Source organism: Diospyros lotus, chromosome 6 (genome assembly GCF_014633365.1).
Source record: "Diospyros lotus cultivar Yz01 chromosome 6, ASM1463336v1, whole genome shotgun sequence".
NCBI classification, from domain to species: Eukaryota; Viridiplantae; Streptophyta; class Magnoliopsida; order Ericales; family Ebenaceae; genus Diospyros; species Diospyros lotus.
In genome coordinates, this window is record NC_068343.1 from 23,123,564 (window position 1) to 23,195,652 (window position 72,089).

The following is a 72,089-nucleotide window of genomic DNA, read 5'->3' on the forward strand; positions in this document are numbered from 1 at the left end:
TTTACTTATTTATTTTCATATCATTGCCTTGTATATTTATTATTAATTGCTTATTCATTTGTGTCTAAGTGTGGACAAATATTTGTAATCATATAAACTTTCATTATAGATTGTATTGGTTGCCTAGAATCGTTAAAATCTAAGAATGCGTCTAGTTTCCAAAATGAGTTAGGGAGAAAGCCTTAGTGTTAGTGGTTTGTTGGAACTCGTTGTAATCTAGGAGTGTATATAGTTTTCAATATGAGTTAGGGAGAAAATCTTAATGAGATTAGTTTAGTAAAACCCCAAGAGTGATTAAACCTTGAAAGAATGGAGTAAATGTGTGTGAAAATATTGACCCACTATAAATTGCTTATTATCTCATTTTATTTATTTTTACTATATCCTATGATTTGCATATACTATCAAATCACAAGTACTTTTCATATATATTTGTTAAATATATTTTCAAATAAAATCATTAATTAAGAATCTTTTTTAAAATTATTAAAAATTTTAATCGCTCAATTCAGCCTCTCTTTAAGTAACCATACCCTAAAGAACTAACAATTATTGTTTTCACGTTGTGGTGTCATTGGTAATATAATGGGGGGAACCACCTTGGCTGGTCGTCACTAATTTTGTAATTTATATAATGGTTATATATATAAATATTTATTGTTTAGTTTAACTTGGATATGCATATGTGTTAGAGTTGGCATGTCAAGTTAGTTTTTTAGTCTGATGTGACATATCTTAGCATATTAACTATTTCAATTAATGGAAGAGTAAAGTTCAAGATTAAAACAAATAAAATTTATGTTACTATTGATAAAATTAAAAATCAAGTCCAAATTTGAAAGGAAAAAAATATAAAAGTTAAGTTTTTTTTTTTTTACAATTTATCCTAAGATAATTTCTTTTTAATAATGATCATATTCTCAAATTAACATTTCAATATGAAAAATCCTCCCTAGTTACATCAATTACTTTAACTTAAAGATGTCAAATAATTTGGGTTCCCATGCAATAAAACTTGACTAAGTTGGATTGGCACTGTGTATTTATGTGTGTGCGCGCCTATATGTGTATATCAATTCTCATATTCTTCCTTTCCTTCATACATACAAATATTTTTGTATATATTTTTAATTACTATTTTGACCAATAAATTTCACCATCTCTCAATCTTAATTTAACTTTACTTTTAACTAATTAGCTCAAATAAATTAAATCTTTATGATTTACAAAAAAAAAAACCCAAATTTATTCTCATACAAATATTGCCTAAAAAATAAAAAAAAATAGACTGTAATTTTCAAATATATTTTTTAATTTGTATATGTATAACACAGACCGTACGCTTTCTAAGTATTCCTCAATCAATCTTTCTTTACTTTTGTTCGTTCATGAAATCTCCTTATTTTGCTTTATCTTCATCCTCATCTCATTGATTCACTAAAAAACTTATTCCATTCGAGACACCTAGAATTGAGACCGAATCCTCCAAAATAGCCTCAAAACGCAAAGAAATCATTACCACCACATCAAGCAAAACCTCTACATCCAAGAAACCCATAATCAAGCAACAATCAGTTTCCATTCCTAACCCTAGTAATAGGCCTCGCTCTCAATCTTCATGTTTTAAAAATGACTAACACAAAAACCTATATTCAAGTGTTCTATCTAAACAATATGTACCCAGTAGAAATATAATTTGGAATAATTTTAAGAAAATAAAATTTGAAGAGAACTTAAAGAAATGGATTACCAACATGTGTTGGTTTAAACTATCAACCATAAACCTCTTTATATATCCCGAAGCCTTAGCAGAGTTCTACTCTAACCTACCCAAGCCTCTTATAGAAGACAAGAAAGAAGAATATGACTTAGACAATATAAAATTTAGATATAATGGAAATGAATACACAATGACAGATGAACAACCAATAAACCTGCTAGACCTGAACAATTGTAAAACAGTCATAGAAGACTAAGAATTTGACCATTATAACATATGGTTTACCGTGACCGACAAAAAGGAAACCTTCTCAATTGATAATCATCTAGGTTCTCATGACTTTCTGAACCTTGAACACAGTCTTTCATCATTTTATTTCCACCTCAATCAATGTTAATTAGAACAAGTTCCTTCCATTTTGTCACATACTTGGATTTAAACATGATATGGTGTGCCATCAACAATATTCTATTTAACTTGCCTTGCTTCATTTTCTCCTAAATGTATAATTCAGTCATTGTCAAAACCAAAGGCAGGCTTCCATTTGGGATGCTTGTCACGTTTTTTCTCCAAACCACCTATGGTTCTTTAACTGGCATATTTGACCCTCGTTATCCTTTTGATACCTATTCAAATCAAACTCTTACAAGAATGAAAATTAAATTTAAAAATAGGGCTTGAAAGATGCCTTCTAAAGAAGAACACTTAGTAGAAAATGTTCCTCCTTTTCTTCATGATCCGTCTCAAAAAGTTGGACCTTCTAATGCTCCTCCACTAGCTCAAGCCTTTTCTTCAATTCCTCCACATTTTCTAACTCTAGAAGGAATTACCAACATGCCGCTAAATGAATTTTTCCTTCGATCCATCAATGCCCTTCTCACCAACCAGGAAGCCTTAATAGAATGGCTAGCTAACATAGAAAAAAGGTTGGCAGAGGTAAAATCAATTTTGCATGGCATTGGGAGATTCAAGACAATTGCCTGAAGATTTATCAAAACAGTTATAACAGAAAAAGATAGGGCAATAGAGGGCCAAAGAGAATAATACATAAGCCAAGGAAAAAGAGCAAAAGAATAACAAAGAACTGAAAGAGAAGAAGAATAAGAATAAGCTAGAGGACAAGGAGAAAAGGTAAAAGAAGAACAAGGAGAGGACAACGGAGATGCAGAAATGGAAATAGAGCAAAAGAACTAGAATAGATTAAGATTAGTGAAATCTTTTGTATAGTGAAAATTTGGCATAACACCAACTCCTTAATGTTATGGTTTATTACCTTTTGATGCATAGTTTTGCTAAATTCTATATGGTAAATATATTTTGTGAATTCTCTTTACGTGCAAATAGTTCAATAAGTTAGGAGGAGTTTTGTATTATTTCTTAATCCCTTGTAATTCATTTTTGATTTCTAACAAAAAAATGGGAGAAACCGGGTATATTAGTTTTAGGGGGAGTTTCCTTATAGGTCAATTCTTCAGGGGGAAACCTCCTTATATTTCTAAAATGTCTCCCTATGTGCTTTTCCTAAGCTCCTTAGTTTAAAATATTTTGTCATCATCAAATAGACTCATAAATAAAAAAAGGAGAGATTGTTGAGAAATTTGTATTTTGATTAAGTGAGAAAATATTTTTTTAACGATTAAATATATTTTTAGTAAATTTGGTTTATTGATAATATCCAAAACATTCTTTCTTAAGAATGATAAATTCATACTCATATATCTCTTCAAAATAGTTGAGTATATTTTTGTATTAGTTGCGTATGTTATAATGCTTGTGAGAAAACCTTTTTGAAAATCGACTAAATATGAAAAAGCTTTTTGATATAATCAATTGAGTAGTGCTTAGTATTCTTTTCTAAAATAATTGAGTATATGAATTGGTCCAATCGACTATCATAAGTTCCTATTCAAGTACGTTATACAAAGTTTTATTATCTTAAAACTAAATCGAGTTTGATGCTTACGGTGCTTTTGAAATTGAGTAAGGATCTTTCATTACTCAAGTGAGTTTTTTTGAAAAATCGAGTATCTCTAAAGCTATGTAATCTGAACATCTTCTTACTCAAGTAAACCTTATTTTTTAATCAACTAATGTATTTTATTAATCAAGTAAATATATATATATATATATATTAGTCGAGTGAAGATAGATTAGTCTCTAACTAAGTCTTTGAACCTAAAAGCAATTGAGTAACCAATGTTGGTACTCGAGTGAAGTTTTATGTTAGTCAAGTGACCTTAGCCTTGTAATTGAGTGAATAACGCAAAGTCTCTATGGCTTCTGTGTTAATCGAGTAATAACTTGATCATACTTGAGTAAACCTGTCACATAATCCATTACATGAAAAGTCTAATCGAGTAAGCTCATATATTAGTTAAGTAATTTTTGTCAGATTTTGAAAAATATAGTCGTTATTCAGAGAATAAATAAATGACTGTTTTTGACCGTTTGAGCTTTACCTCCTTATTTTAAGAAGTTTGATTATGTCTTTTTGTAACAAGATGATAAATATTGTAACAACCCGCCTTCTCGGGCGTGTTATGCCTCAGGAAATTTGGTTAAAATTCTTTTTTTGAACATTATTTTAAAATTCCCTAAGATCGTGTCTAGTGCCAGATGAGATATCTAGACTAGAAATAAATGTAAAGCGGAAGCTGAATCGAACCTGCTCATGGTAATACATAATTTAATAATTGTACATGGCATTTAATACAAGTTAATACATAAAGCGTTTGATGATGGAACAATATACATAAATCTTAAACTAATCATATTATAACATGGTACATTTACTCGCATCTTGATGTCTCGTATCACTACACATCACCACTCTCTGAATCATCTCTGCAAGTCCCGGCTGGAACGTTGAATGTTCCAGGGGCGAACCCATGTTAGATGATGAATCATCTAAGTAAGAATACCAAATGCAATGCTATGAGTGTATGCAATGTCTTCCATCGTAGGTGTCAACTACACCCCTCATGCTGCCTATCATTTTAGCGGCCACCTCTTCGAAGCCGGGGTGTATGGGTGCACCCTTGATAGGCCAGCGGTGTCAGTTCGTACTCCATACGGCCTCATACGCGTGTGATCAACAGTATCATTGTGCATGTATGCATTTCATAGTCATGCCATTGATGCAGTCTACATGATGGTTTCATATCATAGCATGCCAATATGATAAAAGCATTTACATTTATAACTGTATTAAATTCAAGCAGCATACTTACAGCTAATTTGTCTCGAACTACGTGCCAAGCGGCTATCCCTTAATCTCCTTGCTCACAAGGACCCCTACAGCAGAGATTTATTTTTAGAATACCATTTGCTAATTTTTCATAATTTCTTCTATTTTTTTATTTTATTTTATTCCTAAGCTTTATCTCTTCCAAAATTACATAATAATTATCTAGGCTTCATAAAAATTTACTTTCTTTTTACCAATATTCCTTAAATAATATTCTTAGTATTCTGGAATTTTTCTTGTAATTTTCTAACTTTAATTCCTAGTTTCCCTTATTTCATAATAGCTAAATATGTAATTATTACATAATAATTACCTAATCTTTCAATTTATTAAATTTCTCTTCACTAATATTTCTTAAATAACACTTATAACATTCTGAAATTTTTTCTTGGAATTTTCAGAATTAAAATCCTATTTTTCTTTATTTCTATAATAGAAAAATCTACTTAAATTACATAATAATTACCTAATATTTCATTTTATTCAATTTCTTTTCACTAGTATTTCTTAAATAACACTTATAACATTCTGAAATTTTTCTTGAAATTTTCAGAATTAAAATCCTATTTTTCTTTATTTTCATAATAGAAAAATCTACTTAAATAATTAATAATTTTGGCATTTTCAGAAAATTGCTTTACCAATATACCATAAACAACATTTCAAATTTAATAAAATTTTTCAAAATTTTACTCTTTTTTTTTTCCTGACAGGCGTGTGAGCCGCACGCGCCTTCTTCCCACTCGCGGGCGCGTGCAGCTCACGCGCCCTACTGGTTCTTCTTCTCCGGTGAGAGCTTCGCCGCCGGCCGGCCATTTGACCTCTAAACTCGATTTTTCTACTCCTAAGCTCTAGATCTCGACATTACGAACACATTGATACAAAAATTACAAAAAAATAGGATTGAACTTACCTCGAATCGGTCGAATATCCCTCGGCTCCGGCGAGTCGAGCGTTTTCCGGCGAAGCTTCGATTCGCCTTCTCCTCTGCTCCGTTGGCCTCCAAATTCTCCAGAAACGAAGCCCACGACTTGAAGATCAGAACCCTACTCTCAAATCTCTCAAACCCTCTCCCAATCGACCGATCTAAGCTTTGCAATTTTCGGATGGGTTGGCTTGTGCGAACTGGGCTATTTATAGCTGAAAAAGCACGCCGCTTATGTCAAATCGAAGCCCATGTGGCCGGGAAAGCCATACCACTGATCAATCGCCATTAAAAACCCCCCTAGCCTTATTAATTCCCGATTGTAGGCGGCCATGCGCTGCCTGCAACTTCCGGATTTTTTGGATTTTTCTTGATTTTTTTTTTATACATATTTATACATACATACATACGAATTTATTACATATTTATATTTATATTTATATTTTACATACTCAATTACATGCTTTATATAAAATAAATATACTTAAACTAAATAAACTAATCATTTAAACCGAATTAATAAACTTAATTTTATAAAATGCAACTTAGGGTATTACAAATATGCTTATATATAATGTACAAAATGTCTATCTTCATAGTATATGCATATCTTTCTCAACAAATTTGACTGTTATCAGTCAAACCAAAAGAAGTTGTGAATATGTGTAGGTAACAAAGCAAAATCCAAGTCTCAAAACTTCTATAAAAGGCCAAGTGTTGCAAGAGATCGTGGGCTATGAAAGTTGATGTCCAAGTAATGTAGAGCCAATCTAAACCTAGACACATCAAAGCCAAATTGTTTTCGAACCAAAGTTCACTGCTTGAATGATGATTCTTCATGCTCATTTTATTTCACTTCAAGCCATTATCTAGTCAAGTCTTATGAAGATCTTCTTAAACTAGATAATTGGAAATAAGAGAGTTGAGTGTTTTATTTATTCATATATTGAAACTCTCTTTTGTTCAAGAGAATATCAACAATCACTGTATTATCTCATATTTTTCTCTTGAGAAATTTTTTCACAACTTTTTTGAAACTTGTGAAAGGATATGCCTTATTCTTGAAAGACAGTGGTTGTGGCTAACCCTAGGATGAAAAAGCCAACTATATAGGCTATTGCTTAGCCTGCAAAAATAGAGGTTACAACTATTCCTGTAAAAGCTGAGGTTCCTATTTAACCCATGAAAAGTGAAAGTTTTAGTTGAATCTATAAAAACTATGTATAGGTTATAGTTGATCTCTAAAAGCTAAAATTCCGTAGTGAATACTTTTAAAATCCTTAGTGAAGAGCTAAGGTAACTAGGCTTGTTAGTTGAATCACTCAAAAATGCTATATTCTTGTAGTTTTCTTCTTATGTTTTTTATGGTATTGTTTTTCACCTACTATACAATGTATTATCATTTGATTTAGTCTCAATCAGCATCAAGCAAAATTGCTCCAGTTTTCATTACATGCATAAAAGATTTTCTAACCTCTCTAATTTCATGTTTATTTCTCAAATACATATATTTGTTTATGAGATCTGTAGATTAAAATTTAGTAAAATAAGCAAAATGATATTGCTGTCAACATAACTATTTTCTTGTACTCAACTTCAAACGCTACCTCTCATCTATACATATTATATTCTATGATTGAAATACGTTTAAATTAATTTTTATGAAAAATCTTTTAATGCATATAAACTTATATCAATCTACTGCAATATTTTTATGTTATGAATAGTATATTTTCAAATTAGTTTTGATGCATAATATTTTAATATTGCAAAAAATTCAAAATACCTAATTCACTCCCTCTCTTAGGTGATCTTTCAAAAGCATAAACATACTCAACTTAAAATGATTTTGCTTACATGCTTATTTCAAGTGAGAACGTTACTTCAGTACAAAAGTATTTTAATCAATTTCAAGATAATATACTCAATTACAACTGATATTACACTCGATTATACTTCTATCAACTTTTATCTCTAATCTCCTATTTTGTTCATCATCATCAAAACCCTCTTTTCATTTTCTCATCACATCAAAATGTAATATATGACTTAACAACAATCATAAGCTTTGAAAGCTTAGTATGTTAAACCACACTAATTATGAAATTCAACCTTCAGTTGCATTTTCTACATTTTTAGGGTTTTATGACCAAGGATGTCCAAATTTCCAACTATGATAGCCCATAACTTCAAGTATTCCCGTCTTGAAGTCTTGTATATTGATCTTTTGTTGACGATGACTCTTAACCTTAAAAATTCTTGTCTCAAGAGCCCGCACCAATTTTTATTGATAGTAACTCCTAGTCTAGAGCATTTTGTTTCAATAACTCACATACATAGCCCATAATATCCACATGACATTTATATAAAATAAAGAGACAATAATACACCCAACAAGTAAACTAATAATATGCCATGTCGATAAATGTTGCATGCATTATGAAATAGAGGTAGAAGACTAACAAGAATAAACTTAGGAGATAGTCAACCTTAAATTAGCGAATTTCTCACCTTTAAAATAACATTAGGAACTTAAAAAAAATACTTAGATTATCCTTTTGGCTAGTCAATAATCGATAATGAAGTTAGTCTTATTACCTTGGTGATAGATGATCAAACTCTAAAGGAAAAACTCTTAAGAATATATCTCAAACTTATCCTATCCAGACTCAAATCTCATTTGACTTGTATTTGCACTTAATACTTAAAAAAAGAAAATGAGAAGGTGGAAAGTTGTCTCTTATTTATATTATATCATTAAATTTAATCTTTTCCCATTAATGAAAGTAAAATAAACATCAAAATACACTTGGGAAGGAGTGGACCAAAGTGGTCCCCTTATTTGTTCGGCCAACTGCTTATTAGTCGAAGGTTAGTAAACGATTGGCTTTACTAGGCATTTGCCTAGCCCTTGTGCCGGGGTGCGTTTGGCCATTGGCCAAGTACACATTTTATAATTTTTTTTAAAACAACAACCTTGCCATTTATATGTATTTATGTGTGTGTATATATATACAAATATTTGCATATATTTTTAATTATTATTTTGACCAATAAATTTCACAATCTCCTAATCCTAATTTAACTTTACTTTTAACAAATTAACTCAAATAAATTAAATCTTTATGATCTACAAAAAAAAAATATATCCAAATTTATTCTCATACAAATATTGTCTAAAAATTAAAAAAAATTGGACTGTAATTTTCAAATATTTTTTTTTAATTTATATATACATAACACATACCATACCCTTAGTAAATAATTAAGAAGATACATGATCAAAATTAAAATGGGAAGACATACCTTAAAATATGATTCAAATTTCTTGGTTTGTTATGGGGCATTTGTTCCATTTTCAATTTCTTGAGATTTTTTTTATATAGGAGCATGACAAGATGCATGTGGTTTTACATGTTCTTGAAGGAAAGAAAAAAAAATCTTAAGAACTGGATGTAATACTACATTTGTTATTGTATGGATTTAACAATGAATTTATTTGATTGGAATGTCATTGTCAAGCCGCTTAAATCTATAAAAATAAGAAAACAATTAAGCGGCACGGAGAGATCTTCACGCAAATACTATGATATTTAATTCAGACACTAAAGATGATGAAAACTGTATTGAAATAAATATCAGAAAAGTATATTTTTTAGATTGAGTGCCTACTTATTTATAAAGGAATATGGAATAATCTTAATTAATCCAGAATTAGGATTATTGTAAATAATACTTATCTTGACTTTAATTTCCTAATTTTGTTAAAATAATTTTTTTTTACAGATAACATTTTATTTTGATTTTTTTCTAATTTGGCTGAGTATGGATGACGTCTATCCCAATATTTCGAAATTTTTTTAGAATTAGAATTATTTATGAATAATTGTTTGTTCTTTTCTTAGAATATTTGAAGGGATTTTTGAACGTCGAAGTTATCTAATTTGTGTGGAATTTCCCACGTTTGAAAATTTACGTCTTTTAGCTCAAAAAGATTATTTTGGTCTTTCAAGCTTTTTTGTCTTTTAATTAATGAACTCTTATTTATAACACAACAATATTGATCATCAATGTCATATCTTTGTCAATAAATTGAATTTAATCAAAGTTAGCATTGCATCTTAACATGTATATATCTTGACAAAACTAAAAATAAAACATCTATCTTTGACGTACCGTTAACACTTTATATCATTAGACACTTTATATCATTAGATGTATGAATTGCCAAGATGGAAGACTTCTATTCATTTTGATCCCAATCTTTACAATTTATATATTTGTTTCAAAGAAAATGTTCGCTTAATACCTTCAATCTCACATTTCACCCAAAGTTTGCCTAATGTCTTTAATCTCACCTTTCATTAATCTATGCTCATCCAATGTCTTCAATCTCGACAACGAGGTGTCATATAGGCTTATCTACTTAATCTAGTCATTTTAGTGATTAACAAATTTAATTAATGAAAAAAAAACAAGAGTCTAAAACTATAACAAATTTTAAAGTTGACTTCTATTATTGATAAAATTAAAAATTTAATCCAGCAATAAAAGAACATCAAAAGTTTGTTTTTTTATTTTTGGCTAATTTACCCAATATAATTTTGGTAGGGGGTAAATTGCGAAAAATTAAGAAGATCTGGGGAGTGGCATTTAATTAACTAAAGTTTGAGGAGATCGCAGTAATTCACCAAAATTCTACCAATAAAGGAAAGTTGGGTTGGGCACTCGGGCTTGAATCCAGGCCCACAGAAGTTTTAAGACTGCAGGAGAGGAGAGTATACTTGTGTCCTACGACAGAGTATCTTCACTTTCTCTCTCTTAGGGCTTCTGATTCAAAACCTTCTTCGATCTGTTTTCATTCCAACCCGACGATTCGAATTCAAGATGGTAATTCTAATTTCAATGCCATTTCTGTAGTTTCTTTGTTTCCAGATTTCATGCTTTGTTGCTCGATGACTGTTCTTTTCGCATACTTGGAACTCTCTTTTTCTTCTTCTTCTTTTGCCAACATGACGACGACTTCTGTTTCAGGAGGTTGGAGGCGATCTGGACTCGAAGATAGAGTCTCTGTTGAATGTGGAGAAACAGATGAGGCTTGCCGGCGATGTAGCCGGTACCAAGAAGGCCGTCACTGAGATTCTGCAGCTTTGCTTCGAAGCTCGTGCTTGGAAGACCCTCAATGACCAGATTGTCTTGATTTCCAAGCGCCGTGGTCAGTTGAAGCAGGTATTGATAGGATATGTTATTTCTCCCTTCTGAATTAAGCTGGTGATATATGTGGAACTTTTGTATATTGTTAGTGTATGAATCATGCATGGGTAATCGCCACAAAGGAGGTTTAAATGCTTTGTTGATCTATTTGAGCTGTAATCTAGTAGGATTTATAGGAGCAAGTATTGATTCTGTCTCGTTACTATTACTTTGCTCAACAAAATTTATGCGCTTTCTTTCTTGAATTGGTTGCAAATCATAATTTGTATGTGTTGATTCATTAGGCAGACAATTATCCACTGTGCAAGTGCGTGGACTAGCCATTTGGCAGCAGACCCCCTGGTTTTGTAACCATCTATATATTTGTATTTATGTATTCAAGTGTGTGCTTGTATGCTCATGTATGCATAGATAACATCATGATAGGCACTCATAAGCACGAACACCTGTGTTTACATGCATTAGGCAGACAATATCTACTGTGCAAGTACACGGACCAGTCAATTGGCAGTGCACTCCATGGTTTTATAACTATCTGTATATTTGTATGTGTGTATGGATGTATTCAAGCGTATATTTGTATGTTACGTATGCATGGATAACATTATGGTAGGCACTCATAAGCATTAGCATGTGTTTTATGCAACAATTGTGTTCATAAACATGCATGTCTAAGAGGTAAACATTCATGGAATATGGTTTGAGTTCATAATGGTATGCAATGTTTCCTGTTTGAAACAGGTAATCTTTGGTCCTCCTTGCTATGTTATCCATATACTTTTCTATCCCTATCTCCCAGCATTCTGAATTTCTTATATAACTTGATATTTTATCCTTTTATGGTTAAGTTATTTTTTTCTGCTTTATTTCTTTAGGCCCTACTTCTGTTGTCTTAATAACTAAATATTCCTGTTACATGTTTTTGGGCTTATTCTCTTTATGCTGAAGGAGTGCTGCATGACATTGTTTTTGCATTTAACCTTTGTCATGAATTGTTTGCTTCCACAGGCTGTAACCTCAATGGTCCAGCAAGCAATGCAGTATATCAACGAGACACCAGATCTTGAGACTAAGATCGAGCTCATTAAGACACTCAATAGTGTATCAGCAGGGAAGGTAGTATGCTGAGTTTGAAAATATTCTTTGTCTTGTTGTCTGAACCGTCAAGTTTTATCTTTTCTTTTCCCTGTTCTCTGCTCATCTGTTAGATTTTGTAGATATATGTTGAGATAGAGAGAGCGCGATTAATCAAAAAACTCGCAAAGATTAAGGAAGAACAAGGACAGATAGCTGAGGCTGCTGATTTAATGCAAGAAATTGCTGTAAGTATGGCATTAGGATGAGTTTAATATCATGGGTGTGCTTTTGCTAATCTGAGGAAACTGAACTGCACTTTGTAAATACAGGTGGAAACGTTTGGAGCAATGGCAAAAACTGAAAAAATAGCGTTCATTCTTGATCAAGTATGTGACTACCTTTTTCTTTCCTATCATTTTCTCTCCTTGTATATGGTCAAGGTATTTCAGGCATAGAGTATGATTCTATGAAATTTAAATTTTGTAGGTTCGTCTGTGTTTAGACCGCCAAGATTATGTACGAGCACAAATCCTTTCTAGAAAAATCAGTCCAAGAGTTTTTGATGCTGATACTTCAAAAGAAAAGAAGAAGCCTAAAGAAGGCGATGCTATTGTGGAAGAGGCTCCAGCTGATATTCCATCATTATTGGAATTGAAGCGGATCTACTATGAATTAATGATAAGGTACGGAGATGCCTATCTTGTTCCTTTCTGTAGTTGTCCTTGACAAGAGATTTCTCCCCTATCTTCTTTGTCTTTCTCTCATGGTAAACTTTCTTTCTAATTTGTCAAACATCATATTCTAGATGGATGTGGTAATTTTGATTTGAACTCAAAAGTATATTGATTCAAAAAGTTCCTCCTTCAATAAGCATGATATCTCCTAGATTGAAGTGTGGATTATTGACCTGGGACATAGATCCATGAGATAATATGTCATGACCCTATGAGCAATAAAGGGGTATTATTGTAATAGGGTAGAATAGTTTGTTAGGGATATTTTAGCAAGTAGTTAGAAGCACATGGGAGCATGTGCTAGGCTGTTAGAAGGCAAATATGCCTATATAAGGTTGTTGTAATGGGTTTGTTTTTTTATCGAAGAATTAATGAATTGAATATGTTTTTCTCCTCCTCCAAATTCTCTCCCCTTCCTTAATCTTTATCTCCATCTTTTCTGTTCTTCTAATCCCCCCTAACACTTCTTCTAATCTCTCCCTCGTTCTTTCAAATCCCCCCTAATTTCCTTCTGTTTTGACCTTAGTTGAATCGAACTCTTCTGATTCCCAAACTGATCCTAGGTTAAGCCTTAGGTTCATGACAAATTGGTATCAGAGCCAATGATTCTCGGTTGTGATTCCGTCAAATTCTATTAATATTCAATGAGCAGAGTTTGGCAAATTTCGGTGGTTCTGGAGTGATTGGAAGGTGAGTACAGAGGTGGTTGATCCATTATGTTAGGTGGTTTTGATCGGCAATTCAGTTGTAGATTAGAGACGCTACTGTTCGAGTTTTGAAGATGAAGACGTCCATTGAATCTCGGAATTGATTTCAACGCACGAGGAGGTGAGTGTTGGCTCAGATCTGAAGGAGAAATAGGAGGTGTTTCTTCGGCTAAGACTCTGGTGGTTGAGTCGAAGGAACTGATTGGAAGTATTGCCGATTTTTGGAGGCGAAGTCAGCAGTGATGCTTGGTTGTGAAACTTAGAGTATTGCCGACTTCTGTAGGCGACTTCGAAGGACGGTATTTGGGTAGTGATTTTCATATTCAATCGTGATAGAGGATGTGAGATACGACCACGATTCTTGGCAACCCATGCGAAGTCAAGGAGCTACCATTTGCCAGTGGTCCTCGGCTTGGAAGGTCGTGACTGGAGTGGGTGATGTGGTTTGGTTGGACGACTGGAGTGGGTGACCAGAGGTTGACGCGAACGGCCAGGAGGTCGCGACTGGTGTAGGAGTTCCAAGTGATCGCGATTGTGTAGCAGGGTTCTGGCGTTGCGGTTTGGTCGGGCAGGCAATCTTGGCTGTTGTATCTTAGCGATGGTCCTAAACCTCCTTCCATAGTCATTGATCCTCAATTCCAGAAAAATCCATGGGTGCAGCACAATCACTCAAGGAAGGTGTCGCGACCATTACCAAACGCGACCAGTGAGTAGGCAGTTCTCGGCTTGAAATCCGAAGTGATCGCTATTTTGCAGTGGGTGTCGTGATGTGAACTAGCAGTGAGTCGGGTGATTTTGGAATCGGAAGTGATCGCAAATTGGAGTGGGTGCAGTGTTGCGGTCGTACCCATTGCGAGCATAGATTAATGACAGAAACAGAGGAAGGATTTGGTGTTGTGGTCGTATCAATTGTTGTCATCAGCCGAGGCAGCCTTTCAGTGAATCACACAGTTTGGGTGGACGAGGTGGGCGTCTCACTGATCAGAATTACAGACTGGTCGAGTTGGGCAGGACTTAATCATGAAGGAGGGTTAATTAAGAGTGGAGACATGGGTCAGTTGATTCCAAGCCATCGGAGGATCACCACCATGGTCGGAACTACCCGCTGAGCAATTTCCTATGGTTGAGGAGATTGAGCTTGGGCTGATAGCTGGGGCCGAACGTGGAAGGCAAGGTAGATTCGAGTCCAGCCGATTCCAGTGGTGAAGTCGGCAGTCAGTGTTTGAATTTTTTTGCAGGTGTAACAGGAGGTGACTTGATTGTGAAATCTGGTAATCTTGCGAATTGAAAGTGCGAAGCAGATTCCAATGAACTCCAGCAATTCTGATAGATCCGAGTTGAAGGCCCGGGGCAATCAATTTCAATGATTAGAAGTCCAACGACTAATAGTAGTGAATTAGTGAAGAGCGGTATGTATAGAACCCTTATCCCTTGGTCTTCCAAGTGTCATGTCCATGAGATGTCGACCATGGGGAGCAGGGCACGCATGAAACAAATGGGGTCTCAATTGCAGCCGAAGGCTGCATTTTCAGTGGGATGGCTTGCTCATGAAGCCTTGGGAAGCAGTGCGCACATGAGACAATCGGAGCCTCAATGGCAACAAAAGATGGCTACATTTTCAGCTGGGAATAAAAGGAATCATGTGCAGTTTAGCCAGAAAAATCAGGCATGGGGAAAGTTGGATAATGAGTCTAGCCAAGTTGACAAGGAAACAAGAACTGTGATATATGATACAAGCAAGGATTTCGGCCATATGATACATGAGCAATTGCAAGAGTTTGCAATGATACTAACTAAGAAGTATCATTACAGCTTTCTGGCTAAATTCTTCGATGATTATCGTGGGAGTTTCAACAAAGAGGAATTCCTAAAAATGGAGCAATCAGAGGAGAAGTGCAACATTAGAAATGATATTAAAGGTGAATGACATTATCGAAAGAGAATTTGTAATGAACAAATTGATAGGGCAACAAAGGCAAAAGGAGAATTAAAGGAACAAATCGATTCCTTTGGGAAAAAAGTTCTCAATGGTGATGTTTTTGGGATTGTGCAACAAGATTAGTCCAACTTTAAGGAAGAAGGAGAGGTGGAAGAAGAGAGTTAGTTAGGAAAAGGAATTGGAGGATGACATTCAATCAGTTGGCAGCCTCTCAAGCACTCTTACTAGTGCTGAGACACTTGATGGTATTGATCTCTGGAAGCAACAGAAGGAGTCAGAAAAGCCTCTTCACCAAGTACATGAGGAGATTGGGGTTGGCCACACTTTACAAGAACAAGAAGCTGATGATTCCGGTGATACACAACCTAATCTAGCTGTAAATCATGTTAGGGAAGAAGGTTGAGTTGGAGGTTGGGCGTTAGTGGTTGAGAAATCGTTGGCTGGAATTGAAGTGGCAGCAACTCCTAATGTTAATGTTCACAAATAGCCTTAGTATGAGTATTCAAGGCAAGTCTACAATCCTCCATTGCTGCATTTCGAGGCTGTTGTTGATATTTTTGCAGTAGAGCATGGCTGTGGGTTGAATGGGGATACAATAATAGCAACTATGGCTGTAGATTTGCTCTCCTTCATTATATTGGACGGTAATGAAGTTTTCTCTATTGAAATTCTGGGCCAATTTATACTTGGAATTGATCTTGAAAACCTAAGAATGAAGAAGAAGAGATCTAGAAGTAGAAAGAAAGAAAGGAGGATGATTCGCATAGAGAAGGTTGGAATTAGACGAAGAGCAATGGCTATTTGCGGCAAGTTCTTGGGGGACAAGAACTCTCTTAAGGAGAGGGGACTTGTCATGACCCTGTGAGTAATAAATGAGTATTATTATAATATAGTAGAATAGTTTGTTAGCGATATTTTAGCAAGTAGTTAGAAGCACATGGGAGCATGTGCTAGGCTGTTAGAAGACAAATATGCCTATATAAGGTTGTTGTAATGGGTTTGTTTTTTTATCGAAGAATTAATGAATTGAATATGTTTTTCTCCTCCTCCAAATTCTTTCCCCTTCCTTAATCTTCATCTCCTTCTTTTCTGTTCTTCTAATCTCTCATTCATTCTTTCAAATCCCCCCTAATTTCCTTATGTTCTTGACCTTAGTTGAATCAGATTCTTCCGATTTCCAAATTGATCCTAGGTTAAGCCCTAGGTTCATGACATAATATTTTGGGTTTGGAGAATGGATGTATATTGAGAAAGTTTCAAGAAATTAGAGGGCTAAAGAGAGGCCTTGTTTGGGATTGAGGTGAGGCGAGATAGTTTTGAATGCATAAAAGTGTTTGGTAAAAATTGGAAGCTGAGTTTAAATTATAATTATTTGGTAAAACCCTTTAATGGACCTAATGTGTGTTGAATTGAAGAGCTTGTAAGTTTATGAAACACCTTGTTTGTGGGACCCCCACTCGGATCCCCCAGCCAAGTTTAAAAATTCGAGCAAGTGCCTTGAAGGAAAAAGAAGCCAAAGGGAATGACAGATCTGCCATGCATGTACACCTGGATTCACATATACCTAATAATGAATCTAACAATGGAGGCATAAAACCACAATCTAGGCATGCATCACAAAACACAATTGGCCTATAGGGCTACAAGGTTTACATATATACAAACCAACCAAAAACTCAAAAGATACAACAACCCTGTCATACAACTCTGCCCCAGGGCTTAACGCAATCTGCCCTGTACACCATCTACTTAGATAGGTCTGACACTACTAGACTCACCCTCAACTTTGGCCATGCCCTTACCTAGAATGAAGAGAGTCAAGAGTGAATCACATGACTCAGCAAACATATAAAAAAAGAAGGGCTGACAAAAGTATGGAAGCTAAAGATTTCTCACACCCAAGTGCAAAACTCATGCAAAGCATGACAACCAATCATACATCACATGTCCATGAATCATGACAGGTATATAAAAACGCCACATAATAAAATATGCACATACTAGTTTTTGGGGCCTACATAAGACACACGACACCCAAGTCTCTATCACAGACCTGCTGCTGCCCTGAAGGCAAGCTGTACCTATAACTCGAGCTGAATCTCGCTTGGCACGCTAGAACGTCTGTGAACATAAACTTGGTTCAAATTACCTAACACCGTACAACTGTAATACTAGAACTAGTGCTAAGAACCATGCAATGCACAAATATAATGTAGCGGCATAATGAGCATAAACGATGATACATAGCCCCCATAAAACCATTCATCAAGGCATGCTCGCCCATATATGAAGTTACATACGATGCAATACTTGTGTCTAAATATAATGCAGAGGTATAATGAGCATAAACGATGATACATGCCCCCCATAAAACCATGCATCAAGCTCTGCTTGCCCCTATAGGAAGTCACATATAATGCAATATGCCTGTGGCCAAGCAAAGAAGTTTCATGGAAACCCCCAAATGCATAGTCCCAAGCCCCTGCATTTGAAATGACAAGATATTAGAAATAAAATTACAGAGATCACATGCATACTCTCGGCCACAACATGCTTGCATTACCCAACGAGAACCAACCCACTAAAACAACCTAGCTTCATTCTGAGAACAAACAGAAGTGAGAACTGAGCCCTTCGAAGCTCACAAGAAAATACTCACCATTTGAACAAGGATCCAACCAAAAGGGAGAAAACCAACAAATGATAAGCCTATAATCCTCAAATAACAAGTTTAAAATCCTCGAAATATACCATCTGGAATCTCACAATAAGGAAAATAAACCTTACAATCAAAATGGAGAAGACTAGCAATAGATAAGTTTATAATCCTCGAATAAAAACCATCGGTAACTCTCAGTGAGAGAATCCTCCAATAAATCCTTAGATAACAAGCTTATCAGAAACTTCAACTACAACCTCCAGTAACTCACCATCACAGTAAGGGGGTGTTTGTTAATCAAGATAATAGGGAGAAAAAGTCAGATATGGGAAGCATTCCGGATGTTTGGTCTTTTCATCGTGTTTGTTAAACTTATCTAACAATTTCCAGAAAAGCCTCACGTGACGTCTTATCTCCCCCTTTCAAGATAAATTTATCCGACCTCTCCCCTCGGATAAATTTATCTAGCTCTTTCAAGATAAAGCTCAATTACTTATATGCCCCTTGTATGATAGTTAATACCATTTAATGCATTTTAAAGATTTAATAATAGGGATATTTTGGTAAAAAAACTTTTATCTTGGTACTTATCATATGTATTAACAAACACATAAAAATACAATTATCAGTGGATTCCAAAAAATTTAACAAACATTCTGATAGAAATCTTGGAATGTTTTTCAGCTTTATCTTGATCATTCCAAATCTTGATTCGGAATGCATTCCAACCTAATCTTGATACTTCTTATCTTGCTCATTTTAACAAACACTCCCTAAGGAAATAAACCAAATGAAAGAGGAGCAGATCTTTGGAAATAAACCAAACGAGAAAGGAGCAGATCTCTCTCACTAGTTGAACACTATGGAAATACGAAGGGAGTGGATGCTTGCCTGAAATGAAGAAGAAAAACACTTTAGAAGCTGCCTGGCCGAACCTCTCCTCCTCCTCCTTCTTCTTCTTCTTTCCCTTGCTTTGTCTCTCGGCCGAACACCTCTCTGTAAATAATCCTCTTTTCTCTCAACACTCAATATATATATACAAGGAGCAAAGGAAAGTGGGGGAAAAATACGTGGCAAGCTAGGAGGAAAAGTTCCCCGACATGTTGCCTAAAAAATCGAGTTATGGGTCAAGAGAGTGGTCTCGAAATTGTTGACAGTGGAGGATATCCGGATACAAGAAGAAGACATCCAAATATGGTGGCTTGATTGTTTTGAGAGCCATCCGGATGCAAGCAACAAAAATTAAGCCAACTTATGTGAGTGGTATCCGGATGTGAAGAGGGCCATCCGAATGCTAGAAACATCAAAGCAAAAAGGCATATTCGAATGCCTTGGAAGCCCATCCGAATACAAGACACATCTTTGGGGAAAGAGATTCGAATGTCTTGGTGCAATTCGAATGCTAGACACAACAAATCAAAAGGGCATATCCAAATGTCAAGAGGCCCATTCGAATGCAAGACACACAAAATGCTTCATGGTATCCGAATGCTAAGCCTCTCATCTGAATATGAGAGGCATTAAATTAAAAACGGAGATTCTGGACAGATTCAACATATCTTTGTATTCTGGGCATAACTCTCTCGTCTGAGCTCCGATTGAGATGATTCAAGATGCTATGGAACGACAAGAGAAAGATTTACAACTTTCATATTTTGAGTTTTGAGAATCTCAGGCTGCATCAAGGTCGAAATCGAGCTTCAAGAGAAATTGAATTCCTAAAAGCATAGGGCATCCGAATATCTTTGCTCATATCCAAATGCCACAAGCCATATCTGGATGTCTCACCCCCACATCTAGATGCCACTCACAAAAACTCAAAAAAGACATCCAAATATGCCTCTACCCATCCGGATGCCACTCACAAGAACTCAAGGAAGACATCCAAATATGCTAGCCTTTCATCCGAATACAAGACTCAAAGCCAAAGGCACATCTGGATATCTCATATGCCATCTGAATGTAAGACACAAGGGCCATGAGGCACATTCGAATACCTCATATGCCATCCGAATAAGGCCCAAAACTCACACATCCGAATGCCTAGGCCCTCATTCGAATACCCTAGCCTATATTCGGATATCTAAGCTATAATTCTCACATACATTCGGACACAACACCAAAATCTAGCTTAATCACTTAGCTTACACACTTAATCATTATCCAACACCACCATACTCTAACCATTAATCATAATAAGATCAAATTAGCACCAAGGCATGCAAAATCATACTCGAGTCTCAACAATGGGTCGTTACATTGTTTACCGCATTAATCGTTGAACACACCTCAACGCAAGTGTAAACTCAATGCCAAACGGGGCCAGGATAGGTTTTGAAGTTGGAAAAGGCAAACATGTTTTGGAAGAAAGTTCTTATGTTTTCATTTTATATATAATTGAACTTTGATGCAAATGTTCTTATAATTTCAAAAGGTGAAGTTGCGGGGTGCACCATGGTGAGGTGAGGCAAGGCAAGGCAAAATTGCCATAAAGTTGTGGAAAGCAGAAGTCTCCTAGGCAAATGTCTCACTGGAATAGGCATTGCGTCAGGTGCTTGAGGTCCACTTTTCATGCCTTGCCTAATAGGCTCATTTCCCACAGACCAACCAAAATTTAACGCGTTTTGTATTCTTACCATTAACTATACCATTAATTGTAGTTGTTAGACACTTAAACTTTTACTAGAAAAGATGAGTTAAAAAAAAAAAAAAAAAACTAACCAATATAGAAGTCTAAAAGACTCAAATGGATTGATTAAACTTATTTAATTAATATAATTTACTAATACCAATATTACAAATCATTAAATCATTTACTTTGTTATGGTTTAGTTGGGCAGTGGAATTTTGGGCTTAGAAAGTTATGGCTTAATTGAGGTTGACTTTGGTTCTTAAAGAACCAATTAATATACTCTTGACCTTCTTAGTACACTATTGGTGTGGGATTGAGCCATTACTTAACTTTGCTCTTTTAGGGTCCTATTTCACTGGGCCAGAAGTGTTGCATTACCATAATTCTAACCTATGGAAGTCTCCATTATTCCATCTTGTCCTGCACCTCCACATTGATGAGACTAAGTTAGATTTGATAATATATCTAATAACATACCCTCAACTATTAGTATTAGTTGAAGTTACTTTTGGGGTTCCTAAGGCCATGTAATGTACCCAAGACCTTTTAATGCACTATGGATGAGGATTTGATCATGATAGCTCTAGTAGTCTCACACTAGCATATGAGACAATTTGTAAAGATCAAAAACAACAGATGTGGTTGTAAGTTTGCATAACAGTCCAATTTAAATTTGAAATGTGTTCTAGAGGTGGCTTTGTTACTTGACAACAATACCAAGCTTTAATAATCTCACAAGGTGAGGTTGGCTTCATGGATTTTAGTTCACCAAATTCAAATTTCATAGAAAGTTAAGTGCAGTCTTATGCAAAAAAGCACAAATCTTAAATTAGATAGATGCTTTGACTGTCTTTATGAATGTTCAGGAAGAATGGGTGGAAGGCATATTGTGATAAAACCTCATCTTGATACAAATGAAATTTTCATTGTTAAACAGTGAGAAAAGCGTGAGCCTCCTGCACCTTTTTCACTGTCATAAATCCAATAGAAGAAAAGAAGGCGGCAGAATATTGCCACTTTTTTCTTCTATTCTTGCTCTGCAATGAGGAGAAACAATGTGTTCTTTCAGGCAGAAATTCTTAGAAACATGTGAAAGAACCTAATCCAGGTAACTGCCTAAAGTGCCAAGCCAATGGCAGGAATTAAATTGATTTGATGTTTGTACTGTGGAGGATCTCTTCAAATCACCTTGAAATAATTTTTCAAAATCCTCTCAACATGGATGGGGTAAAGGAATTTCAGATAAAGATCTGAATATTAAAGCACATAACTCTTTTCCATGAACATGTCAGTTTAATTTGTTTCGTTCATTACAATTTAGGTACTACTCACACAGCAGTGATTACCTTGAAATATGTCGCTGTTACAAGGCAATATATGAGATTCCCTCTGTCAAAGAAGACCCAGCTCAGTGGATACCGGTATAGAGACTCAACTTATGTTCTCTTCTGAATTATAAAAGCAAAAATGATCATTACCTCTTTTTCTTCATTATCTACCAAGTATGCTTCCTCAATGGTGTACTTCCTCTGTCAATTTGCTTCATGCAGGTCCTAAGGAAAATATGCTGGTATCTAGTTTTGTCACCCCATGATCCAATGCAATCGAGTCTGTTGAACTCTACGCTGGAGGATAAGAATCTTTCAGAAATTCCTCATTTCAGGTACTTCCTAAGAGATCCCAACCAATGATAACAAGGCCAAAATGATCCCCCTTGGCATTTTGATTATCTGTATCATATTAATGCTATTGCATTCTTGTCTCTGTTCTTTTACAGGTTGCTGTTGAAACAGCTTGTTACAATGGAGGTGATACAGTGGACCTCTTTGTGGAATACATTCAAGGATGAGTTTGAAAATGAAAAAAACATGCTTGGTGGCCCTCTAGGTGACAAGGCAGCTGAAGATTTAAGACAGAGAGTGATAGAACATGTAATCTTTCACTTCTAATGCTTTTATATCATGGATTTAGCTTTTGAGCATGTATAATTCTTAATTCATTTCTTATACATTTCTTCCTTGCAGAATATCCTCGTTGTCTCTAGGTACTACTCGAGGATTACTTTGAAGAGGCTTGCTGAGTTGCTTTGTCTCAGTATTCAGGCATGTCCATGCTTACTTTATAGTATATGCTTTATGCACTTATTTGCCTATATGATATGATGATCAATGTGTATTTACTCATGCCCAAAGTTATTTTGGGGTGCTTTAATGATGAGAAATGCAGTGAATATTTTTTTCTCTTGCGTTTTGGTGATTTCCTATTAGCGTTGGATACTGTTTATAAGGGATGGACTGTTTATATAAATAGGTTACTAGATGTAATAAAAGGCTTGTATTGTTACATATATTGGTCTGTTATAAGTTGCTTGATGCCTATGAGTTCATCTGGAGACCAGTTCCAGCTGGATAAAATTTGAGACTAGTGTTCTTTTTCCAAATATATAATAGTCTAGTTTTTTCTTTGATAACATGATGTATGTAAAAACAGAAGCCACCAAGGGATGTCACCCATCTAACTTTGTGAAACCAGACGTCCATCCACTTGAGGGAGTACAAATCTGGCACGGGTCAAATGGTATCCACTCTGCCCTAGTTAACTATTCAAAAAGGACAAAATCTACTCTTGGCCTCCTTTCTCACTCCAACCCTGTCCATGACTTAGTTCCTATACAATTCTTAGGAACACCCATTAAGTAGCAGCATACAAGAAAATGGCCAGCAACCTTGACCACACAAAGATGAAAAGATGATGGGATTGGCTCCTTGTACCTACACATCTAGGACCATTTATGTGAATTGAATGCACCTTCATCATGTATATTGGTTAGAATCTCACTAGATAACTTTTACAACAAGTTAGAGTGTTGAACTTGGTAAGTGGTAACTAATATTAACTTGTTTCTTCAACTAATTTATTGAAATATTTATTTGAACAACTCTTCTACTTCTTTTTCATCTTTATTTAGTTTTTTTTTATTTTAATGTCCATCTAAGAAGAATGTAGGGTACATAAATTTTAGTATTGGGTGAAAGGAATTAAGCTACACTTGGAAAAAGGTTTCCTTTTAAGCAGTGGATTTTGTCTTGGGGATCGTAGGGTGGGTTCACGTAACAAAAGTTCTACCTATCTAAGAATTTTGATAAACTATTTAAATTGTAGCTATAAAGGGCTTAAGTTTTTGTTTTTAACATTTTGGAAAGAAAATAGAAAGTTGTTTTTGGCTGTATGTTTCATTTTTAAAAATCAGAATAAGGATCAGCCCCAAAAAAGGTGTTTTCATATTTTTCAATTCTAGTTCTTTTCATTTCTTTCCATTCCCCCATCTCCTATACCTGACTCCTTCCCTAACTTCCCATTTTTGCTTCCCTTTTTCCCTCAAATCATTCCTTTACGGTTTTTTTTCATTCTCAATACAATCTAAGGTCTCTATTTACCTTCTCCACCAGTCAAGTCCTTTGTTTTCTTATTTGTTGCTGAACGTTGACAAAACAAGACTTGGGTTCAGCCAAACCAGATCTACAATAACAAAAACAAAAATCACAAACCTTAATCCTGGTAGGTGGTGTTGATACATAAATCCTAGACCTCTATATCCTCTGTTCAACCATTATATCCTATATCATATTTATGGGTGTTTCACCAAGCTTTATTTTGTCAGCCAAACCAGATGTGCGTTATATAAATCTGGTGTCAGTTTAGGCAATATTTTGGCTTGTTGGCACTGCCAGGTTTAGTTCACTAGTGAATCCGGATTTGTTTTGCTGATGAAAACCAGATCTGCCAACCAAAGAAGGAGAAAAAAGAAAAAAAATGAATGGCTGATGGTATATGGGTTTGTCGATTGAACCCATGTGACTAGGTCACTGGTAAAAATGGAATACCCAAAAAAAATAAAAAATTCATAGGTCAAAGTGATTGTTGTTAATATCAAATCAATTGTTCCATATATTTAATTACCAATTAAATAAACAATTTTTTTAACTAAACACCGTATTTAACTTTTTTTTTAAATAAATTTTGAATAAAGGACAGTTATTAAATGACATTTGGTTTTTTTTTTTTTTTTAAACAAAAGATAAAATAAGGACAAAAAATGAAAACCTCAAAACAAAAAACTGAAAATGTGAAACTGACAGCTTTGTCAAATTGGCCCTGAGGGTTTTATGTTTTCATTGTTGGCTATTCAATTTGGAGCCTATGAGCATACAGAACATGTTTCATCTTTCCATTTCTTTTGTCTAGTATTGTTCATCTCTTGCCAGGTGATTATTGTCCCTTTCTTCCTCTCATATTTTTCTTTGCCACCACTTATTTTGTAAAACAACTTTTAATTTCTACAGTTCTAAGCTTGTCTTACATCAAATTTGGGGGACATGAAGTCATTGTACGCAACTATTTTCTTAAAGTAGATTTGAGGTTAGACTAACTAGCTGGAAAGTTACTTCACAATAAAAATTTTCAAGGTTAACCAACCTATTATTAAATGACCAATAAAGCTGGAAGTAGAAAAGGCTGAAGTTATGAAACCCGCAAAGATTTTATCCTATCATTCTTGTGTGTGATGCTGCATGACATAAAGAAGTCTTTGTTTTGTTTATTTGCATTGGAATGATTAGTATGAAGTTGAAATTTATTAAAGACTATTTCAGTAAGAGTTTGTATACTTAAATAAACACCATCACCATTAACCTACCATCTTCCTCTTAGTCTATGTAAAACAGAATTCCAGATGGCTATACCATGGTGTCTGAAGACAGATGTGAAAATCTGGAATTATTTGGATTCATGCATTCAAAAATCTCTGCAAAGGATTTTTGAGTATCTTACTAGTTGGGATGTTCTTTTTTTTTTTGTTAACTGCTAAACAAGAATAACGTTCTTTTTGCAAGGGGGAAAATAGACATGCAATTGGGACACCTCCTACCCATTTTGACCTTAGGGCTCTGGTTTATGCATTTTACTTAAATTCTTTTCCTTTCTCTTGCTTTAGTCATTTTATATTTATCTCTTAAGCCTCTTTTGTGTAAAGTCATCGGTATTAATTTTTTTGAACTTTTGACTTTGCTTCACTATCCTCCTTTATACATATCTTTTCTCCTCTCTTTTGTGTATGTGAAGTCTTGTAATTCTTCATTCCACTAGCAAGATTCTTTGGATATGGAGCTTTTCCATTTGAACACACTCAAAACACATTAGGACAAATAAAACTTCCACTCTTCCTTAACCAGAAATAATGTCAGAGCTAAAAGCAGGTTTCGTATTAGTACTACTACTCTAATGTCCTCCCCCTTATCAACTTCCTCCCTCAGCAACAAAGGTTAGGAACTGCTCAATCATCATTTGAATAATAGAAATGGACATAGTTAAAGGTTAGATCCTTGTCATCATTAGAATGCAAATAATGGACATTGCAAAGCTTAAAGTCCCTTGATCTTCATGCAAGGTCTTTTAAGAGAGTAGCATAAAAATTTCACCATGGAGAAGCTTTGTCGAGCTAAACCAGTAGGCATGATTCTATAACCCTGTTGTTTGTGTGTGTGTGTGTGTGAGTGATTAATGCTTACAATAGAGTTGGTCTGAGTGAGCTTAATCTTTTGGGAATGATGATGAGTATCAAAGTGTCTTGAGACTGCTCAAGGTCGGATTCATAGTTGTCAAAGGTGCAAGGCCCATTGAGTTGCCTTATAGGAACCCAATTAGAAAAATTCAAACATCAAGCAATTATCAACAACTATCAGGATTCTCAGCCAAGAAATTAACAAAATGAAAAGAAAGTGGACTTTTGAGAGGTCCACACTCTCCCAATATCCTTACTAAAATATTCCCCCCTTCTACTCTATTTGCTTCTCTTATTTATAGGAATATGTCGCCCTCACATGCCCCCCTCTCTTTGCTCTTCCCATTCTACCCCTTAACTTAATTTGTTTGTCTACACATGCACCAATTGGCCTTTTCCTATTTCAATTCCTATTCTGTCCTTATTGCTGGTAGCGGAATATTATGGGCTGCCTATCAATACTCCCCCCCCCCCCCCCCAACTTTCACCTTGTCCTCAAGGTGAAAAACAGGGAACTGTTGTAGGGTCCCTGGGTGGTCCAGGATCCACTTGGGCTTGGAGTATGTGAATCTTGTCTTCAATTCGTTGTCTCTGTGATTTGCGATAGACCCGATGGCTGTAACACCCTAACTTCTGCCTTGATTTTTGGCTTCAACCTGTTAACAAATGTGCCCTCCAGTATGGTCACTGAAACTTCTCCCACCAAAGTCGCCAAAATCTCAAAGAGGAGGCGATTCTCGCACTTTCGGCTGCCAATTTCCTCCAATTTCACCCTCGAACTCCCTGCCCATTTCGATTCCAGGTGCTCCCTCAGAATTCTGGGTAAATTTCGAAGGTCTATCTCCCTCATTCGCTTTGCTCTTCTGCTCTCGCTCTTGATCCGCCCACTTTGTCCTCGAGTATGCGAGCTAGTCCAACATGATTGCTACATTCCTTTCCATCGATTGCACCTCCCCTCTTATGGCGTCGACTCCCTTCTGCATCCCAACTCTGTTCGGCAAATTCACCATTGGGATCGTTAGTTGGTTTCTCAGCAGCCCCTTTAGCTCTTCCCAGCTTCTCACTCTTCGTCTCCGTTGCTCGCACTGGACCTATGAAAGTGCAACATCCCCCACACACAGTGTTGCTATGCCCGTCTTCTCCTCGTCAGCTAACACTGCAACTTCCCACTCCTCACCTGTCGCCTTAGCGATGGCTGGAGGCCAGTGTGATGAGGCGAGGCTAGGCATCACCCATTTTTGTGCCATCATCGGAGGATGCAATATCACTACCCGCTGGTGATTCGAAATTGGGGACGAAGGGGCCTGAGCTTTGTTTGGACCAGGTCCAAAAATGCTTCCACGAATCACTGGATTCATCTCCTCAATTGGTTGGGCTAGGTCCATCATCTGCTCCAGCCCGATCAGCCTCGACACCCTCATCTTAGCTCTGATGATCGGCTCCATTCCGTTGATAAAGTGGCTCTCCAGCAACGCCTTTGGCATACTTGTGAGTGGTGAGGCCAGAGTCTCGAAGCCAAGGCGGTAGTCCTTGACGGACCCCCACTGTCGAAGCGCAAGGACCCTCTCTTCCACCGTGCCTTCCTGCGTGGGCCTGAACCTATTCCTCAACATCGCCTTGAGCTCCTCCCAGCTCCTCACCCGTCGTTGTCTTTGCTTCCCCTGGAACCAAGAAAGAGTAGCTCCTTCAAAACAAAGAGCCGCTGCGTCCAGCTTCTCCGCATCCGTTAATTGATTCACGGAGAAGTATTGTTCGACCCTAAATATCCAACCATCAGGGCCGTCTCCCTTAAACATGAGCATCGCCAAGCGTAGACTTCTCACTTCTGACCTCCCCAAGATCTCGAACCCACCACCTACTTCCTTACTCCGTTCCCTAAGTTCCGACGTGGCCTCCCCAGTGAGGGACGAGCCCACATGTAGGTTCTCCTCATGGCCTCCCCAGTGAGGGATGAGCCCACATGTAGGTTCTCCTCACTCTGTTTTCCCCTCCTCACTTTGTTTTCCCTTCCTCTCTCGCTGTTGTTCCTCCCTCTTCGCTCTCATCCATTCAAACTGTTCTAGCAGGGAAGTAACGTTCTTCTCCACCGGCTGAACCTTACTTCTCATGGCGTCCATGCTCAGTTGTATGCTATCCAATCTCCTCTCTAAATCTCCAGCTTGATCAGTTAAGTTCACCATTAGTATCGAAGTGCTCTGATACCAAATTGATAGGAACCCAATTAGAAAAATTCAAATAGCAAGCAATTATTAACAACTATCAGGATTCCCAGCTATAAAATTAACAAAATGTAAAGAAAGTGGACTTTCGAGAGGTCCACACACTCCCAATATCCTTACTAAAATATTCCCCCCTTCTACTCTATTTGCTTCTCTTATTTATAGGAATATGTTGCCCTCACATGCCCCCCTCTCTTTGCTCTTCCCATTCTACCCCTTAACTGAATTTGTTAATCTGTACATGCACCAATTGGCCTTCTCCTATTTCAATTCCTATTCTGTCCTTATTGCTGGTAGCGGAATATTATGGGCTGCCTATCAGTGCCAAGGCTCAGGCACAAGCCTCATGGATGCTAGGCACACATCTATCCAAAATGTTATAAAAAAACTCCTACTACACCATTATTTTCAATATATACCTATAAAGAGGTAAATGCAAACTCAAAATCATAAATAACAAATAACCAATAGTATAACAACTAATATTATTCCAACCACTATGGTAACAACTGACATTTTTTTTTTTAATGTTATTAGGATTGGATATAAATTTGTTTGGTCTTTTTAAGGTTTTTTCCTTTTATCTTTTTAGGTTTTTATTTTATTTGTCCTTTTTCCCTTTGTTATTAGGTTATAATGTTATAAGGTGCAACAGGTGCACACTTCAATGCCTAGGCAGGTGCCTTCCCTTGGCTGTTAGAGGTGCACAGAGCTGCACTTGGCGCCTTTGACAACTATGGGTTGGAATGGAGAGAATCAAGGCTCTCAAAAGAGAGGAGGCAGATTAGGAATTATTGGGCTTAGGGTCTTTATGTTGGTGTGTTCATGATCCTTTGCTATGAAGGACTGCAGACCCTTGTAAGGTTGCAAGTCCTGGAAATGATACAAGGACAAGTGGTAACATTCTTTCTGGTTTACAAATTGGACATTAAATCAACCAACACTGTGTTTGTCTGACTCGACCTATGGAGCCATCACACTGTGTGGACCAGGCTAACAACTCCAAAGGTTGCATAAGGGGATTGAGATCTATATCCAATCAGGATCAGGTTCTGAAAAAATAAGTGCCTGCATGTTCCAGTGCTTGTCTCATTAACCGGCTAAGGCATGGGTCCCTTGCCTCTACAAAGGCAAAAGGGAGTGAAGGGGTTGTGCACAGGGCCAGATCCGTGTTATTAAAGGTGTGCCTAGGTGCAAGGTGCACCTTTGGCTCCTGGAATGCTCCCAGACAGGTGCAGACCGGCTGGGCTCGCCTAGGCCCTCAGGCGCAGCCTTGGGCTTAGGTGCGCCTGGCTTTTTTTTAATTGTTTTTAGGGTTTATATTTTACTATTTATTACTTTATTTATTTTTTTACTGTTTAGGGTTTATATTTATTGTCTCAACTCCAAATTTGACAATGAGTAAAAGGGCTACTACTTCAAATGTTCAAATTGAATTTGAACTTGATGAAGATGGAGAGGGAGATGATGTGGAAGAAGAGAATATTGGAGATGATGCTTCTAATGACGAAAATATGGAAATGTTTGATCTTGATGATGAGGATGGTTTTTAGATTATTTAAAATGCATCATTAGTTAATCTTAATTAAAATTTGAGACTTATAAATTGTTTAAGATTTAATTTGAGTTGACTTAAGACTTTTAAATTTCTTCTTTTTGCATTTTTTATTGTTCTTTTCATTATACATATATATATGCCAACAATAGATTTTAAAATTCTTACAAAGTTTTTAACTTTTGTGATATTTATATTCGGGTTGTTGAAATATGATGCGATGTGCTTTGCTGAAATTTATGAGTATACAACTTGTTTTAATATTTTTTTTAGTTAGTATATGTTAAATTTTTTAATTTTCTTGATAACATGTATGCGAATATGTTATTAGGAGTTAGGACCTATTTTATACTTTATTTTTCAAGTAGAATATATATATATATATTTTTATTTTTGTTAGCATGCGCCTAGTTCCACCAAGTGCATGCCTTGCCTTGTCAAGCTCCAATGCCCATTTGTGTCTTGGGCCTTTAATAACATTGGGCCGGATGCAAGATAGATTTTTTTTTTTTTTTTTTTTTTTGGGGCGGGGGGGGGGGGGGGGGGGATGCAAAATTATTTCAACATTAGGATAATTACGCCTCAAATAGTCTGTTAATATGTTTAGGTATACAAGTCTATTACGCTTATAGGATTTTGGCTTTAGTTTTTGGTTGGGGGGTGGGCAATAATAGTAATATTCCTATTTTTTAATTTTTAGCATATAAAAAAAGGGGTTCTCTAAAATCTTGGGCCAGGGCCTAACATAGGTCTGCCCTTGGTGGTGCTCCTGACTAACCTCCTGTAATCCTGTAACCTAGGGTGTTAAGAGACTTAGAGCTAGAGAGTATATATTGATGAGGAGTGGTACGGTGGGATGAGTCTTAATTTGAGGCCAATGATGGTCGTCTACATGGTTTTGGTCTAGCTGAGTGAGGCAATTTTTGAGAGGCTTGAGATAGGGAGTGTAAGCACCTAATAAAGCTTGTTCATGGTGCTCCCCTGGGAAAATGGCTCTGGTTGTATAGTGTTGCTGAACTACTGTTCCACATGGGATGCCCGCCCATGCCCAGCATAGGATCAATGCAACAATTATGGGTCCATACTCATGGTCATAAACATTCAGATGTTTCCTGCTCTGACAGTTGTTTGTATGTGCGCACGCATTTGACATTTATTAAAGCTGCACCCCCTCCCCCCAACCCCAAAAAAAAAACTTTTTATTTGACAAGTGAATATATTTTTAAAATGATACAGTGCAGGTACCATCCTCACACAAGAACTAAAAGCAAAAGCCTTTGCAATCGTCTCACTCTCTTTCCCGGTTGCCTGTTAGGGGTGGGGGTGGGAAAACTGCATTGATAAAAACAATATTGTAAAAATGAATGCTAATAATAGGTCTATTGAAAAACATATGCTATTATTAAATGTAGGTTTTCTGGTTTTTTGCTGGGTTACTTTTGGATCATGTGCATACTTGTGTTGTTCATTGTCACTGAAGAGGTACATATTCTCTATTGTGTCTCAGGAGGCTGAAAAACATCTTTCAGAAATGGTTGTCTCTAAAGCTTTGGTAGCAAAGATTGACCGGCCAATGGGCATAGTCTGTTTCCAGGCAGCCAAGGACAGCAATGACATTTTGAATTCGTGGGCTATGAATTTAGAGAAGTTGCTTGACCTTGTGGAGAAGAGTTGCCACCAAATCCACAAGGAAACTATGGTTCACAAAGCTGCCCTGAAAGTCTGAAGACCTGGTGGAAGTAATTGCAAGTATACTTACCATTAGCGTGTCTATGCTACTGGCACGGGCATATATAGATATCAATTTTTGCACGCATTAAACTATATTATGCTTCTGGCTCCACATTGGTGGTACAAAATTTTTATTTAGATGGACTTCTTTCAACTCTTTGCAGGGTGCCGCTGTGTTCCGCCATGTTTTGAAGACCAATTGACAGAAACCATAACCTTGGTCTTGTTAAAGTAGGAAGAGATTGTGCTTCACTGCTCACCTCCATCCTTTGGGTTTACTGAGCTCGATTTGATTCCACATGGTTTCTGCTTGTCCTTTCTGTGTCATTTCTCACTCCCCCCCCCCCCCCCCCCCCCCCCCCCCCCCGATTTATTCATCATAATATTAGATTGATAGCTGTGATCTCAAAAACATGGACATATGCGTAAGAAACTTGTATTTGTCTAATGCTGGAATGAGCCATGAAGTGGTTGGAGATTGTTCACTTCATACGGTGCAATACTTACTGTCAATTCGTTAGAATTGATTCACCAACTGGATGGACATTTTTCTTTTTTCAAGTATCAAATATTTGCCTTCCTACTCCTATTCATAAAGTAGTAGTGGTGGTGGTTATTATTATTTTTCTTTTTCCAGTGGTTATTATTATGTCTTTTTCCAACCGCCTCTCTCGCAACTCGCCAGGTCTGGATTAAAGCTAGCAATGCAATGTTAGATTTCTGTATTAAACTGTCTGGCCGTCTGTCAACCCATATTACTGTTGATGTACAATGAATAGAAGAGAGTGTACTGCTGCCGTGTGGATGGGTTCGGTCTGTATTTGATGAATGATGCATTTGGGCATTACAAGTGGTGGGGTTTGAATATAATTATGGCCCAGTAGCCACCCACTATCTGATAAACATAATCTTTTGTAGCTTTTACCTTCTCATGTTTTAGCTCCACAGAAGGTTTAAGAATAAAAAAATTTGTGCAATTTTAAGTGCTCCAGAAAGAAGAGTTAATACTTTTAAAGGGTAAGAAATACATATGTTCAACTCTGCCCGAGGTTGAGTACTTCTTGACCTTTTATTAGGGTTGGGGATGGGTTCTTGAAAATTGTTGAAGATTCTTTATCAAGAATTCTAGGCAATAGGAAATTGTTTAACAAATTACACCATTGAAGCAGAGTAATAATTACTAAATAAACTGCCATCAAGTTACACACAATTATGAGAGTGGCAAGCAATCACCAGCATTTGGACCCACTTCTACAAGAATGGTAATTTAACTATAGCCGAACTCCACCAACCTAAAACGAGATCATCAAATCATCTAAAAATAGATATCTGAAAGAATTTCAGTACTCAAAAATGCAAACTACAGGAAATTAAAATCATCCTGGAGGAGGCGGCGGCGGCTGATTGCTAGGATCCGACCGATTTGTCACCAGAAACCTTGGATCAGTGCTGGTCTGACCAGTGGATGGCCTCGGCTCAACCATTTGCTGGGCTGCAAACGGCATAGCAAAACCAGAAGAAGGTGGAGGCGAGGAAGACGACGATGAAACAGTAGCAGTGTAGCCAACCAACGAAGAAGATTGAAACTGAGAATTAGAAGCCATGGAATTCGACAACAACATTTGGTCCAACAAACTAGTGGGCTGATTCTGCAACTCATTGGAGTTTCTAGGTAACTGAGCGTAGTAATAGTTATTCATGTAGTTGGTGTCGTGGCTCTGAGAATGGACAATCGGCTGGGTCGATGTGGAAACGGCAAGATGGGTCGCTGGAGGAGGACCGGGCGGAGATGGCCGGATCCGGACGTTTTCAGGGAAGTTGAGCTTGGCCTTGTTTCCTCTGAATCTGAGAGCAGCCTCGTCGTAAGCTCTGGCGGCGGCCTCGGCAGTTTCGAAAGTGCCCAGCCAGACTCTGGCGGCCTTGTGGGGGTCTCTTATTTCGGCCGCCCATTTCCCCCATGGCCGCTGCCTCACTCCTCTGTATCTTCTTGGCGGCAGCTCTGCTCCTGCATAAGCATGGCTCTCAGTACTGGTTTCATATATACTCGGACTGTATGTATATTCCGGCTTTGCGGCCACGGTGGTGGTGTTAGTGGTTGCCCTGCTGCTTGATGATCCTTCTGAAACACAAAATGCAAAGTTAAAAGCGTTTTCCCATTGAAGGTGGAAACCAGCTGATCAATTACCGGGAATATAGTGAAAACCTCTGTTCGGTGTTTTATTTGTATTAAAAATATTAATTTTTTTTGCTTAAACTGGTGATCATACATACAAGAGGCGCCACCACCCTACGAGATATATAAGTCAATAATTATTTTATTATTAAGTTTTATATGCCACGGGAATAACACTGCATAATTAAGACTTTTTGTAAATTAACCTTCTTTATAATGAGAAATAAAATCTCCATATCTGATGTGTATACATCATTTACCGTATAAAATTATTGTATAAGACAGAAAGAGAGAGAGAGAGAGAGAGAAGTTTTTTAGAGTTAGAGATTACCTCTAAAGGTAGATGATGATGATGATAATGATAAACCACCTGTCGAAAAGTCCCCACCAAACCCTGCAGAAGCTCTTGCGATTGATGCCACGGCGGCTTCAAACTCCGCCACCTCTTCTCGTCCTCTCTTCCCTCCGCTGCCGGATGGAAGAACCAAATCCTCATCTCCGGCCACCACATGGGTGAGGGCCGACACCATTGCCGACATCTCCAGCTCCCTGTTAAACCCCGCAAGCATTGGCAGCGTCACCATTCCGCCGCCACCTCCGAACAAAACCTGATGATCCCTCTCCCTCTCCTCCTCTGATCTCGGCCGCCCTTTCCTCCCTGAAAACTCCGCCGGATTCGCCACCTTCAACTCACAGCACATGTAACTCCTCCACAAACCAATACGTATAATACTAGCTGTAGCTAGCTAGCTTGCTTGCTAGCGATGATGGCCTGTTCAGCTTGGATTCTATTGAAACAGCAGCAAGTTTTGAAACGTTTGTCAGCAATTAAGTTGGTGATAGACCAACAATCAAATTCCAGCCACTGGATATATATATATATATAGAGAGAGAGAGAGGGGGATACACAACCCCAGTTTCTTGGGCGGCACTACAATATATAAATCACGACACCTAATTATTATTATATTGTGGATGGGGTTGCGCCGCCATTGAAGAGTCGGTCTGCATCAGACATCTTCTTGGTGAAGCAAATTGGAAGAGTTGTAGTTGTTGTTCTGGAGCTGGCTAGCTCGCTGCAGGATCTGGTCCCTCTTATGGGCTTATAAAATTAATTAATTAGTAAAGGTATAGTTTGTTGTGAATGAATCCGGCATCAGACGATGATGATATATGATGAATGGGAATGGGAATGGGAGTCAAGATCTGATATATGTGAATGCATTAAGAAATTGATTGATACTGAGAAATCATACAAGTAATAATTAATAATGATAAGGTAAATAAGAAGCTGCGCGAGGCTTTCTCCATTAGCTTCCGAAACATTATGCCGACATTCAATATTTTTATATATTGTTTCCTTTGACTTTGACCCATTTATATTCCTTAATTATTAATCCAGCCGGCCAATCCTTCTTCTTTCTTCTATTTACCAAATAATTTTCATTTCATCTACATTTAATTTCATGTACCATGATTATATTTTCACCAGAGCTACCCCTTGATTTGAGGTTTTATTTATTTACTAGTTTCTTTAATTAATTAATTATTTGAATCATCTTTTACCATATAATTAATGATTACCTCTTAGTTTAGAAATTATTTAGATGACCTTTAAAATGAGATCTACTCCTCTCAACTTTGCTTTTAAAAACGAATTAAATACATTTTTTTTTATTTTTTATAACTTAGATGGAAATTACATTTGGGACCAAAAATTTAGTTTATTTATCCCTTTTTTTTCCCCAAATGATTGTTGTCAAAATATAACAATTAATTTGTAGTTGGGGAGTCGCATTTAGGTCTTCAGAAGTTTGCAAGATAGAAAATAGTCAGAAGATGCGGGATGTGTCCTGCACAAACTCTTTGACGATTAAATCAGTTCGAAAACCAACAAAATATGTAATGAGTTTTTGTAAAATTTTTGACCTATTTAAAGATGAGGAGTTTAAGATCAATTCTTATTTGTAGAGATGAGAATTGATAGATGACAGAGTTCTCATTTTTTCAAGGATTGAGATTATCCTCTTCTATTATGATATTCAAAATGTAGACTTTGAAATTGACTTGATGCATTCTTGACAAAAAATGATTCAGAAGGATTTTTGAAAGATATTTGAATATGTTAGAGTCTTTTTTTTTAGTCTCAAAAACAAATTTGTCAAAAGGGTTTCTTGGGGACCTCTACTATTAGAAAAGTCTCCTCAACCCTTTTTAGACTTTTTCTTTTCGAGTTTTTATACAATTTTTTGGGCCTTTAAAACTCAACTCTGACTTGGCTATTTTAGGTTCATTTTATTTGATACATTACAAATAAATTATATATATATATGATCATTTACATTGAATTCTCCTAATAAAATTTGTATAAAAGCAAGGAGTAATCAAATTTACATTGAATTCTCCTAAAATTTGTATAAAAGCGAGGAGTAATCAATTGCAAATTCCTCTCTTTCTCTCTCTCTCCATATATAATATGGATACTATGGCATGTACGACATTCCGAGTTGCCTTTACTTAAATTAAAGAAGATGAGAGGCAGGACACCATAGTGGGCCATCGTTATCTGATCTACATACATATATGGCCAGGCACCTATGTACCTTTGGACCTTACTAGATTTAGTATTATTTTTAAGGACTGGCAATATGCATGCATGTGCTTCCCATATACATTAATTTCATAATTAATATTTGTACAGGATTATATTTTATTTTAGATAAATAAATAATAAATAATAAACACACATGACATAAACCCACTCTTCTCTTCTGTTCTGCAGGCTTAATTTAATGTTTAAATAATAAAAAATATTATTTATATAAATAATTAAGTTACCGAGAAAAAGATTAAAAATATCAAATAACAAAAATGTTCTCACTCAATTTAATCTCGTAGCCTCACCGTTGACATCTTTGAATGAAGTCTGATCGGATTTCATTCGTAGATATGAAGCTCGAGCGGGCTTTATGAAGCAAGTCCGATTGGACTTCATTCCATCAGATTTTATCTGGGCCCAATTGGGCTTCATCTCATCGAGGTTCTTTCATTCGCGATGCTTTAATGATCGATGATGAAGTCTGATTTGATTATTGGGTCTGTTATTCCGTTAGTAAATATAAGACGGTCCTTAAATAATATTTCACTTTTAAAATTAATTTAATACCCCTTTTAAATATGCTGAGAACCTGTTAATTACACGTCGCCACCCATCTCTCTATTTATTCATTATTAAAGTAATTAATTATTAACAAACATATAAATAATTTTATTTATTTATTTATATAAAAACTTCATTTTTTCAATATATATATATAATTTATTTTATAAAACGTATTTACTATTTAGATAATGTATGTATGCCCGACTGGAAACCTCCAGACAAACCACTTGCTGACGTGGACGCTGCTCATTTGGATAGCCACGGCAGGGCGGTTTAGGCACTGACTTCTTCAAACGTTGACTGCAGTCAAAACCGCGGGTTTTTTTTTTACGCGGCGATGTTTTGGATATATTCGGACAGAAAACGATTACACAAGCTGCTTCAATCTTACTGACCTCTCTGACTCTCTCTCTCTCTCTTTCATGTATGGAAGGAAGGAAAGTGAAGGAAATGGTGGGAAAATAAGCCTCTTTCCATCAGTCAATGAATCAATCATTTTCATTTTCATTTTCATGTTGAAGCTTGTAATTTAGATATTTCTTGACATAACATGATTTAATTTGTCTTTGATAATAAAGACAAAAGAAAAGTTAGGCCTCCTAACAAAGCTAAGTGCCTTTGATCTCCTAGCCATTGCCAAACAATATTATATAACAAAAGGAAAAAAATATATTTGATTTGAAAAAGAATAATTTAATTAAAGAAGTTAACATAAGTTTATGTAAATTAATTAATTAACAAAATGAAAAAACATAAATTAGTCTATCTATCGATTATCAACACTTACATATATATGTATATATAAACTACTGCATTTAGTACCTATTGGCTATTATTCATTTTCTTTTTTAAGAAGTAATTTTATATATTTTTTAAGACATTTGTTAAATTAGCAAATAGACATGACTATTTTATACTCTTTAAGTTTAATATACATGGATTGTGTTCAAGTAAATGAGATCAAATCCAAAATATATCTAAAAGAAAGAAACCTTAAAAAGGAATCTTAGAGGACCTTCTCGACATAATAATATCCCCGAAAAACCCTCTTGGGAGTCTCTCTCAAGTACCTTCAAAAGCCCTCTCTAGGGCCTCTTGTGGGTCTAGGAATACATTAACTTACATTTGACATCTTTGTCTAAAAATTTAAAATAGATGATTTCAAAAATATAGATTTTTTTTACCTGTTAATTTCAGTTTCTATAAATAAAGAGTAATTTTTTGGATCAAGGTATGATTAGAATTAGTACTACTCAAACTATACTTCTCTTTATTTTATATATTTTTTTATAAAAACTAACTTAAGTATCAGTGAACTCACGAGGAAGACACCACACACCCCTAACCATTTTCTATTTTTTAGGTCTCTCAAAGACTAGAGGTTGAATATGAATACTTTTCTACAATTACAAATTTATTATTGTATCTTGATAACAACAATATCTTTTTTACAAAAAGATAGAAGTATCGATAAAATGACATACTACAACATTTATATAAATAATTTTTAAAATTATATAACAATTAAAAACTAATCTCTAGGGAATGGAATATTTAAAAATAATTTTCTTTATAAAAATAATTATAAAACTTAACAAAAGGAATTGAACAAATTAATTAATTAATTAGCTAGTTCCAGGACACAGATATTTTATGGAAACTTACAGAAAAAGCAAAGGAAAGAGTGGAAAGTTGGGTGTGAGGCTGATCATGAAATAAGAGTTGAAAAAAATAATTCATTCAATTTATTCATTAATTCCAAGCTTCTAAGATACTCTTATCACTTTAGAGAGTTTGTCTAATTAATATCTGATTGAGAAAAGAAAGTTGACCATCCTAACAAAAGCCAATAAACTCTGTGCCATGGTCAACTAATGAATAGAAAAAGTACCCCCCAAAAATACAAATTGATTGGTGGAGGAAAACATAATTTAGATTAAATATATGATACTATTGAGATTGGGTCACATATTTAACTATTAAATTGATTTTAAACAGGCCATTAATGAGCTTCCAACAGGCAAATTGTGAACTAGGGTTTGGAAAAAAGTTTGATTCCCAAAGCTTTATTATTGGAGTTTTTGGTAAATTTTTAATAAATTTTAACATTTAATGATAATTTTTAATAATAAATCTATTTAGATAGAATTTATTTGGATATATAAAATTATTTTTTTATTTCAATTATTGATGTTAAGATAATTATATCATTTATCATTTTATTTATTAACAATACCCTTTCCAGTCATAACTTTTAGATTTTTTATAAGGTTAAAATTGTCTTTTTATTTTACTAAATATTATTAAAATAATATAAAATAAGCATTAAATGGCTTTCTATCTAAATAGATTCTAGCCATTTAGCAAAGTCTAATTTTTAATATCTAACATTTATTTGGATTAAGTATAAGTTGCCATGTTTTTTTTGTATTGCGAAAATCGAGGGGTTCCGATGCACAGATAGCCTTTGGCCTCGGAATGTCACACCCTCTCTATAAATGGCGATCCGCCTACTCGGGTTAACGGGTAGAACGAGTAAGTTCAGGTTGAAACTTGAGCCCTAACCCCTTGAATAGAGACATATGATACACTGTTCGTACAGATCGAAACTTAGAACCCACAATCTTGTGACACCCAACCTCCCAAATGTGCATAGAGGACCGTCTACGTACGCTATCTCGAAATATTGTATAAATTGCCATGTTGCCTACCATGTCATTGGATTTGTAAACCTAGTGGATTCCTTAAGCAAGATCTCTTGAATTTGTGGCCCTACACAATCCATTGGATCAATAGGATAATAAAAATTTTAGTATTATATTATTGATAATTTCTTACATTGTAATTTATAAAATATATGTTTGTATTATGGTTGTAGATTTCTAGACAAAACATCCTTAACCTCCATTTGAGACAAAAATAAGCCCACCATGGCACCTTGGTCCAAGGTAGAAATATTTATTGAGGTGCTTATTCATATATCATTAACAAGATTAGAAGGTAACACCCATTTATTATATACTTCTTGTGTGTGAGTGTATATGTGCTGAGTGTGTGGGAGTGTTGATTGTCTCACATTGCTTGGTTAAGAGATATTAAGTGGGTATTAATAGCCCAAATCATGAACTTGGGTTTGGGCTTTAACGGACACCTAAATTTTGTGAGCGAGTGAACCCATACCCACGTGTAGAGATGGCTAATGGGCGGGCCGAGCCGGCCCGCCTCTCGCTTGGCCCACCAATTTGGTGGGCCGGGTCGAATTTGACCAGTGAGAAAGGTGGGCCGGGCTGAGGCAATAGAAATTGGGGCCCGGCACGGCCCTATGGCCCTTAATAAATGGGCCAAGGCAGGCTGGGCCGAGCTGGGGCTTGCCGGGCCGACCCGTGGGCCCGTTGAGCCGGGTGGGCCCGTGGGTCATGCTAGACATGGCCAAAATTGAACCGGACCGGCGGTTCAAATCGGAACCGGACCGGCCGGAACCGGACCCTGAACCGGCCGAACCGGAACTGGAACCGGAACCGGAACCGGACTGAACCGACGAAATTCGGTCCGGTTCTGGGGAACCGGAACAACCCCCCCTCCCCCCGTGCAGCACCCCTCCCCCCCCCCCACCACCCCCCTCCCCCCCGTGCAGCACCCCTCCCCCCCCCCAACGGTCCAAAATTGGACCATTGGCAGCCAACGGTCTAATTCCAATTTTATTAATTTTTTTTTTAATTTTATAATTCCTATCTATATATACCCCTCCCTCCCCCACTCATTTTTCACACTTTCTCTCTCTCTCTCTCTCTCTCAAGTCTCAAGCTATTATTCTCTCAATTTTGTCAGATGATGATGAATTGATCCTAGGTGTAAATTTGATGGTTTAATTGAGTGTTTGTCTAACTATTATTCGTTGTTAGGATTAGAAAATAATGAAGAAATTGATGTGAATGTTATAATTTCTAAGGTTAGAACTTTATGCAATCAATTATATGAAGCATATGTTATTGCTCCTAGTAGTGAAGAATCATTTCCATCCATGGCTTCGCATTCCTCTTCCTCCCAACCAATGAAATGGGGTCATAAATTTGTAGATCAAAGGTGGAAAAAACCTAGATCGAGCTCACATTCGGAGCTCGAAACCTATCTAACCACAGTTTTTGAGTTTGGTGATGATACAGGTTTAAATTTTGAAATTTTGGAGTGGTGGAAAAGGCACAAGGAGACATTTCCAACTCTTGCAATTATTGCAAGTCAACTTCTTGCAGTTCCAGCTTCAACTGTAGCCGTTGAACAAACATTCAGTAGTGGAGGCAACATTTTGGACGAAAGAAGATCAAGATTGGCTCCAGAATCATTGGAAGCTCAAGTTTGCCTCGATGATTGGGAAAGAGCTAACATGCGACGTCAAGAAGAACTTATCCATTCATCATCATCTGACGAATGGGTTAATGATGGTTCAACAACGACGACTTCCGACTCCAATGAAGATGCGTAGGATCTAAGTCCATATTTTATTTTTTTTCACATTTGTAAAAATTAATTACTTGTATTACATTTTTGTTGTAATTATTTTTTAATGAAATTAAGTCTAATTCTATTTTTTATTTTTTATTTTTCACATTTGTAAAAATTAATTACTTGTATTACATACTTGTTTAGTTGTTTTAATTATTTTTAATGAAATTATTACTTATATTTCTTCAATTTTTAGTAGTGTTTTTTTATTAAAAATATGGTTGAGAATATTTATATTTACAATTATATTTAACAATTAAAAATCGAAACCAAACCGAACCGAACAACGGAACAAGGACCAAAATTGAATACAACAATATTTAAAAAAAATTAAAAAAATTCGGTTTGAACCGGAGCCGGAACCGGAACCGTTGACCGAACCGGCTCAAACCGTTGACCGAACCGGTCCAAACCGTTGACCGAACTGGCACGAACCGGAACCGGAACCGAACCGTCCCAAACCGCCCTTGGGCGGTTCGGTTCAGGTTCAAAGATTTCTTGAACCGGAACCGGCGGTTCATGAACCGGAACCGGCGATTCATGAACCGTGGCCATGTTTAGGTCATGCTATCTGGGCCGGCCCGTGGGCCATTTATATTTAATTTTTTATTTTTTTCTCAAATTCAACAAATATTTTTTAAAATATGTTTATAATTTATATGTTTGTATTACATAATTTTGTATTGTTTACAGACATAATGTTATAATTTTATGTTTATTGTAAAATTTAATGTAAAATGTAAACATAATTTTATAATTTAATGTAAAATGTAAACATTGTTTACTGTAAAATGTAAACATAACTTTATAATTTTACAGTAAAATGTAAACATAACATAACTTTACAGTAAACGTAATTATAATTTTTTTGTTTGTAAATTTATAGTAAATTTTGCAAACATAATTTTTAATTATTATGTTTATAATTACTAATTAAAAATATTTTTTTAATTTTTTTAAATTTTTGGTGGGCCAGGCTGGGCCATTTTAGCGGGCCAATTGGTGGGCCGACCCATGGGTCATTTTGGTGGTCGGGCCAGGCCTCGGGCCATATATCGCTGGCTTGGCATGGCCTGCATTCTGCTAGGCGGGTCGGCCGGGCCGGCCCATGGGCCGCCCGGCCCATTTGCCATCTCTACCCACGTGTGTGCCGCCATCGCTCTATCAAATCAAAAAGAATAAAATAATTTTTTTTTGTTAAAAATTTATTTAAAATTATATATTATTTTCTTTATATTCGAACAGCTTTCTAGAAATCACTCAATGTGTCTCTGAAATTCCATCGCACGTCCCAAATTTTCTACATTGCTGTTACGGACCCAACAACTTTCTGGTATTCTCAGCCTGTCTTGTGGGTTGCTTGCCTCCTTGTCGGGTCGGGTTCGGTTATATATAACCTAAATCCATCCCTTTGCCAGGTTGTTAGACAAAAATCAGAGAGCTCATTTTCACTATTCGCTAGAAAGCTCTTCTGTCGAGTGGAGAAAACCAAAAGCCCAGTTCGTTTTTGAAGTCTTCCTTTCTTGTCCAAAATAGATAGCGAAATACCACTACGATTTTGCTAGCTCCGATCGTCTAAGGCTGCTATTCTATCGGAGAGGTCGTTTCATCATGCTAAGACTGTCGTCGTAGTTTGCTAGTTGCTGGTGCATGGCGAATCTGTCTTCAGGACTACACATAGGCGTGACTCGACCTAAAATATTCCACTATCTTTTCTGTTCGTTACAACAGAGTTGTATTCTTCGGCCATTACTTATTGTTTCACTGTACCCGTTTATATTAATATTACTATTTACCCCAACAATACTTTCATGTATGATATGTCTTTGGCCGCCTCTTAAGATAGCAAAACCATCTCAATTTAATCACAAAAAGGATAATGATGAGAATAAACCTCAATGATCCTATCTACCCATCTGATAAAGAACATCCTCCATGGTCCCGTGTGAGAAAAAAAAAAGAGTTATCTCCTAAAGAACCTAAGGTAATTAGACTAATATTCAAAAGAGAAACCCTTAAGTACAAAATACATGAATTTGTACCATATACTAGATCAAAGCTTTCTAAGATATATAATTACACTTATTTTCTTTGTCTATAACCCCTTATTACCTTAAGAATCGAAGACAGTAAAGATTGACCTCGAGGGTCCAAGTTAAGAATATTTATTGAGATTCATTAATAAGATTTAAATGCATTAGTTCAAGGATCTTTCTTTCAAAACAATTGAAGGTAATATTGAGTTTTTTAGGAAAAATTACCAATCATATGGGAATAATCAATTCATAACTCAAAATTAACTATCAAACTTCCAACCTTTTTCCTCAAATAGAAATCCTAAACTACACCAAATCATGACTTGTTCCTTCCATATGGGATTAGGACTTTTCATAGAATCATAATCTTAGAGTTTCGAAGATCATGATATGCGCAAAGGCCAACACCTTAGATCTTTGTTTGAATGTTTATGAACTCATTTGCAAAGCATTATTTATGAAATCACAATGTGTGTACATGTCAAAATAGATAATATAACAAAAGGAAAAAAAATATTTGATTTGAAAAAGAATAATTTAATTAAAGAAGTTAACATAAGTTTATGTAAATTAATTAATTAACAAAATGCAAAAACATAAATTAGTCTATCTATTGATTATCAACACTTACATATATATATATATATATATATAAACTACTGCATTTAGTACTTGTTATTCCTTTTCTTTTTTAAGGAGTAGCTTTATATATTTTTAAAATATTTGTTAAATTAGCAAATAGACATGACTATGTTATATTCTTATGTTTAATATATATTGATTGTGTTCAAGAAAATGAGATCAAATCCAAAATATATCTAAGAGAAATAAACCTAAAAAAGGAATCTTAGGGGACCTTCTGTAACACCCCATTTTTTAGAACTGCTAAGGAAGAGGTGCTACTGAGAAAGAGATAAAATAAAAACTCACAATAAACCTGAAATCTGGAGTTATAAAAAATTTGGTAAACTAAACACTTCAATCTATATTGTAGTAAAATTTTGAACTGTCATAAACTGGAACATAATCATTGGTCCTCGAGGGACATACATCTAACTGGTACTATTGACAAAAGAAATCCCTCAACTAAAAATATAAAATACTCTAAAAATCCCAAGACATAAACAACTCCTATAAATCTTTTTTTTTTGAACGGCTCCCCGTATACACTCTATTGCCTGACACTGCTAGGCCTGACGTCTGGAACTGCCTCGTTAGGACCTGGAATGGTGAAAAATATAAGGTGAGCCACAAGGCTCAACAAGTAATAACATGAAATAAAACTATAGCTGAATCAAGGAACATTGATACTCATGAAGTATTAACTGATCTTGCATTGAGAGATTATTCATCAACTGTATAGTTACACATATATGATAAGTATCAATGCACATAATATGTATATTCTGTTAAACACTTCAATCTATATTCTGTATAATGCAAGTAAGCAATTTTGACTCATATGCCCACATAATTTGAAACTGAAATTGAACTGTAACTATACTGTGGGCATCGCGTCCCTAGCCCCCTGGCTGACACTAGGCGAGCGAAACAAAACCGAATCTAAAATTGAACTGTGGGCTTTGCAGCCTGCGGACTAAGCCATCTCATACAATGCAGTGCACACAAACATGCTCGCACACAATATGAACTACTCCACATAAAGTTGGACTAAGCCGCCTCATACAATGCAGTTCATATAGACATGCTCACACACAATATGAATTGTTCCACATAAAGTTGTGTTCCATGCTCATACCATGATGTATGCACATAATATCATGCATGCCACATAACAATGCTAGGCACAAGATATAACCATCATCAAACTATTGGATTGTATAACTATTAGGACTCTTGATTAATGACATAAGCATGAGAGATTTATCATATTCTGATGTGAGATTTCAATAATTATGAATACTTATCCTTGCATTCAAATAATAACTAGCATTAGTATAATAACTTGCATTCAGATATCCCTAGGATCACATTCAAATATTATATAGAGTATTCGGATATGAGGCTTTTAGACACGAGGGTATTCAGATATCATATGCTAGCATTCGAATATTAAACTCATTATATTCTGATATGATATTTCATTATTTATGAATATTTATCTTTGTATTCAAATAATAGCTTGCATTCGGATATACTTAGGACCACATTCATCAACCAAAACCATCCGAATGTGGGGGATTTCATTCGGATGTTTGAACCATTATATGAAATAAAGCATACGATATCAGTATTCTTGTTCTGATACAAACCTACCATAGCTACACCATTCCGAAAGAAACTTAGGAAAACAAATCCTAATCGATATGAAACAATCTCAAGAATGATTCAAAGATCATATTGGAAGAAATCGCTATAAGGAAAAAATACAAGACTTGTCCAATAAAATGAGAACTCATTGGACACATATATATATTGACTATGATAAAAATCTGAAAACGAAGCTAAACATGAAACTTGTAAAGAAGGATTACAAGAAGAGAACTTGCCTCTAAAAGAAAAAGAGGAAGTAGAAACTTGCAACCCAAAAGAAAGAAGAAATAATAGGACTTGCACTCTAAATGGGAGAAGGAGTAATAGAACTTGTAATCCAAAAGGGAGAAGGAGTAATAGAACTTGCAATCCAAAACGGATAATGAGTAATAGAAGTTGCAATGCAAAATGGAGAAAGAGTAATAGAACTTGTAATCCAAAATGGAGAAGGAGTAATAAAACTCACAATCCAAAATAGAGAATAAGTAATAGAACTTGCAATCCAAAATGGAGCAGGAGTAATAGAACTCGCAATCCAAAATGGAGAAGGAGTAATAGAACTTGCATCCAAGAAGAAGTAAAAACTTACAACCGCAAGAACAAGATATAAGATCTTTTAAAGAAGACTTGGAACCCAAAAGATAGACAGATATAAGAACGTATTGAAACATGCCTCTGAAATGAAAAAGAGGAGGAATAACTGCCTTTAAAAGAAAAAGAGGTAGTGAGAACTTGCCTTATAATTCTTGACTGGACTCAAAATTTGCAACGCAACTTCTCCTACTGAAATCCTCACAGTACTGCAATTTCTTGGACTCTTTTCTTCTTTTTGTGGTGTGAAGAAAAATATAAGCTCTATGGGTATATATATATAGAAGAGAAACCCATAAGTTCTAATCCTTTTACACTTTCAACTCCTAATCCTTTAACAACTTCACAATTTCAAACCCTTAATATCCTCTCGCATGGATTTATTTTCAAATCCTCTTATTTTTTCTAATTATCTTCCCATTTATTATTTTCTAAAATCCAAAATTCCACATAATCTAAATCCCACTTAATGCTATTCTCACTATTAATATTTCTAAAATATCACATTAAATATTTACTTGGCAAAATCCTTTTAAACCCAAGTCTCGTCCAATTTGGACTCCTACTCCAATTGAAATTCTTACTTGCTCATTATTTTATATGTAAAATATATATACCTGTCCATTCTCCAACTCCAATTGTAATTCACGTCTCCCAATCCAATCTTCTACTTAACACCTTAATCCTTATCCAATATGTATACGTGTAATAATCATCATTTTACTGTCATACAACATCTAACATATATATATATATATAAATGCCTTTTCAACACAAATCATAATCACATCTTTTTTTTTTTTTAAGTAAAAGAGATATGTATAAATAGAAAGAAAAACGTATGTTCAGAACACAAACTAAGGCATATCCTAGAGATAAAAACACATAAGTGAAAATAGACACTCAAGATCCACACACGACTGGATCAAAACAACATAGTAGGAAAATAACGGAGGTACATGGAATAGAAAATAATGAACAACTCCCAGTGAATTCAATTCCACGGAGAAATGCGCTCTGAATCACTCCATCCTGATCAACTAGAAGACAAGGAACACATAGCAAACCTGAAGGCAGCCACAGAAGAGCTACCAAGCTAACAATGTGTACAGAGAGAAAACCTAGGACCGGGAGGATGTGCATGTAAGTGTCATCAAGTGGTCTCGGGACACATATAGGAACACACACTCAGGGCTAGAACCGTCAATATATGGACCTAAGCTAGGAGTGTTGGTCGGCAGGGAGCCAGAAATGCTGAAGTGCACAACTCTGTATAGTATGAGGAAAAGGGATGGTGACCAACCGTGCCCACACGACACAGTGTATTTGATGGGCGAGCTGGTTCGCAGACCGCTCAGAATCTCGCCAACACCAGTTGTTACGCTCACACCACAAAAAATAGACCATCGCCGGTAAAACTAAACGATTAGCAACATGCTAAGGGGTTTTTACCTTTCCATCGAGCCGCCGCCCATAGGGACCCCATCTCCCATCGACGCTAGGGCCATGCAAACTTCTTTGAACGTTGGAAAAAGGACACCACCTACCTAGAATAAGAGCAATCAAAGAATAGATGACTATGTCTCTCAGAACTCGCCCTGCAAAGAAAACATCTATTGGAAAATGGAAGAAACAGGTTAACACGATCAATAGTATATAGTCGTTCTCTAACTGCTAACCATAGAATAAATGAACGCGCAGGGACTCTGTACCCAAACCACACAAGCCGATACCAAGGAACCCGATCCCATTACTCTAACAACCCTTGTAAGACGGAATTAACAAAGAAGGCACCATCTTGAGCTGGGGTCCAAACCAGCACATCATGGTAACAAACCCTAGGGGGGCTTGGCATCTGGTGCTGGATAAGCTCCAGGGATGGAGATGCTCAGTCCGACGGCCACTCCCACCTACCATCAACAATGATGTCGGAGACACAGGCCGTAATCAAGATATCAAGCTGTCAAGAGAGCTGACAGGAGAAAGATTGACAAGGATCCCAAGGGGGTGCCACTTATTGTACCACAAATCATAAGTCATAATCCCATCTCATCTTACCTTGGCTTTTCATAAATCATAATCCCATCTCACTTTGATTTGCAACATAAATCATAATCCCATCTTACTTTGACTTTTTAACATAAATCCTAATTTCATCTTATATTGGTTTCCAATCCTAATAACAATCGTAATTAATTTGTTTTTCAACAATCCTAATCTCTCACGTATTTGGCCCATTATTTATCTTTCCAAATATACCCTTATCATATCACATGTATATTCTTCCTTTTCCTAATTCTCAAAATTGCCCTTCTTATGCTCTTTCAAAATTTTCACATAATCTAAAATTCTACTTAAACCCAAAAATTCCAAACACATATAAATAAACTTCAATAAAACTCTAAGCCTTCTAATGGGTCGTTACACCTTCTCGATAGAATAATATCCCCAGAAAACCCTCTTGGGGGTCTCTCTCAAGTACCTTTAAGAGCCCTCTCTAGGGCCTCTTGTGGGTCCAAGAATACATTAACTTACCTTTGATGTTTCTATCTAAAAATTCAAAATAGATGATCCCAAAAATATAGATAATTTTTTACGTGTCAACTTCAGCCTTTATAAACAAAGAGTGATTTCTCGGATCGAGGTATGATTAGATTGAATACTACTCAAAACTATACTTCTCTTTATCTTATATACTTTTTTATGAAGATTAACTTAAGCATCGAAGAGTCCATACCAAAGACACCACACACCCCTAATCATCTTCTATTTTATAAGTCTCTCGAAAACTAAATGTTGAATATGAATACTCTTCTACAATTATAAATTTATTATTATATCTTGACAACAACAATCTCTTTTTTACAGAAGGACAAAGGTATCGATAAAATGACATAATGCAACATTTATATAAATAATTTTTAAAATTATATAACAATTAAAAACTAATCTCTAGGCAATGAAATATTTAAAAACAAATTTCTATATAAAAATAATTATAAAACTTAACAAAAGGAATTGAGCAAATTAATTAATTAATTAGCTAGTTCTAGGACACAGATATTTTATGGAAACTTACAAAAAAAGCAAAGGAAAGAGTGGAAAGTTGGGTGTGGGGCTGATCATGAAATAAGAGTTGAAAAAAATAATTCATTCAATTTCAGCCATATTCATTAATTCCCAGCTTCTAAGATACTCTTATCACTTTAGAAAGTTTGTCTAATTAATATCAATATCTGATTGAGAAAAGAAAGTTGAACATCCTAAGAAAAGCCAATAAACTCTATGTCATAGTCAATTGATGAATAGGAAAAGTACCCAAAAAAATACAAATTGATTGTTGGAGGAAAAGATAATTTAGATTAAATTTATGATAGAATTGAGATTTGGGTCACATATTGAACTATTAAATTGATTTTAAACAGGCCATTAATGAGCTTTCAACAGGCATTGGAGTAGAGGAGCTTGATTGGACCTAGTCATGTCAAATTGTGAACTAGGGTTTTGAAAAAAGTTTGATTCCCAAAGCTTTATTATTAGAGTTTGGTAAAATTTTAGTATTTTTAATAAATTTTAACATTTAATAATAATTTTTAACGATAAATCTATTTAGATAGAATCTATTAGATAGAATTGATTTTTTTTTTTTATCATTTCAATTATTGATGTTAAGATAATTATGTCATTTATCGTTTTATTTACCAACAATACCCTTTCTAGTCACAACTTTTAGATTTTTTATAAAGTTAAAATTTTCTTTTTGTTTTGTTAAATATTATAAAATAATATAAAACAAGTATTAAATGGCTTCCTATTTGGATAGATTCTAGCCATTTAGTAAAGTCTAACTTTTAATATCTAACATTTATTTGGATTAAATATAAGTTGACATGTTTTTTTTTGTATTGCGGAAATCGAGGGGTTCCCGATACATAGATAGCTTTCGGCCTTGGAATGTCACACCCTCTCTATAAATCACGATCCGTCTGCTTGGGTTAACAAGTAGGACGAGTAAGTTCGAGTTGAAACCTGAGCCCTGGTCCGTCAAATAGAGGCAGATAATACACTGTTCGCATGGATCGAAACTCAGAACCCACAATCTTGTGACACCCAATCTGTAAGGGTCCACTCTCGAATATTCCCGCTAGCATAGAATATTCGAAAGGAGGTCATCACAGAGATAATATAGAACAAACCATAATTAAACAAACAACTCATTTCATTCACTAGCAGTGAAAGCTAAGTTTAAGTTCAATTACACTTCCAATAGATCAAGGGCTCGAGCTCAACGGCCATACAAAATAGATAAGAGACTCTAATGTTAACTAACAAAATAAGAATCATTTCATCTCAAATATCACCAAAACGCTAAACAGGATCTTCAAGTTAGGACACGTCCCCGTACACCACTATCCTTAGGCCTTAGTCCCACTAGACTAGCCCCCAATAATAGCTTTCCCTTTTCCTAGAATGGAAAAAAAGATCAAGTGAGTCACAAGGCTCAACAAGTTTTAGGACAATAAACAATGATCATGAACCAAGAATAAGGTGACACCAAAAGAGAGAACTCCAGAACTCGACAGATGTATACAAGTTTCACAATTTAAGACTTGATCAATTCCAAGTTAAATGTATCATGCCACCATGTACTATTATGCAAATGTGCATATAGATTTAATATCAGTATCAAATATCATAGGCTCGCAAGCCATCAATCAAAACATGCCGAAGTGTATCACATAAACAAAATCTCACAATAAATATGAAGCCAACTTGCCGGGCTATGGCCACCTCGTCCCGTGCCAACTGCTCTAGGGTACCCCTTCTCTCCGCGCAAAATATTAGGCGCGCAAAGATAAATAATACTATGTTTCATAATATGATCATACTTAATGTGTATGAAACGTGTCATGCATTCACTTCCACATAAATATAAACATCATGAATTTCATCTCACAAGCTGTTGCCATACTTATATATATATTTTATGCCCATCTCACAATATTGGATAGTTTTTCACTCATATCAAATGTTATTTGTTCAAATGAAAACCAAATTATTTTCATTCTTATATATATATGAAGAGCTTCAAAGACATTTAAAGAATCTCCTAAAGTGAATTCCAAAAATTAGCTTTGAAATGGCTGGTCAAAATAAACCTAGAATTTTTCTAAGGCTAAGGACCAACTAGAACATTTTTTGTAAATGTCTTCCTTTTGAAAAACTAACTCCCGGTATTTTGATAACCAATGTTTATTGTTGTAAAAATAATTTTTAATGAATTTTTCAAGAAACAGAAGCTATGTATTTCGTGGGTGGTAAAATCGCAATTTCCTGAGTTTGTACTAAAATCAAAATTCTATCTTTTTATTGTTATGAATTTTGATTTTTTTGATATTTTTTTTGAATCCAAATGGGGGGTACTTTCTTATTTACATTTATGTATTAAATTAAATGAAAGGTAAAATATAAATTAAAGAAAATGCAAACATTTACTTAAGTTAAGGAAAGGTAAATAGATAGGGTGTGGGCAGATAGTTCTCATTCAAAGGCTTATGGGACGAGCTCGGGACATACGAGCTCGCTGGCAAAGGCTCACGAACAGAGCTCGGGAGAGCTTGCAGTCAAGGCTTATGGGACGAGCTCGAGGTCATGAGATTGTGGCTTACGGAGGGAGAGCTTGAGGTTAGGAGGTGCAAAAGAGTTCGCTGAACGAGCTCGCGGTCAAGGGGGTTAAGCAAGAGCTCGCGGGCTGAGCTCGCGCCATCAGCTTGAGGAATGAACTCGTGGGAAAGAGCTCGCGGGTAAGGCTTACGGAGGGAGAGAGCTCGGAGGGAGCTTGCGGAAAGAACTAGAGGGAAGAGCTCGCTGGAACAGAAACGAAGATGAAATTTTCTACTTGGGTTAGACATCTCATTAACTATTTAATTGAGGCCCTTTCACTTAAATTTCTGATTCCATGCACTATAAAATAAAATTATGTAATCTAAAATTATTTGTGTGCCACTAAGGAAATTTAATATTAAGTATTTAAAAAAAAATATCTAGTCCTACATTTTAATTGCTATTACACTGACGTCAAGTATTAAAATACCTAGACCCACTTTAGGGTCGTTACACAACCTCCCAAATGTGTGCAGAGGACTGTCTACGTAAGCTATCCCGAAATATTGTATAGGTTGCCATGTTGCCTACCATCTCATTGGATTTGTAAACCTAGTGGGTTCCTTAAGCAAGATCTCTCGGATTTGTGGCCCTACACAATCCATTGGATCAATAGGATAATAAAAATTTTAGTATTATATTATTTATAATTTCTTACATTGTAATTTATAAAATATAAGTTTGTATTGTGGTTGTAGATTGCTAGATAAAACATCATTAACCTCTATTTGAGACAAAAATAAGCTAGCCATGACACTTTGGTCCAAGGTAGAAATATTTACTGAGGTGCTTATTCGTACATCATTAACAAGATTAGAAAATCAACGCCCAATTATTATATACTTGTTGTGTGTGAGTGTATATGTGCTAAGTGTGTGGGAGTGTTGGTTGTCCCACATTGCTTGGTTAAGAGATATTAAGTGGGTATTAATAACCCAAATCATGAACTTGAATTTGGGCCCTAATGAGCACCCAAATTTTGTGAGTAGGCGAACCCATTCCCATGCTCAGGCCGCCGCCGCTTGGTCGGATTAGAAAGAATAAAATAATATTTTTTTGTTAAAAATTTATTTAAAATTATATATTATTTTTCTTTGTATCCGAACAACTTTGTGGAAATCGCTCCATGAGTCTCCAATTTTTTGCGGTGTTGTCACGGACCCAACAACTTTTCGGTTTTCTCAGCCTGTCTTGCAGGTTGCTTGCCTCCGTGTCGAGTTGGGTTTCGTTATTTATAACCGAACTCTATCTCTCTGCCAGGTTGTTAGACAAAAATCAGAGAGCCCATTTTCACTGTTCATTAGAGAGCTCTTCTGTCCAATGGAGAAAACCAAAAGCCCAGTTCGTTTTTGAAGTCTTCCTTTCTTGTCCAAAATAAATAGCGAAATACCATTACGATTCTATTAGCTCTGGCTGTCCGAGGTTGTTGTTCTGTCGGAGAGGTCGTTTCATTATGCTAAGACTGTTGCCGTAGTTTGCTAGCTGTCGGTGCATGGCGAATCTGTCTTCAGGACAACGCATAGGTGTGACTCGACCTAAAATATTCTACTATCTTTTCTATTCGTTGCAACAGAGTTATATTCTTCTGCCATTACTTGTTGTTTTACTATACCACTTTATATTAATATTACTATTTATACCAACAATACTTTCATATATGGTATGTCTTTCGCCGCCTCTTAAGATAGCAAAACCATCTCAATTAAGACACAAAAGGGATAATGATGAGAATAAACCTCAATGATCCTATCTACCCATCTGATAAAGAACATCCTCCATGGTCCCGTGTGAGAAAAAAAAGAAGTTATCTCCTAAAGAACCTAAGGAAATTAGACTACTATTCAAAAGAGAAACCCTGAAGTACAAAATACATGAATTTGTACCATATACTAGATCAAAGCTTTCTAAGATATAAAATTACACTTATTTGTTTCGTCGTCTATAACCCCTTATTAACTTAAGAATTGAAGATAGTAAAGATTGATCTCGAGGGTCCAAGTTAAGAATATTTATTGAGATTCATTAATAAGATTTAAATGCATTAGTTCAAGAATCTCTCTTTCAAAACAGTTGAAGGTAATATTGAGTTTTTAGGAAAAATTATCAATCATACGGGAATAATCAATTCCTAACTCAAAATTAACCATCAAACTTCCAACCTTTTTCCTCAAATAGAAAACCTAAACTACACCAAATCCTGACTTGTTCCTTCCACATGGTATTAGGACTTCTTATAGAATCATAATCTTAGAGTTCCCAAGATCATGATATGCACAAAGGCCAATGCCTCCAAACGAGCGTTAATCAAATAAACTTTATTTTAGCATGAATCATAATTTTAGCCAATTTTTTTTTTATTTTTATTTTGTCAAAACGTAAATAATCAATTATGAAATATCCTTACAAAATAAAAAAGCAACATTTTTTGCCTCCAAACGCGTTAATCAAAAGTCAAGCTCTAATTATAACTTGGTGTTTCCGTATAAAAATAATTATAAAACTTAACAATTGGAAATGAGTGAAATAATTAATTAATTAATTAGCTAGTTCTAGGACACAGATATTTTATGGAAACTCACTGAAAAAGCAAAGCAAAGAGTGGAAAGTTGGGTGTGGGGCTGATCATGAAATAAGAGTTGAAAAAAATAATTCATTCAATTTCGGTCATATTCATTAATTCCAACCTTCTAAGATACTTTTATAACTTTAGAGAGTTTGTCTAATATCTGATTGAGAAAAGAAAGTTGACCATTCTATTGTCGTCGCCGACATCAGATCTGGTCATCATCGCTGGTACTGTCGCCTCGAAAATTGCTACTGCTTGTCGTTGATATAGCCACTGCCTTCGCTGCTCATCGTCGATATCTTGTCAAATTTCAACAATAGAAAGTTGTTGGAGAAGTTGAGGAGCAAATTTTCACTCCTCAACTATAAGGAACCATTTGAAGCTCTATAAAAATTTAGAAAGGAAATTGCTGGATAGGAAGGCCCGTTGGAGATGATTTCTAGCGATTTCCTTCTCAAATTTTGACTTAGCGAGAATTTAGTCCCCCATTGGAGATGGCCTAACAAAAGCTAATAACCTCTGTGCCATTGTCAAGTGATGAAGGGGAAAAGTACCCCAAAAAAATACAAATTGATTGGTGGAGTAAAACATAATTTAGATAAAATATATGATAATTAAAAATGACATAAATACTATTGAGATTGGGTCACATATTAAACTATTAAATGGATTTTAAACAGGCCATTAATGAGCTTTCAACAGGCATTAATGGAGTAGAGGAGCTTGATTGGACCTAGTCATGTCAAATTGTGAACTAGGGTTTGGGAAAAGTTTCATTCCCAAAGCTTTATTATTGGAGTTTGGTAAATTTTTAGTATTTTTAATAAATTTTAACATTTAATGATAATTTTTAATATCTAATATTTATTTGGATTAAGTATAAGTTGCCATGTTTTTTTTTTTTGTATTGTAGAAATCAAAGGGTCCTCAATACACAAATAGTCTTCGACTTCGAATTGTCACATTATCCCTATAAATTGTGGTTTGTCCGCTCGAACTAACAACACATCAAAATAAAAAATATTATACGAACAAATAAGTTTGACAAATAATTTTCATAAATTAATAATACTTCGTAATAGTGAGTAGATTTATTATTAATTTTAAATAAAAATAATATAAATTTAAGTAAAAATATTATAAAATTGTATATATCACGCTAGTTATTGTCAAACATGTGGGTGGTCATATCATTTTCCCCTAAAAATGGGATGGTAGATGGGTGAGTGTTGAAACATATGCCTAATTCTTACTAATATCTATCATTAATTAATTACTTTCCATTCCATTAATGGAACCGTTATCTGGGAAAACAAGTGACTGGCTGACTGACTTAGCCTGTAGAATGAAAAAGGGTTTAGATTTTTCTTGTGGCGGTGGTGGTTGATTGGGACAAAACCAATATAGAGTCAAGCCCACAGACGTTTAAAAATAGTAAGAAAATTAAATGGGTTTTGAAATTGAAAAGGTAAAGAGAAATGGACAGCATGTGATTGCGGTTGGTTCAATCCAACTCAACTTAAGAGGACTTGACGCTAAAAGACAGCAAACGTTCTACATTATTAGTCGACAAGGGACAGCTTTTTAAGATTACAAAAGCAAAGCAGTTGACCATCCGCCGACATTTTAGGGGTTTGACTTTATTAGAAATGGGTTTGCTTTGAGCACGTGATTTATATATATATTCCAAGATATGGTCAACGAAAGATTTATTCATCACCGTCCCACTTGCCAAATTACTAGCAAATCTTCTTCCACCTACGTACGTAATGTTAGCTTTATCCATTATCATCTATCTCTTTACTAGGATCAAATATCCAAATTGTAATTACAATTAACACCTTAAGATTAGGATCAAATTAGTTTTTTTTCTTTTTTCTTTTTTAAGTTTGAGATCAAATTTTAGCCTGAGTTTGTGTTAGATTAGTTTGACTTCGAGTTGGAAATTTATGTTATTTTTATCTTTTATTCATGTATGAATTCCCTATATATTTAGGTAGCATTTGTTAAACTAAGCAAAATAAAGTTATATCAAGATAAAATTGAAATGTTATCTAAGTTTTTTATCAGACTATTTATTAAATTTATTAAAATAAGTTAGAGGGCATGTGTTGCCTTTTCTTATTTGTAAGGTCCTAGATAAATTTATCTAAAAGAGGAGAAGAGATAAATTTATCTAAACAATATTTGATAAGAAATTACATGACTTATTTTTAGTGACTTTTCAGATAAATTTACCAAACACAATAAAAAAATATTTTTGTCTAGATTATATTTTTCATATCCTCACTTTTTTCAATCTATATCTTAGTTAAAAAATACTACCTTAAAGGAATACACAAGTTATTGTTGAAGATCCGTGTACTACAATGAATGTTTCTTCCAATATGCTTAGTATTTTAATTAGTTGCTTTAGGATTTTATGAGATATTTTAAGTATTCTAATGCATTAGTGTCATGGATAAATGTCATATATCCTCATGGCACTTAGAGTAAATTCAAGGTTGGGTAATATCTTAAGTGCTCTAAATATGTGGAAGCATTGCTAAAATCAAATAACAATGTGCTTTAGTTGTTGCATAAGTATTTAGCATCTTTGCCCTTAAGTAAATGCATATGTGTGCTCTAAGCAAATGATTCTAAATTCTATCTACAAAGCTTAAGTTATCTAATTGATATTTTATATCATTTTTCTTAAAACTCTCAATGTTATAAAATTTAATGGTAGGACTTTTGAGATTTTTTTAGTTGAAGATAGTATTGTTGATTTCAAGTAGCATTTGGTTAAACTGCTAAAAATTCATTTTCTTAAGCTTGTGGTTGAGTGATGGTTAGTCATTGGAGTAAGAATGTATATGCAATTAAATAGGTCTATCTTAAAGCATCTAAATATAGTTAATATATTTCTTGAAATGCTATAAGTTTTAGTTAAAATATAAGTTTTAACTAAAATTTATAATTTATCATTAATTATTATTAATTTATCATTAATTATAAGTTTTAGTTAAAATGTATATGCTATAAGGCAGGTTGATGAGTGTTAAAATATAAGTTTTAGTTAATCAAGTGCAGCACATGGCCTAATTCTTATTAATCTATCATTAATTATTATCTATTCCATTAATGGAACAGTTAAATTTTTAAAAATGCACTAGATGACACATGTCTCATTTTTTTCTATTTATAAGAATTAAGATAAATTTATCTGAAGGGAGAAAGAGAAAAATTTATCTGAAAAAATCCAAATAAGAACTCACGTGACTTTTTTTTCAAGGATCACCAAATAAATTTAACAAATATAATGAAAATCATTTTTGTTTGAAATATTTTCTATTTTATACTTTTTATGGTTTATATTTTGATTAATAAACACTATCTCAATAAATAACTCGCAAACAAGTTTGGTTGGAGTTCATTTCTATTTGCTTATTAAGTAAGTAAATAAACAAACTCAAAAATAAATAAAAAAAAATATTCGAATCTTCTCCCTTTTATCATCTCTTCCCCCTTGTGTTTTTTTCCTCGTGGTATGCTTATTTTTTCCATATTGCTAAGATTTATTCACTAATTTTTTTATGCTTTCTCTAAGTGATTTATTCTCTTGTATTTCTCCCCATGAATTGTTGTGCTTTAGTGTTTATGTTCGTTTTTCTTTTTTGGGGTTTTTCTTCATCTAATTTATTTTCTTATTCTTCTTCTCCTCTCCTTTGACGATTTTTTTCTTTTTCGATGATACTTTTTTTTTTCGTCAAAATATATTTCAAACATTTATTGTTGAGTTCTGTGTTCTTGAATGTTTTGATGATGATTATTTTATGCAAAATTTTAATGTAATGTTTGTTAAGAATGATTTGAGAATTATCTCAAGAAATTTTCTTATATTATATTCTCATAAGTTTATTAATATGTTGTGAATAGATTCAATATTGTTTAAGGATATAGTAAGCCTATCTTGATAGAATATATGAGGTTGTCTTGAATATGTGTAAGGTCAAGAGATCTTATTAGAATTATCCTTTAGTATGTTTTATCTATTAATGTTAGAGTTTGTGATAAACTTATTTTAGTCATATTGATATATCTTTTAATATCTCTCTTTTTGGAGTTATCCTAAAGATAATGCATGAATGCCTTGTAGAGGCTCATGATATTTTTTATATGTGACAACATTACTCAAATATTATGAGTAATGTGTTTTATATTTCATATATAATGTTTAAGTGTTAGACATCAAGAATATTGTTAAGTAAATGATTATATACTTAAGTGATGGTATTTGAGTTTTGATTTGTAGAATTTAAATTGTCTTATTCTTTAGGATATGTTATATCCTCTTATTTGTCATAAACTTATTAAGGTTGTGTTGATAACCTTACAACGTTTTTCTTATGTTTGAGGCATGTTCTTCCAATATGCTTAGTATTTTAATCAGCTGCTTTAAGATTTCATGGGATATTTTAAATATTCTAATGCATTAGTGTTATGGATGAATGTCGTATATCCTCATAACACTTAGAGTAAGCTCAAAGTTGGGTAATATCTTAAGTGCTCTAAATATGTGGAAGTATTGCTAAAATCAAAGAGCAATGTGCTTTAGTTGTTGCATAAGTATTTAGCATTTTTGCCCTTAAGTAAATACATATGCGTGCTTTAGGCAAATGATTATAAGTTCTAGATATGGCCTAAGTTATCTAATTGATATTTAATATCATTTTTCTTAAAACTCTCAAGGTTATGAAATTTAATATTGGAAGGACATTTGAGATTTTTTTAGTTGAAAATAGGATTATTGATTTCAAGTAGCATTTGATTAAATTGCTAAAAATTCATTTTCGCAGACTTGTACTCGAGTGATGGTTAGTCACTGGAGTAAGAATGTATATGCAATTAAATAAGACTATCTTAAAGCATCTAGATATAGTCAATATATTTCTTGAAATGTTATAAGTTTTAGTTAAAATGTATATGCTATATAAGGTAGGTCGGTGAGTGTTAAAATATAAATTTTAGTTAATCAAGTGCAGCACATGGCCTAATGCTTAGTAATCTATCATTAATTATTATCCATTCCATTAATGGAACCGTTAAATGACCGTTATCTGGCTATAGAATGAAAAAGGGTTTAGATTTTTCTTGTGGCGGTGGTGGTTGGGACAAAGCCAACAGAGTCAAGCCCGCGACACCAAACAGTAAACATTCTACTTTTCAGCATTTCTGAAATGCTAAAAAACGTTTCTGGACTGTCTTTACAATTTTCAAAAGTTTAATTAATTAATTAATTAGCTAGGTTTAGGACACAGATATTTTATGGAAACTTAAAGAAAACACAAAGGAAAGAGTGGAAAGTTGGGTGTGAGGCTGATCATGAAAGGAGAGTTGAAAAAAATAATTCATTCAATTTCAGCCATACTCATTGATTCCAAGCTTCTAATACGTTCTGACTGTAGAGAGTTTGTCAAGAAAGTTGACCATCCTAACAAAGGCCAATAAACTCTGTGCCATTGTCAACTGATGAATAGGAAAAGTACCCCCAAAAAAATACAAATTGATTGGTGGAGGAAAACATAATTTAGATTAAATATATGATACTATTGAGATTGGGTCACATATTGAACTATTAAATGGATTTTAAACAGGCCATTAATGAACTTTCAACAGGCATTGGAGTAGAGGAGCTTGATTGGACCTAGTCATGTCAAATTGTGAACTAGGGTTTGGGGAAAAGTTTGATTCCCAAAGTTTTATTATTGGAGTTTGGTAAATTCCTAGTCATGTCAAATTGTGAACTAGGGTTTGGGGAAAAGTTTGATTCCCAAAAGTTTTATTATTGGAGTTTGGTAAGTTCCTAATCATGTCAAATTGTGAACTAGGGTTTGGGGAAAAGTTTGATTCCAAAGTTTGATTATTGGAGTTTGGTAAGTTTTTAGTATTTTTAATAAATTTTAACATTTAATGATAATTTTTAATATCTAACATTTATATGGATTAAGCATAAGTTTTTTTTTTTGCATTATGAAAATCAAGGAGTCCCTGATGCATAGACAACCTTCAACATTGAAATGTCACACCCTTCCTATAAATTGCGATCCGCTCACTCAGACTAAATTTTTAATAAATGTCACACCCTTCCTATATAAGTTTGTATTGTGGTTATAGATTGTAGGTTGCTAGATGAAACATCCTTAACCTCCATTTGAGGCAAAAATAAGCCCGGCATGGTACCTTGGTCCAAGATACAAATATTTATTAAGGTGCTAATTCTTACATCATTAACAAGATTAGAAGATTAACACCCAACTATTATATATTTTCATGTATGGTATGTCTTTGGCTGCCTCTTAATTAAAATAGCTAAACCATCTCAATTCAGCCACAAAAGGGATAAGGACGAGAATAAACCTCAATGACTCTATCTACCCATTTGATAAATAACATCCTCAATGGTCCCGAGTGAGGAAAAAAAGGAGTTATCGCCTAAAGAACCTATGGTAATTAGACTACTATTCAAAAGAGAAATCCTCAAGTACAAATTACATGAATTTCTACCATCTACTAGATCAAAACTTTCAAAGATATACAATTATACTTATTTGTTTCGTTTATAACACCCTATTAACTTAAGAATTGAAGATAGTAATGATTGACCTCGAGGGTCCAAGTTAGTAATATTTATTGAGATTCATTAATAAGATTTAAATGCATTAGTTCAAGGATCTCTCTTTCAAAACAATTGAAGGTAATATTGAGCTTTTTAAAGAAAAAAATCAATCATATGAGAATAATCAACTCGTAACTCAAAATTAACTATTAAACTTCCAACCTTTTTCCTCAAAGAGAAATCCTAAAGTACACCAAATTGTGACTTGTTCCTTCCATATGGTAATAGAACTTATCATAGAATCATAATCTTAGAGTTCCCGAGATCATGATATACACAAAGCCCAACACCTTAAATCATTATATCCAATGTTTATGAAATCACGACGTGTACAAGTCAAAATAGATTAATGCACATGAAATGCACCACCAATTGTGCCCACCCTAGATAATCTTTATTTTGTCTCCTCAATCCTCTTTCAACTTGCACTACTTTGTCGAGGTGATTCTATGAAAAAACACATAACACGTGCGTCATATACTAACAAATTTACTTATTAGGTTAATTTTCCTTTTTGTAGCTAAGATGTAAGAAAAAGAATTAGGCATGTTTTTGCAACAATGAAACAAATTTGAAGGACTTGGGAGAAAATTAGTTGGCAAAGGAAAGTTTTGCTTTGTATCTAATACTGTCTTTGTACTACAAATTAGTTCTTGAGCTATGAAAGCCTCTATTTTGGCATTAGTGACTTTTATCTGGGGACTTTTTTTTTTTTTTCTTGTGATAAATAAATGTTATATGATATAATAACATTTAGTGAAATGTTAAATTGGAAGTACAAATCTATTGTTTGATTTTTAATAAAATTGTATGCTAGTTGTTTTAGTTAAATATTTTGATATTTTTATTACTACAAGTTATTATACAGACTCTTAAATGTTGACAATTACAAAAGTAAAAAATATAATATATAAGTTAACATTTTTTTATTATATTTTTTTATATAAGTTAACATTTCTGTCAAAACGGGTCATAAGCTTCCTTTGAAAAAGAAAATACATCCCTGACACCCATTGAACGATTTCTTATTGTTCAATGGAGGCAAACAATCAAATGAATATCGAACATTTCAACACATAAAAATAAGAAAAACACTATATGCACTAAACAATTTGATAAATAATTTTTACAAATTAATTGTTAGTTTTGTGTTTTTAAATAAGAACCAAGGCAGTGACAATTTTTCGAGTGGGTCCAATCTCTATAAATCTCGACCCATGATTGAAGTATAACTCATATAACCACTTATTAACAGTCTAATATAGAAATCGGGCCATAAACTCATTAATCATTTTTTTGGAAAAGAAATGGGCCCAAGCTCATTTGCTCAAGAAATGAGAAGCCCAGCCCATTTTTGATGTTTTGCCCTAGCTGTTAACATATATAAACTTGTATCTCTCTCTCTCTCTCTACCTCTTGTTGGCGCCGACGTCCCCTCCTCTTTTCTTGACTTTCTTTGCCGCTTTGTGCGACGTTTCCTTGTTGATTTGTGCGGTGCTCTCTTGTCATTTCTAGGATGCACCTATCGGTTATCCTTTTTATATATTCGGTATGGCTGATCCTTGGGAGGTGAGCTTTGCGATCTTGATCCATTCTCGACTTCTCACTTTATCTTCGTGATTTTGTTCCTGTGTTGACACTACTTTGTGTAAAGCATTCGTTTCCTCTTGGGCGGGTGAACAAATTGGGGTTGGGTTTTGTTGAGATTTGGTGGTTCTATTCTCGGTGTTGCATAAGTGGCGATTCGATTTTTCAGATCTAAGCCTTGAACACCACTATCGTGATTGCCATTGATGATCAAACAAAGAGTTTTCTTTACTTTGTGTATTTTCAGTTAATTTCTGATTTCGATTAATACTTGCACTAATTATTATTATTATTATTTTTTAGATCTTCCGCTCACATTAATAATAGTTTGTAATAATGAGGAGATTTATTATTAATTTAAATAAAAGTAATATAAATTTAAGTAAAACACGTCACGCAAGTTACTCAAACAAGTCTCTAGCCATATCATTTTCCCATAAAAATGGGATGGTAGGTCCGTGAGTGTTAATTACTATCCATTCCATTAATGGAACTGTTAAATGACCGTTATCTAGGAAAACAAGTGACTGACTGAGTTTGCCTGTAGAATCAAAAAGGGTTTAGATTTTTCTTGTGGCGGTGGTGGTTGATTGGGACAAAACCAATATGTAGATGATATGCTTATAGCATGTAAGGAAAAGGGATAAATAAATAAATTGAGTCAAGTCCTAAAATCAGAGTTTGAAATGAAAACTCTAGGTGCAGCCAGGTGTATTTTGGGAATAGACATCAATAGAGATATAAAAAAAGGTACTTTAACCTTGTCCCAATCTAGTTATTTAAAGAAAGTAATAAATCTCATTGACATGGAAGGCTGCAAAACTGTCACAACTCCTATTCCCCCACACTTTAAGCTTCATGCTGTAAGAGATGGTTTACCTAAGGAAGAAGCTGAATATATGAAGAAGGTTCCCTACTCTAATGCAGTGGGAAGCCTAATGTATGCCATGATAAGAACTAGACCTAACATAGCCTATGGAGTTAGTCTAGTAAGTAGATTCATGAGCAATCCTTCTAAAGAGCATTGGTCAGCTGTTAAGTGGATTCTTAGGTATTTAAAGGGGTCTATGGATAAGGGTTTAGTGTTTAGTTCTAACACTGAAAATTTCATCAGCTGCATTTAGGGTTATTGTGATTCTTATTTTGCAGTTGATTTAGTTAAGAGAATGTCTTTATCATGATATGTTTTTACCATAGGTGGAAATGTGATAAGCTAGAAATCAAATCTCCAGCACATAGTAACTTTATCAACCACTGAGACAGAATATGTTTCCTTAACAGAAGCCATAAAAGAGGCAATTTAGCTGCAGGGTATAGTTAGAGAGTTAGGTCTAGGTGACCAAATCCCTAGGGTATTTTGTGATTCTCATAGTGCCATTCATCGCTCAAAGAATAGTGCGTTTCATGAGAGAACCAAGCACATAGATGTGCGTCTCCACTTTGTTAGGGATATTGTATCCAAAGGGCAGGTTAAGGTAGAATAAATTTCTACAACAATAAATCCAACAGATATGTTAACCAAATCTATTCTTGTAGCTAAATTTGAGAAAGCCTTAGATTTGCTCAATGTTCTTCCAACGTAGCTGTGGAAGATATGTAGAGGTCTCTAGTCATAAATCCACTATTTAATCCATTCTTTAATCAAGGTGGAATTTTTTGATTTGTGTGATTTAAAATTGAATTAAATGATTTTTCATTTATATTTTGATTTACAATCTGATTGCATTTCTTTCATAGAAATTGAGTTACATTTAATTTTCATTTTTATTGAATTTAAATGTTATATATTATGTTGATTGTTTAACGTGTGGACCGAAGTTTATGTGGGCTGAGATGAGTTATGGGCCAAGCCCAAAGCTGTGTGTTCCACCCGTGATTATTTGCTGGCCTAACCCATTTCATTCTCCAAGACGCTGCTATAAAAGGGCTCGGCCGATGCCCTAATCTCTAGAATGTTCTCTCTCTCACTCATTTTTTGAAACCCTAATCGGCGCTGAAGCGAGACACATTCTCTTGAATCCTTCTCTTAATCGATTAGTGTTTTTTGGTTCTATGGTAAGATCTTCCGGTAAGTAAGGTATTGTGTAATCTCTACTATGTTTTAATAACCTAAGGCGTGAGAGATTGGTAAACTGATAGAACAAATTCTTGACCTTGATCGCGAGATCGGTCTGAACAGAACTACGCTTGTTTTTGTTTTGTATTTTGTTTTCAGTTGTTGTTTTGCAATACTATTTTTACTTCAATTAAGATCTTATAATCTGATTGTAATTTTGAGATATTAGTGGATTGACTAAAGGCGGAGCTTCTACCGTGAGTAGGATCTATTTTGATCTGAACACGTATCTCGCTGTATTGCTATTTTGCATGTGTGAGTTGTGGTTGTGATATTTCGATTTCTAATTTCGTTATTATGCTTGATCTGTTGTTTGGCCGAGAAGTAGGTTGCATTATTAAACCTACAGTTAAGATTAGGATCAAATTAGTTTTTCTCTTTTTCTGTTTTTTCCCCCTAAGTTTGAGATCAAATTGTAATGCCTTATTAGGAATGTTTCTATTTGTTTTTCTTTTTCTAATTTATGTTTTTTTTTCTCTTCTCATTTAATGAATTTTCCTTTTTCGATAATACTCTTTTTCTAAAATACATTTCAAACATCTATTATTGTCTCTCACTCTTCTTATTTGATGATGGTTTTTAAGACCGACCACCATGTGTTGCCTCGACGAATGGACCTCGAGAGTAAAAGCTTCAAATTTGGTTATGTCTAGCCTCAGGAATGTAACTTGCAAGACAACGGAGTAACAGGGCTGGCATCCCCCAGGGTAGACTCCGATGCTCAAGTTAGTAGAGTAAATGTGGGTAGTGAAAAATGTAAGAGCTGAAGACTTGTCATACTTGGTAAGAGCCTCTATTTTTTATAGGCGAGTCCGTTATAGGGTACCCATGATAAAGCCCGAGATGGGTGAGCACGACTCTTGGGGACCACAGTCAAGTTGGAACGAGTCTCGTGGTTTGGTCTGAATTTTTCAGACTTTACTTCGGATTACTCTGCAAGTGTTGCCACATGTCCTTTAATTGGTCGTACAGGGCTGTTTCCCACTTTGCATTGTGGACTTGCCACATGTTAATCTTTTGGGCGATTCATGTGGCAAGCGAGACTGATAGCGCACAAGGGGTATTTTAGTAATTTAAATAATGTCACATCATTATCATCCTTGGATTTTTCAAAAATTTAGATTTAAAAATATAAGAGGTTAAATCTGTTGATCAATCCACTTGACCAAGCCTAAAGCTATCACTATTTCTATGCCCTAAAATGATTAGTTTCTCTATTTAATAGAAATTGTAGTGATGATAACACCTACCATCCCTAACTCGAAAAGAATAAGAAAGCAAATAAAAAAAAAAAAAAATCCTCTTTTAATAAGAAAGATATGACCATAAGTATTATCATTATTGATTTATTGCAACTGTTGCTTCAATATTTTAGTTCTTCTTCAATTGGTTTGTTCTAGGCTGCTTCAAGCACGTTTGGTTACTTAAATATTTTATTTACTTCGTCTTTATTGATTTGTTGATGTTTGACTTTATTTGCTTATTGGTACTTTTGGGTTTGTTTATTTTATTGTTGGAAAAGCAGGAGTAGACTATCAAGTCACATGCAATAAAATAATATATTTTTTAATTTTTTTGGGTGTAAATTGCATGCACATAACCCATTGAATTTTAAGAGAAAAACCTTTCAATGTGGGGGGAAAATTCACGGGTTAAGCTAACAAATTTTCTTTCACTATAATAAATAATGGGTTTACACGATTATTCTTCTAGCTCAAGCTAAAGATCACCACAAAAGCACCAACACAAGTTCTTTACCTATGGCGGATTTCTATACACAATAGGCAAGAAATATGGATAGATCTCACTAAGGTAGTGTTATCAAACTAGCCAGTGAAATGAAGTATAACAATCAATACTTCTTATTCTTGTCACATTGATTTTAATTTCCTGCTTCCTTTTTTCTTTTGTCTATTGCTCATTCTTTTGTGTTGGTTGTGAAGCTCCAAACGACGTCATTGGATTTAGCAAATTGGATGGCCACATGCTGAAACCGCAAATTGCCATTTGGTAGCTACTGGATGGAAACATGTGGCAACCATTCATTGCTCTTTGATGGCGCCCAATCGATTTTCCTGCCCGTCTACCATTTCTGTTGGAATAATCATCGTGCTTGCATGATTTGATCTCAGCCCTTCATCCATACTTTATGAGGCCTGATCCCAGCCATCCATCATCGCTTTTAATCTTGCCCCTCGAGATGTGAACCGGTCAAAAGAAAGAAACAATAAGAAAGAAAAGAAAAGGGGAAAGAAAGATCGAGTAGAGGGAGAGCCTTCATCTTTAGGCTAGGGTTTCTGGTTTGCTTCTCTGTTTCATTCTCTGTATAGCTTATTTAGTTCTATGGTTCAATAGGTTTTGCCTTTAATCTGTATTGTGTGATTATTAGGCATTTTTGTTTCACCAACCATTGTTTGTACAGAGAGTTTGTGAGGGTTTTGGGAGGGTGTAATCTTTGATTTATATCTTAGTGCAGTGAGCTCTTCTTACTAGAGCTCAACGTGGACGTAGCCTCATTTTGAGGTGAACCACGGTAAAATCTTTGCCTCATTTCGTTTTGCGTTTCCTTTCGTTTCTGTTTTTTGTATGAATGTTTATGCTTCCTATTTTGGCTATCATAACCAAGGTTGTTCGTTCTTTGTGAATACCCTAAGGTCTAGTTGTCTAATCTCAATAGTGGTATTAGAGCCATGTTAAGATCGGCTCTTAGGGTTTTGTAAGTTCAATCGATTTTCTTTCAAATCTAGGGTTGTCGTTAGTTTGTGGGTGGTCTGGGTTTTACTGAGAGTCTTTGTCGATCAGGTGTTTTCTGTGTTGGTCACAGTCAGTGTCTAGAGCTCCCTAGGTTACCTTCGTGCAAGGTGAAGATGACATCTACCTAATTTAAAATCAGTATATTTGATGGCAAAGGAGATTTCGGAAGCTGGAAAAAGAAGATGAGAGTGTTACTCTCTCATCATAAAGTGCTGATAGCACTTGAGGTAGATGATCGCAAATGGTCCGCAAACCAACTTGCGAGAACCGAGGGGATCAAAGAAGAAGCCTATAATTTGATCTTCCTCCATTTGGGTGACAGTGTAATTCGGAAGGTAGATGGCATGTCCACTCCCATAGACCTCTAGAATAAATTAGATTCATTATTTTCTGTCATGACTGCACCTAATTTAGTTTACTTGAAAGGCATGCTATTTAACTTTAAAATGAATACATCTAAGTCAATGGATGAGAACATAGACGAATTTACTAGGCTTGCGTTATTACTTAGAGGTACTGATCAAGCATTAGGTGACACTAATGAAGCTATGATTCTGTTAAATTCATTACATGATGACTATGATATTGTTAAGCATGCATTGAGATATACTGGCATTGTACCGAGTCTGGACCTTGTTATCTCGGGTATTAAGGCTAGGGAACTGGAACTAGGAACATCTAAGAAATCTGGAAATAATTTGTTTCTAAAGAGTAAGAATGAGAAAAAAACACTTTACAAGTAACAATAATCAAACTAGTGGGTCAGGGAAAAAGGGTAAAAAGAAAGACAAAAAGGGTAAGCAAAAATGGAAATGCTATCTTTGTCGGAAAGAGGGGCATATTAAAAAAATATTTCTATGATTTTATCATAAAACAAAAGTAAGTAGGAAATACAAATGCTAATGCTAATAACTCAAACTGCTTAGCTAAAGTACTTACCGTTTTAGATTTTTCTATTGATAATGAATGGATTATGGATTCGAGCTATTCTTTCCATATGTGTCCTAACATTGATTGGTTTCAAAATTTTAACAACAATGAGTCTAGAACTGTGTGCATGGGTAACAACCAATCCTGTAGTGTTAAAGGTATAGGTAACATATCTCTTAAACTGCATGACAACAAAACTAGAACCTTAACTGATGTGAGATATATTCTTGGTTTAAAAAGAAACTTGATATCTCTTGGCACTTTAAATGAGCTAGGGTTCTCTTATAAAGTAGAAAATGGATCCATGCATGTGTTTAAAGGAGATGAACAAATACTAACTGGTGCTAAGAAAAATAGATTATATGTTTTGGATGGTTGTTATTTTCCCTCTATTAATATTCATTCTGCATGCATAGCCAAAACTGATAAGACAAAATTATAGTACCCGAGACTTAGCCATATGAGCCTGAAAGGTCTTAAGGCACTGTCTAACCAAGGTTAGCTTGGATCAATGCCTGTTGGGTCCCTCGATTTTTGTGAGCCATGTGTTTTAGGAAACAACACAAGCAGAGTTTCCATAAAAGAACTCACCTGGCGAAGGTATGTCTAGAATATGTTCATGCAGACTTGTGGGGGTCTTCTCAGGTCCTTACCCACGGTGGTAACATGTACTTTCTATCTATAGTAGATGACTTCTTTAGGAAGGTTTGGGTTTTCCTATTAAAATCTAAAGATCAGACTCTAGAGAAGTTTAAAACTTGGAAGAACATAGTTGAAAATCAAGTAGATAGAAAGATTAAAGTTTTAAGAACAGACAATGATTTGGAATTTTGTAATACCTAGGGAATACTCAGGCATAGGATTGATAGATATACACCCGAACAAAATGGGGTAGCTGAAAGAATGAATCGAACCCTACTTGAAAAGGTTAGGTGCCTCCTATTCATCTCTAATATGCCTAAATCCTTTTAGGGACAGGCTTTGTCAACTGCTGCCTACTTAGTAAACAGAAGTCCTTCAACTGCCCTAAACTTTAAATGCCCTGAAGAAAAATCGACCGGTAGGAAATTAAATCTTAATTACCTTAGAGTGTTTGGTTGTGAAGCTTATGCTCACAAGTCAGAGGGTAAATTAGAAGCTAGGTCCATTAAGTGTGTGTTTGTTGGTTATCAAGAAGGGACCAAAGGATTTAGACTATGGGAAAGACAATTTGGTGGGATAAAAATCATTATCAGTAGAGATGTCATATTTAATGAAGCCATTTTCCCTTGTAAAATTATAAATACAGAAGAAATCAACATTCTTAGAAGTCTAGATGATTTTGTTATCCTATGAGGGTCTCAAATCGAGGTGGAGCAAGCTGCAAGTAATATCAACCTTCTAGCTGCTCCAATATATATAACCTGACCTAGGAGGTGTTCCAGTCCCTAACCAAATCTCTGATCATGATGATGATCAAGAGGAACAAAGAAGATGAACTTGAGACTGAGGTGGAGCATCATAGCTCATCCCAAGATCTCAATGACTATCAGCTAGCCCTTGATAGGAGCAAGAGGGTTTTTAGAACCCCTGCAAGGTATGCCTATTCAAAGCTAGTGTATTGTGCACTAGTAGCAGTGTTAGAATTAAGGAGTAGTGAGTCATCCACTTATAAGGAGGTTGTCAGCTCTAAGGAGTGTGTAATGTGGCAACAGGCCATGGATGAGGAAATGTCCTCTCTTAATGGTACCTGGGAATTGGTCCCTCGACCACAGAAACATAAATTGATCCAGTGTAAATGGTTGTACAAATTAAAAGAAGGAATGTCTCCTACTGACCCAATTAGGTATAAAGCAAGATTAGTGGCAAAGGGATTTACTCAGAGGGAGGACATAAACTACACTGAAATTTTCTCCCCTGTAGTTCAATTCAAAACCATTCGCATGATGCTAACAGTTGTTGTTCAATTTGATCTTGAATTAGAACAATTAGATGTTAAAACAACATTCTTGCATGGAGACTTAGAAGAGAAAATTTACATGGTTCAACCTTCTGGATATATTGACTCAAATAAGCCTGAACATGTTTGCTTACTGAAATAGTCTCTGTATAGCTTAAAAAAATTCCCAAGACAATGGTATAAAAAGTTTGATAATTTTGTCCTAGGGATTGGGTTTATTAGGAGTCAATATGATAACTATTTCTATTTTATTCTCTCTAATGTCCCTATTTACCTATTGTTATATGTGGATGATATCTTGTTAATTAGCAAGTCTAAGTGTAAGATAAATGAATTAAAACAAATGCTTAACACAAATTTTGATATGAAAGCCAGCTAAGAAAATTTTAGGAATGATAATAGAGAGGGATAGAGGTAAATTCAGCTTAAAGGTTCATCAAAATGACTATTTAATGAAAGCTGTGAGAAAATTTGGCATGCATAATTGCAAGTCAGTAAGTGTTCCATTAGCTAAACATTTTATCCTAACCAAATCTCAAAGCCCATCGTCCAACTCAGATCTTATTAAAACGAAAAATGTTCCATATGCTAATGTAATTGGAACCATTATGTATGCCTTGATTAGTATCAGGCCTGATCTAGCTTATGCTATTTCTTCCCTTAGTAGATTCATGTCAAATCCTGGTAAACCACATTGGGATGCTCTAAAATATTTATTAAGATACATTCATGGCTTTGTAAATGTTGGACTAAGCTATAAGAAAAGATTTAACACACTTGATCTTGTTAGGTATGTAGATTCTGACTTTGTAGGTGAAAGAGACTCGGAAGTCCACTACTGCTCTGTTTGTCACCTTGGGTGGAAATTGTATCAGCTGGAAATCATAGTAGCAACCTCTAGTTGCGCTGTCTTCCATTGAGGCTGAGTATGTAGCAGTGACTGATGTTATCAAAAAGGCTGTTTGGCTTCAAGGTATCCTTTAGGAAATCCACCTGCTTCAAAGCAAGGTGGTGGTGTATTCAGACAGTCAAAGTGCGATTCATTTGACTAAGAATCCAGTTTACCATGAACGCACAAAGCACGTGGATGTCAGGTATCATTATGTTAGAGATTTGGTGGCTAATGACACTGTTATTATACTAAAAGTGCCTACAGAAAACAACCTAGTAGACATGGGCACAAAGGTGTTAACTGCAACAAATTCAAGCATTGCTTAGA

General features: G+C 35.1%; 2 protein-coding genes across 4 annotated transcripts; one reads left to right on the forward strand and one right to left on the reverse strand.

Annotated features, from left to right (window-relative positions):
- Window positions 1-10,636: 10,636 nt before the first annotated feature.
- On the forward strand, window positions 10,637-32,506 carry LOC127803538 (26S proteasome non-ATPase regulatory subunit 12 homolog A-like). Of its 3 annotated transcripts, none has more exons than XM_052339824.1 (12): window positions 10,637-10,782; window positions 10,927-11,121; window positions 12,115-12,222; window positions 12,324-12,428; window positions 12,513-12,569; window positions 12,670-12,866; window positions 22,176-22,275; window positions 22,405-22,517; window positions 22,632-22,785; window positions 22,879-22,956; window positions 31,696-31,937; window positions 32,084-32,506. In XM_052339824.1, exons 1-11 carry the CDS (start codon window positions 10,780-10,782, stop codon window positions 31,912-31,914), a joined length of 1,329 nt encoding a protein of 442 aa, XP_052195784.1. In that variant the 5' UTR covers window positions 10,637-10,779; the 3' UTR covers window positions 31,915-31,937; window positions 32,084-32,506. The 3 variants fall into 3 exon arrangements, with proteins under 3 accessions (XP_052195784.1, XP_052195785.1, XP_052195786.1); XM_052339825.1 differs by having other exon boundaries at window positions 31,696-31,933; XM_052339826.1 differs by having other exon boundaries at window positions 31,696-31,927.
- On the reverse strand, window positions 32,259-34,979 carry LOC127803540 (ethylene-responsive transcription factor ERF110-like). The gene is made up of 2 exons (XM_052339827.1): window positions 34,424-34,979; window positions 32,259-34,038 (listed from the first exon to the last, which is right to left on the reverse strand). The coding sequence occupies exons 1-2, from the start codon at window positions 34,791-34,793 to the stop codon at window positions 33,296-33,298; spliced, it is 1,113 nt and encodes a 370-aa protein (XP_052195787.1). The 5' UTR covers window positions 34,794-34,979; the 3' UTR covers window positions 32,259-33,295.
- Window positions 34,980-72,089: the final 37,110 nt, after the last annotated feature.

Excerpts from the sequence above, each read along its gene's own strand:
- LOC127803538 (XM_052339824.1), top strand. Across the intron at positions 22,276-22,404 it reads ACCCAGCTCAGTGGATACCG|GTCCTAAGGAAAATATGCTG; the intron begins GTATAGAGACTC and ends TGCTTCATGCAG. Across the intron at positions 22,957-31,695 it reads TGCTTTGTCTCAGTATTCAG|GAGGCTGAAAAACATCTTTC; the intron begins GCATGTCCATGC and ends ATTGTGTCTCAG.
- LOC127803540 (XM_052339827.1), bottom strand. The coding sequence starts at position 34,793 with ATGTGCTGTGAGTTGAAGGTGGCGAATCCGGCGGAGTTTTCAGGGAGG. Across the intron at positions 34,039-34,423 it reads ATCATCATCTACCTTTAGAG|AAGGATCATCAAGCAGCAGG; the intron begins GTAATCTCTAAC and ends TTTGTGTTTCAG.